We start from the raw sequence: 53,289 nt of genomic DNA on the forward strand, positions 1-53,289 counted from the left end.
GCTCAAATAAACTTTTTCCATCTGCAGTAAATTACATGCAATTTTCTTCTCTAATTCATCACAGATAATTTGCCATACTTTAAAACTGAAGAATATGGAAGTATTGTCAATTCAGACAGAGATACTGAACAGAAAAATACACCTAAAATGGTTTCTGCTAGCGTTTATTTGAGAAAATGTACACAAAAATCCCCAATCCAAACTTACAAGTAAATCTGTAGAAATCCCACACACCTCTTTCCATTAAACAAACAGAAAAATGGCTTATGACAGGGGTTTATGACAATGGTATAACAATGCTTAAACTGTATTGTTCCTATGTATATTATATAGACTGTGTTAAATAGGCTCAAAATGGAGGAAAGCAGATAACATCCCCATTTTTAAAGCTGATTTGTTCTTGCACTAGGCTTTCATAAAATTAAGTAATTTTTACTTTTTCAATCAAATCAAAGTGTAATTATCCATGAACTTTAAACTGAAAGCACAATGTCCAAGTTGGTGTTTTTGGCATGAGTAAAAGGGAAGGACATGGAAAAAAAATCCGTTTCACAAAGTCACATTCGGGAACAAAAAGATCAGCAAAATAAAATATTCTCCTCGCCTATCTTTTTGTCATTTTATCAGAGCAAAAGGATAATCAACTGAAGAACTTTCATTGCTTCTGAAAAAGGGGGAAGGCACCAGTCAGAAATACGAGAGTTTATTAGGCTAATGGTATAGAACAGAATTTGACCTTTACATGTCTAAGAATGGATTTGACCCACAAATTCGGTTATTCTCTTCCCTACTTGGATGTATCCTTTGTTGTCTAGTATATGTAATACCACATGTAGACTTTCTCAACATCTGCTCTCCTTATGGCGAAGATTTGGCTGCCAGGTTCTCAGAAGCTGTACCTATCCATTCCTACCAGCAGATGGCAATGTCGCACAAATTAATGAAAGAACCGCTCAGCCACACCAGAGGAATTCATACAGGGAGCCAAGGGGGGGGGGGGGGGGGGGGGGAAGGGCTTTGGGTTCACAGTAGCTGGAACATCAATAGAACAGCCTGAGATTTCAACAACATAATTCACTTCCTTTTCTACTTTTCTACTTTATCCTGGTCACCACAGCAGTGTTCTCTGTTAATTCTAACACTGCTTCTTAACTGCAAGTGCTATGCCCTAAGTCCTGTAATTCTTACCACTGTGATTAGACAAGCCCTAGAACAGTAGGGGTTGAAAAAGAAATTATAGAAAGGACAAACTCCCCAAGGCGCCTGGGTAGCTCAGTTGGTTGAGTGACCGGCTTCGGCTCAGGTCATGATCTCACGGCTCGTGAGTTCGAGCCCCACATCAGGCTCTGTGCTGACAGCTCGGAGCCTGCTTTGGATTCTGTGTCTCCCTCTCTCTGCCCCTAACCCACTCGCATTCTGTCTCTGTCTCTCTCAAAAATAAATAAACATTAAAAAAAAAAATTAAAAAAAAAAAAAAAAAGGACAAACTCCCACCCACTTTCTAGGGTGGAGTAGAGACATTTTCAAGTGGTAGTATTTTTCGTGACTGTTTACAAACAGTCATTTGTATCCATGCCTTCACTTACTTATATTAGTATTGGCCTTTAGGCACCTTATATTCCAACAGTGACTTTGCTTTCACAACATGCATTTTCAAGTATTTATTCATAATCCTCCCAGGTGTGTGTGTGTGTGTGTGTGTGTGTGTGTGTGTGTGTGTGTGTGTGTGTTTTTATACCTCGTATGTCTTAATTTGTTAGACAGAACACATAAGGACAGGAATTAAGTCAGTGACTGGGCATGTAAGAAGAGTTGGTAAATTTTACTTGTATTTTCCTTGGTAGAAGTTAAAAATTCAAGCAACCACGCTCTGTCAGTAAAGCATGCGACTCTTGATCTCGGGGTTGTAAGTTCAAGACTCACCCATGTTGGGTATAGAGATTACTTAAAAAAAAAACAAAAATCTAAAAAAAAATTCAAGCAACCACATATCTGACAGGATTTGTATCTAGGATGTATAAGGAACTCTCAAAACTTAATGTAGAAAGAACAATCTAATTAGAAAATGGGCAAAAAGGACATGAATAGGTATTTCATTGAGGAAAATAGATGGCAAATAAGCACATGAAAAGATGTTCGACATCATTTGCCGTTAGGAAAATGCAAATCAAAACCATAATGAGGTATTACTACACGCACCTATTAGAATGACTACAATAAAAATAACGGTAATAGCAAATACTGGTGAAGATTTGGAGAAAATGGATTGGTCACACATTGCTGGTGGGAAGGTAAAATGGCAGTCACTCTGGAAAAAGAGTAGGATGGTTTCTTACAAAAATAAACACGTGCTTACCATATTGCCCTCTTGGGCACTTATCCCAGAGAAATGAGTATTTATGTTCACATGAAATCCTGTACATGAAAGTTCACAGCAGCTTTATTAGAAATGGCCAAAACCTGACAACAACCCCAGTGTCCTTCAGTGGGGGGATGGTTAAACAAACTGTGGTACATCCATACCGTGGAATACTACTGAGCAATAAAAAGGAGCAAGCTACTGGTAACATGCAACAACTTGGATGGATTTCAAGGAAATTATGCTGAGTTCAAAAAGCCAATCTCAGAAGGCTACATGCTATATGATTGCATTTATAAAACGTTCTTGAAATGACAAAATTAGAGACGGAGAACAGATCAGTGGTTGCCAGAAGGTGGGGCTCTGGGGTAAGGAAGGGAGGTGGCCATGGTTATAAAAGGGTAGTAGTACAAAGGATACGAGAGTTGGACTGTTCTGCATCTTGCAGTGGTGATCACACAAATCTCTACCTGACAAAACTGCATAGAACTAAACACACGTAAATACACGAAAAAGGTTCAGGCAGTTAAGCACAAATATTTTAATTCTCTAAAACGATGTCTTCTTTAAGAGTTATCTACAGTTCAAAGCTCCTCTCTATGAGGTGTCCCATCGATCACCCTTTTAAGAGACATAAAAATTATGAAAGGGTATCACCAGAAGCTACCTACACATTTCAGCTAAGGGTCAAGAGAAAGTTAAGTGTGTTTTCACACAGAAATCCAAAGAGGATGATCAATGAAACAAGTTCAACATGGTCATACATACCTTGGTGAAGGAACTAGAGTGGAAGCTCAAGCTGGTGAGCAAGTAGGAAAAGGAAAGAAAACATGGTTCAAACATAGCACATGAGGAAACCCAGTACAAATGCTGGCTTTGGCATTAGCTAGGTAACCCCTATTTTTTGTCATAGGTGACTCTAATAATAGTCCTATTGTTGCAAAACCAGTCCAAATCCTACGAAGTTAAAAAGAAGTCCCTCATTGACTTAATTGGGTGTAGGTGGTAACCCATGTCCCCCCACACCAAAAGAGATCAGTTCTGGCAAGAAAGCTCCAATGTGCCTTGATGGTGCTGTCAGTAGGATGCCTTAGGTGAGGCACGTCCCAGGGATGTTCAGCTGGCTGAGATACAGGTGGGAGGACACTGGGCTTTATTACTCAATCAACTTCTTGGCCTTGAAAAAGCGACGCAGGTAGAAGACCTGCCAGGTGGCTAGTCCAATGAGGCAGAACATTGAAAAGATGCTGAAGTACAGGACCCGAGTATTTGTTGACTCTAAAAAAACAGAAATGTTACAAGTGTAACGAAGTGAGGTTCAGCAGACTAAACAGTGGCCAGGGGGAAAAGGCAATTAATTAACTCCACTCAGTCCCTAGGCCAGGCAGTAGGATTCTGGATTGTTTTTCTTAAAATTTCACTGTTCTATATAGAAATGTTAAAAATCACAAAGATTAGCACTATCGGTTTGATACACAATAAGCTGAGAATACGGTTAACTGCGTATCACAGAAGAAATTTCTTTCCCCTTGAAAATCTAACCGAGCTCGTTTACCTTAAGAAGCAACAGCTCTGAAGTAAGTGATCATCCCATCAGCCCAGCCCTACCCCCATTTGGCAAAACTGAGAAAAGAGGTCTGGCGCCTTTATGAACAAACAAGAGCTGCCTCTCCCTCACCATTGGTATCTCGCATCTCCTCCTCTCGCTTCTTCATGTAGGCAAAGTCATTAACGATGGATTCTGAGAGGTCTTCTAGGCGTCGGAGCTCCACCTCTAAAGGTTTGAGTTTCTCAACCTTGGCAATCTGGAAAAGAAAGGAATTATGAACCCACTCCTTGAAAAATCCACTCTAGTCTAGAACACAAGGCAACAGAGGAGTTTTTTTAAAAAGTTTCACCAAGGAGCGCTGGGGTGACTCGGCTGGTTGAGTGTCTGACTTCGGCTCAGGTCAGGATCTCATGGTCTGTGAGTTCGAGCCCCACATCGGGTTCCACGCTGTCAGTGCAGAGCCCACTTCAGATCCTCTGTTCCCCCTCTCTGCCCCTCCCCTGCTCACTCTCTCTCAAAAATAAGCGAACATTGGGGCGCCTGGGTGGCGCAGTCGGTTGAGCGTCCGACTTCAGCCAGGTCACAATCTCGCGGTCCGTGAGTTCGAGCCCCGCGTCAGGCTCTGGGCTGATGGCTCGGAGCCTGGAGCCTGTTTCCGATTCTGTGTCTCCCTCTCTCTCTGCCCCTCCCCCGTTCATGCTCTGTCTCTCTCTGTCCCAAAAATAAATAAAAAACGTTGAAAAAAAATTAAAAAAAAAAAAAATAAGCGAACATTAATAAAATGAGTTCTGAATTTCCTTTAAACAAATAAAAAAACAAAAAGTTTCACCAAACTGGGGGTGCCCAGCTGGCTCACTCAGTCAGTGGAGCACATGACTCTCGATCTTGAGGTTGTGGGTTTGGACCCCACATTGGGTGTAGAGATTTTAAAAATAAAATCTTCAAAAACAAAAACTTAAAATCCCTTCTGTTATCACTGTAACATATTTCATTTTTTAAAGTTTGTTTATTTTTGAGAGAGAGAGAGAGAGAGAGAGAGAGAGAGGGAGGGAGGGAGAGAGAGACAGACAAGAGAGCACCTGCACAAGTGGGGTAGGGGTACAAGAAGGAAGAGAGAATCCCAGGCAGGCTCTGTACCATCAGTGCAGAACCCAATACAGGGCACAAACCCACAAACTGTGAGATCATGACCTGAGCCAAAACCAAGAGTCAGATGCTTAACTAAGCCACCCAGGTGCCCCTAACATATTTTAAAATCTTTTGCCCTTCCCCACGAACTGTTTATGTGTTTCCATTTCAGACTTTTCTTTATACTTTAATTTTGATTAAAACCTCCTTAGAAGTTCTATCATATGGTAGGCTATCAATTAAAATATATCATTTTCGGGGCGCCTGGGTGGCACAGTCGGTTAAGCGTCCGACTTCAGCCAGGTCACGATCTCGCGGTCCGTGAGTTCGAGCCCCGCGTCAGGCTCTGGGCTGATGGCTCGGAGCCTGGAGCCTGTTTCCGATTCTGTGTCTCTCTCTCTCTCTGCCCCTCCCCCGTTCATGCTCTGTCTCTCTCTGTCCCAAAAATAAATAAAAAACGTTGAAAAAAAATTAAAAAAAATAAAATAAAATACATCATTTTCCTGAGATTCCTGATTTTAATAAAGCATTTTACTTTACCCTTCCACTCACGTCCAAGAAACCGTATTATCAGCATAGTAAGTGAGAGAGTCATGATATTAGATGTGATTTAATTTAAAAGACAACCATCCAAATTCCCAATAGGGAATGCACAGGAATGAGAGTATGTGTAACTATAACATGAAGATAATAACTCAAACTACAAAATTAGAGAATTCTGGTTTGCTCATTTAAATCCCAAAAGAGCTTTAAGGTTTATATCAGAGCTCCAGAGCCCAGATGACTCCTGGGTCTGCTACAAAAAAAATTACACTGCATCTTTGGTTTTTAGAATTACACAGCCAGTTATCAAAAGAAATCTCCAAGGACTTCCTTGTATGCTAAGGAATGAAGGATGTGAGAAATGAATTGTTTTCCTTTCTCAACCTAGACCACCGTGAAACCTCCAAGAGCATCTAGTAACTAAAGGCAGATACGATAAAACAAAGGATTTCATTATTTTATTTGTTTTTTCCTATCAACCTTAGATTATGAATTGCTTTAAAATGGGGATACATCACCAGAGCTTTCCAGATCTTAAAACTCACATACCAGACCAGGGTGTACTTAAAATTTTCCTACATACAGAATTCTTCAAAATTTCTTTTCCTTGGGGCACCTGAGTGGCTCAGTCGGTTGGTTAAGTGTCTGATTCTCGATTTAAAATTTTTTTTTAATGTTTATTTATTTTTGACAGAGACAGAGAGACACAGCATGAGCAGGGGAGGGGCAGAGAGAGGGAGACACGGAATCCAAAGCAGGCTCCAGGCTCCGAGCTGTCAGCACAGAGCCCGACGCGGGGCTCGAACTCACAGACCGTGAGATCATGACCTGAGCCCAAGTCGGACGCTCCACCGACTGAGCCACCCAGGTGCCCCTGATTCTCAATTTAGGCTCAGGTCATGATCTCACAGTCTGTGAGCCCCATGTTGAGCTCTGTGCTTGACAGTGCAGCGCCTGCTTGGGATTACCGCTCTCCACCCGCCTCTCTCTTACCCTCCCCCGCTTGCGTGTGTGCTCTCTCTACACAAACTTTAAATAAATAAATATTCTTTTCCTATATCTGCTTCTTTACTCTCTATCTACCATATGTTCTCTCTACAACTCCCTACTTTTTCTTCTCTTTTGTCCAATTCACTTTCTTTGTTCTTTTCCTGTTAACGTTAACAGCAATTAACAAAGGATGAACAGGAAGAGTTTAAGGGTGTTCTTATGTTCTCTTTGCTAATCTAGATTCCTCACTGAATATTTTTTAAAATAAAACTAGAAGAGGGGAGGGCGGGTGATGGGTATTGAAGAGGGCATCTTTTGGGATGAGCACTAGGTGTTGTATGGAAACCAATCTGACAATAAATTTCATATATGAAATAAATAAAAATTAAAAAATAAAACTAGAAACTGCTGTTAAGATAGGGATACAAAAATTAGATTTATATTTAAAGTACATAAAATGCAATGAATTTGTAATGATGCACCTGTTTTCTTTCACTGGATTTATGTTTTCTTACATTTGTAAAATGTTGGTTAGTGTGACTGACAGCTACAAAACAGAATAACGCTAACGGACTACAACATTTAACTAAAGGTCAGTTAATGTATTCAGCAAACTCTCCTAGCTGAATGCCCAAATGCCAAGTTTTGCCATTAATCTAGAATATGTATCAGTTGATTGATCTCATATAGAGCCACAGAGCAAAGGAACTGAACTCCCCAGGAAAAAGATACCAATACAAGAGACATATCATAAGCTGAACTTCAGTCTGTTTACTTCCTGGTCTACACTTTCGCCTCCAAAGCTTCCTGAATGAGACAGAATAAAAGCAATGGCATGAAACTTCTTTAGCGATAAATGATACAAGGCTCTCTAAATGGAAACGTGCAAAAAGGAACTGGAAGTGAAACTATGGCTGTGCCTCTGCCAGCTGAAAGTATTATTTTAAAAAATTATTTGGAAGACAACTTCTAACCCTTCCTACCTTTTTTATTAAATGACAATAGGCCAAAGGCCTAAAACCTGAAAGACTATGATGGAATTAAAATACATTTGGTACTGAGGATGGCCTTTGTGCACTGTAGACCAAAAATCCTGCTCCCGATTCATTTCTGGTGTTCTGTTTACTTTTCAGTTGTATAAGCAATACATAAACATGTTCTCCTGCTAAAAATTTCAACCATTCAGAAGCAAAGGGAACAAAAACAAAACGCCCACCTTCACAGCTAGCTCCCCAATTCCCACATCCACACATTCCTTCTCAGAGGTAACCATGGTTGTGGACTTGGTGTATATCTATCTAGACCTTGTTAGAAGATAACACACTATGCTTTTGCGTGCATATAAGTGTACACACAAACATGTAATTAAAAACATACTTATAGGGGCGCCTGGGTGGCGCAGTCGGTTAAGCGGCCGACTTCAGCCAGGTCACGATCTCGCGGTCCGTGAGTTCGAGCCCCGTGTCAGGCTCTGGGCCGATGGCTCGGAGCCTGGAGCCTGTTTCCGATTCTGTGTCTCCCTCTCTCTCTGCCCCTCCCCCGTTCATGCTCTGTCTCTCTCTGTCCCAAAAATAAATTAAAAAAAAAAAAAAAAAAAAAACATTGAAAAAAAAAAACCATACTTATAAATGGGATCATACTGTACACGTTGCTCTATGGCTTGCTTTTTCTCATTTAGTAAGATCTTTCCAAAAACTTCAGCGCTTATATATCGGACAAAGGGCTAGTATCCAAAATCTATAAAGAGCTCACCAAACTCCACACCCAAAAAACAAATAATCCAGTGAAGAATGGGGCAGAAACCATGAACAGACACTTCTCTAAAGAAGACATCCAGATGGCCAACAGGCACATGAAAAGATGCTCAACATCACTCCTCATCAGGGAAATACAAATCAAAACCACACTCAGGTATCACCTCACGCCAGTCAGAGTGGCCAAAATGAACAAATCAGGAGACTATAGATGCTGGAGAGGATGTGGAGAAACAGGAACCCTCTTGCACTGTTGGTGGGAATGCAAACTGGTGCAGCTGCTCTGGAAAACAGTGTGAAGGTTCCTCAAAAAGTTAAAAATAGACCTACCCTATGACCCAGCAATAGCACTGCTAGGAATTTACCCAAGGGATACAGGGGTGCTGATGCACAGGGGCACTTGTACCCCAATGTTTATAGCAGCACTCTCAACAATAGCCAAATTGTGGAAAAAGCCTAAATGTCCATCAACTGATGAATGGATAAAGTAATTGTGGTTTATATACACAATGGAGTACTACATGGCAATGAGAAAGAATGAAATATGGCCGTTTGTAGCAACGTGGATGGAACTGGAGAGTGTGATGCTAAGTGAAAATAAGCCATACAGAGAAAGACAGATACCATATGTTTTCACTCTTAGGTGGATCCTGAGAAACTTAACAGAAACCCATGGGGGAGGGGAAGAAAAAAAAAAAAAAAAGAGGTTAGAGTGGGAGAGAGCCAAAGCATTAGAGACTCTTAAAACCTGAGAACAAACTGAGGGTTGATGGGGGGGGTGGGAGGGAGGAGAGGGTAGGTGATAGGCATTGAAGAGGGCATCTTTTGGGATGAGCACTGGGTGTTGTATGGAAACCAATTTGACAATAAATTTCATATATTAAAATAAATAAATAAATAAATGAATAAATAAGTCCAAAAACAAAAACAACAAAAAACTTCAGCGCTTAGAGATTCACCTCATTCTTCCTAACTGCTGCACAGTATTCCATACTGCATACAGGCCACCGTTTACTTACTCCTTCAATTCCCCAACTCCTCTTCTAGTATAGGTCCTACTCCAGACTCTTTAGCTCTATTCATAACCAAACAGCCCAACTCCCATTTTCCAAGTTGATATTTCCTCAATGAAATCCCTACTCAACCCTGTCCTTACTTTGGTAAATTCGTTTTGACCTTCTATGAGTGGGATGAAGGTCTCTTTTCCTAAAACACATCCCTGCCTAATAAATACCTTTATTCTTTTTTTTTTTTTAATACCTTTATTCTTGATACCAATTCTTGATACTTTTAAATCTAGGAAACTTAAAGAATTGCCAAGATATTAAAACAATGTTGAAAACTAATTTGCTATTCCAACCATCTAACACATCATGGATACTCCATGGTAAATAACAATATGAATGGATATATATTTACATTTAATCTAAACTTAGAGATTAAAAAAATGTAAAAAGCTGTTAAAAAAAAAAACAAAAACAGAACATTTTAAGACCCTAACAACAATGCTTACTATGTGCAAGGTACCAAGATAAATGATGATCTCTGTTCCTAAGAAGCTCACGGTCTGGTAGAGAGGCTCATATAAAAAGCTATAACCATAATATAAGGCATTATGTATTAACTTTTACAACAAAAGTACACATTAAAAGTGTAAAGAGGAAAAAAAAAGGGTGTGCCTGGGTTCAGGTCATGATCTCATGGTTTGTGAGATCGAGACCCACGTCAGGCTCTGTCAGTGCAGAGCCTGCTTGGGATTCTCTCTCCCTCTGTCCCTGTCTCTTTCCCACTCACACTCTCTCAAAATAAAAATAAATCTAAAAAACTTAAAAAAAAAAGTGGAAAGGAAAGAAACCAGCACACGATTAATCATAGTTGGAAGGATAAAAGAAAGGTTAACAGGAAATGAGTGAACCGAGTCTCATGAATTCTGCAGGATTCCGAAAGAGATGAGATAGAAAGGCATTCAAGGTTACAGGGAAGTTGCACACCAAAACTTGGAGGGAGGAAACTGCAAGCCATGCTTAGGAGACCATGAGTTGTCCAGTCATAGGTAGTCTGATGTGTATGTGTGTGTGCACTCACACGTCAACACACATACGTGCCTGGGGGAGGGTGGTGGCTAACAGCAAACATAAAGTTCAAAAGTCAGGCTGGAGTTAAGCTGAGGAAGAGGATGAAGAAGGCTGTATAATGAATCAGACCTACCGGTATATATCTAGAATGTGTACATATTTCATACCTTGTAATCTTGCTTAATCCTCCTAACCCTGTATGAGATAACCCTGTATTAGAGATATTATTATCTCTAAATTCTTCAGATGAGGAAATTAAGGTTCAGAGTGTTAAATAACTCACCCAAGTTCTCAGAGCTTGGTGGAGCTGAGATTGGAATCCAAGTGTGAGTTTATATTTTTACTCTGTAGGTACCGAAAATCTGATGAAGGAAACTAGCAGACTACACTAAGTTTTTTCTGGATCAAAGGTGAAGTGATCAAGCTATATTAGGCCTCAAGGATCTGGGTAAGTTGTCCAGTTTATCAGCCAAACTTCCTTGGTTTCATACTGATATTATTCTCATTTTTAGAGACTAAGAGAGTAAAATTTTTAAGCAAATTATCACTATTCTCAGGAAGACCTTCTTTGCTTGCCTAGGATGAAGTATTCAATGAGTATTATCATGACTTTTCTCATAGTTGGCACAAAAAGCTAATAAGAAAACCTCTATCAAAATCCCCAGACTGTTGTTCTGCTCTTTTAAACGTCTGATCTGGGGAGCCTGGGGGGCTCAGTCGGTTAAGCGTCCGACTTCAGCCCAGGTCATGATCTCAAGGTTCGTGAGTTCAAGCCCTGCATCAGGCTCTGTGCTGACAGCTCGGAGCCTGGAGCCTGCTTCGGATTCTGTGTCTCCCTCTCTCCCTGCCCCTCCCTAGCTCATGCTCGCTCGCTCTGTCAAAAATAAATAAACTTAAATAAAATAAAAGTCTGATTTAAGGTTCAAAGTGTTTGCAAGAATGTGAAATTATAGCAGCACCTGGGTGGCTCAGTCAGTTACACGTCTGACTTTGGTTCAGGTCATGATGTCAGAGTTCGTGACTGTGAGCTCTGCATCGAGTTCTGTGCTGACAGCTCTAAGCCTGGAGCCTGCTTCGGATTCTGTCTCCCCATCTCTGTCTGCCCCTCCCCCGCTCGTGCTGTGTGTGTGTCTCTCTCTCTCAAAAAATAAATAATTTTTTTTTTAAAGAAGAATGTGAAATTATACATGTTTCATGATGGCAGGTCACTATCCTAGTCTACTTCTCTCTTCCTAGGCTGAAAGGATGATGTGTATTTTGTCAACAGCTAGATAAAAGCAAAGCCTATTTGACAATATTGTGTACCATACATTCTCCACTAGAGGGAAGCATTCCCCTTGTAGGCTGCATTTAGCCATTAAATAATCAAAGAGCCACCACAGACAGACCAACCTCATTTTACAAATCAAGAAACTTAAGATTCCATGGTTACTCAGTCTTTTGGGTGGAAAACCAAGTCTAACAGAACCATGGTCTCTTGACTCCCTACCCAAGATCACCGAAGCATTCATTCAGCATCAAAATTGCAAAGTTCTGGGGCCCTGAGTGGCTCAGTCAGTCGAGTGTCCGACTTCAGCTCAGGTCATGATCTCATGGTTCATGGGTTTGAGCCCCACGTTGGGCTCTGTGCTGACAGCTTGGAGCCTGGAGCCTGCTTCAGATTCTGTGTCTCCCTCTCTCTCTGCACCTCCCCCACTCACACTCTTTCTCCCTCTCAAAAATAAACATTAAAAAATTAGAAAAAAAAAAAAAAAAGACGCAAAGCTCTGCTGTAAACTGCGATCAAAACCGTATTTTTGAGTTCCAAAAGCACATTCACTCAGTGTATCCAAATCCTACCTATGTTTTAAGCCCTAACCACGAAGCTTCCTTTTAACCATTTCTGTCCACACCAATTCCTTCTTTCCTAAAATCCTATAGCACTTAGACTGTGCCACATAATTAACTCAATCATACACTGTCATATTCATAGTTTTGATTTTTATCCTTCTAAAAACTTTTTTAAAGGTTTTATTTATTTTTGAGAAAGACAGAGACAGCGTGAGCGGGAAAGGGGAGAGAGAAAGTGTGAGAGAAATAGAGAATCCCAAGCAGGCTCCATGCTGCCAGCACGGAGCCCAATGTGGGCCTCGAACCCACAAAACTGTGAGACATGACCTGAGCTGAAACCAAGAGTCAGACACTTAACAAGACGGCAGCACCACCCAGGCACCTCTCTTTCCCCACACTACTTTGGCCCTTGAACTCAAGGAAATGAATACAATGTATACTTTGCATAGCATGTCCATTCCATGCCTTCTTCAGAGAAGCCAACTTTCTCATAGCAGAAAATAAGTGCCGTTGGTCCCCTGAAGCAAGGGCTTCCTCTAAGTTAAGAACATTCTACATCTACTTCCACCCTCTGCCCAGGAGAAGGTCCTCCCTACCACACTTTCACTCTCCTCTGTAGTGGTAGGTAATGCTTGGAAAACTACAAGTTATAAAGCCTTTCCCTGCATACATACAACACTTTCCAAAACGGCTGAAATTATCCTTCTTAGGCCGTATCCAAATCTTCCCCTCCTCTAATGAGGATTTGAATCTAGAGTTGCGAGTTACATGTAATTGCCCCAAGAAAAGGTGTTAACTCTGAGAAACTGCTTCTTAAAACAGACATGTGAAACAAACCCGCCTCCAGAGAATCCCTGGATTGTTTTCCTGGTGGAGCACGGAGAGTCAAGAGAAGCTTGGTGTGGTAAGCCAAATTCAGTCAAACTGCAGTTACCTCCACAACCCCCCAAATTTTAGAAGCACAGCAGTAACAGTGGAGACCATCTAATTGAGCACAATTAAGATAAAGAAGGCCGACCTATAACCAAGGACAAGTCTACTTGTGTAGGGAGGTATGTGACTCACAGGCCTCTTCACAGAAGCTCAAAAGGTCAACAGTGTGCCAAAATAAGGCCAGATAATACTGCCAATCTTAGGGCGAAGTGAAATTTAACATGATCCTATTTACTCTGTCATATTCAATTTCCAGAAAGGGCGGGAGAAGGGAGCCAAAATCTGCTGAACTGACCAACTATGTGTCAGGTTCCTTACCCATGTTATTTCATTTAACTTATGTCAGAAAGGGATTTTGGATCCAGTATGCAGAACCAGAGTTCCTCCTTCCCGAGGGCATTCAGAAAAGTAGAACTTTTGAAAAGTCTTCAGCTGTTGCTCCGAAAAGGGCAATTGTGTTTCTGGTGTACATGTTGATAGCAAATGACATACTAATAGAACCCACATGCAAAACAGGATTTTAGTTGTGCTGAAAATGCTGACATCCACATCAAGATAGGACATACACACGCCTGCCTGGCTCAATCATTCGCGCATGCGACTCTTAACCTCAGGGTCATGAGTTCAAGCCCCATGTTGCATATGGGGCCCCATGAAAGAAAGAAAGAAAGGAAGGAAGGAAGGAAGGAAGGAAGGAAGGAAGGAAGGAAGGAAGAAAGGAGGGACATACACAGCCCCAGAGTTAGAGGATATGTCAGATAGCTCCTTCTTTGTGAGACAGTGATTGCCTTCATTTCCACAACTGCAGGATTAGACAATTAAGTCCTCATAAACAGCTGCTCTAGTTCACAGACCACAAACTCAAAAAAAAAAAAAAAAAAAATTGGCTCGGGGCGCCTGGGTGGCTCAGTCATTTGAACATCAGACTTTGGCTCAGGTCAGAATCTCATACAGTTCATGAGTTCGAGCCCCTTTATTCAGGCTCTCTGCTGTCAGCACAGAGCCCCTTTGGGATCCATTGTCTCCCCGCCCTGCCACCTCCCCCGCCCATCATCCGCTGCTCATGCTCTCTCTCAAAAATAAACACTAAAAAAAAAAAACAAAACAAAAAACGGCTCAATTCACATACTGACTCTAAAAAGATGCCCCCTTCATGGGCAAAAGACACTGTGGTGAGAGGTCCTTAAAATTCAACAGAGGGAATCAAAAGTGCTTTATTTTTGAGGAGATAGCATTCCGAACTCTTTAAAGAATTCAAAGTTCAAGACTCTATGCTTCTTTACAACAGGACAACCATTCTAGCTTCCAAATAGCATCACCTTACATTTCTATTATTGACACAGCAATTCCACATGCGCTAATTAAGTAAATCCTCTGTACCAATTTAGTAGGTATTGTGGTACTCTGCCCAGCTATCGAACCATTGACTACTATTGAACTTTACAAAACCACAAGGGACTTCAGAGTCATGAAGCCCAAAGCTGCGAGGGAAAGATGTTCTGCATGTGAAAAAAAATTAAAGAAATGTGCCACTTCCCCAAAGCTAAACACTTATGCCAACAGGCCCAAATCCTCTGGAGATAAAAGCTCTCCATTACCTCAAGGGCCTGAAATTAAATGCCTCAAAACCTCTACATATGCTCAATGCTCTCTGGTAATTAACCAGAGAACAAGTGCTTCTATTATTCATGTTCTTGTCACAGGCATTTGCCGAGAAACAAGTAACAGCTATTTCTAAGCAAGATTCAAGGGAACCTAGCCATTGACTGAAAAAAGGGCTAGTCTTTGGCCTGTGTCATAACCACTTCTCCTCCTCTCAGTTTGGTTTGCTTTTTTTGGTGGTGGGGGGGTAGGGTGGGGGGGTGGTAAGATCACCGAAGAAAGTAGTAATAAGAGTTACTTGGTTAAGAAACAGAATTTAGAGCTGTGTTGTAACCATGTGCGTAATGAAATGCTTAGGACATGCCAGGCTTCCAAAGCAGGAAGCAGGCAAAGGAAGTGCTGCGGTTTCCTTTCGGGTAGGGATTCCCCTCTTGGGTTAAGCAAAAGGTCAGGAAAGATAAAGGCCCTTCCCCAATGTCAACAAAGTCCAAGGATGGTTGAAATTCCAGGAGGAATAGGAGTTCCAAAATGTCCTGTTACAGTGATATCCACATCATTTTATATATATGTAAACTCACAAATAATAGTCTCTGTTTTAGAGGGGGAAATGATGTCTAACGTCTCCAAATGCCCTATTATTTAATGTATACCACTTAATGACAGCCATCATATTAGGAGGAAAAGTTACAACAGGTAAAATTGTACACAGTAGGAATTTAAAGGAACCTGGCTCAGAGAACGGTCTGCAGTTGAGGACAGTGAGGCAGTAATCAAAAACTGAAAATCATTTTACCTGTTCTTCCACTTCATAATAACTGCAACAGCATTTTTCTCTTTTATACCTTATAACACCATTTTAACACACAGTATCATATTTAAACATAATTAAGATTCTTCTGAACCCTCAAAGTTTAAAAGGATTTTTTCAACTTACTCTTCAGTTCACCAAATAAAGAGGCTCTCTTGCTTTATTTCTTTAAACTAGGTTAGGGGTGCCTGGGTGGCTCAAGTTGGTTGAGCATCCGACTTTGGCTCAGGTCATGATCTCACAGTCTGTGAGTTTGTGTCCCGCGTTGGGCTCTGTGCCGACAGCTTGGAGCCTGGAGCCTGCTTGGGATTGTGTGTCTCCCTCCCTCACTGCCCCTCCCCCGCTCAAGCTCCATCTCTTAAAAATGAATAAATGTTTTAAAAAAACAACAACTTTATGGGGCGTCTGGGTGGCTCAGTCAGTTGAGCGTCCGACTTCGGCTCAGGTCATGATCTCGTAGTCCGTGAGTTCGAGCCCCGCGTCAGGCTCTGTGCTGACAGCTCAGAGCCTGAAGCCTATTTCAGATTCTGTGTCTCCTTCTCTCTGACCGCCCCCCATTCATGCTCTGTCTCTGTCTCAAAAATAAATAAACGTTAAAAAAACAAACAACAACTTTAAACTAGTTTAGACATGGTAACAAGCAAATTAATGTCTCTGCTGGGAACGGTCTTCCATTCACCACTGCATCACTGCTCCCGTTTATCACCTACACATAACTCAGCCTGGTTTTGTTCAATTGGACATCTGAACTAGGAAAAAGAGGAAAGACCTGAAGAGCTGCAGCTGTTGTACTACTCCTTCCTGTTGCAGAGCCAGCCAGTCACTTCCAACCTGATTCCATTCCAGGATATTTCGCTTCCAGGTCCTGGCCAAAGGCAGAGCAACTTCTCTAGCTCCATCAGTCCTAGAATATTCTCTTAAATACACTTTTCTTTGTTAATATTGAGTCTACAGTCTTTAAAACCAATTTATTTCCTGTACCCCACCTCTTCTTCATGCCCTCAGTAAAAAGACTCTGATTTGGGTAAAAATACTCTTATATAGTCCACTATATAAGTCCACTTATATAGTCCTCTCCACTCTCATATAGTCCTTGAGGTTTTTAAAAGGTGCTCTTCACTTAAAGAACCATTCTGTGCTATCATAATAGATGAAAAAGCTCAGTTCCCTTACCTTTATTCTATGCACACCCCCACCTCCATACCACCCAAATAAATGCCAGTTTTTATTCCTTATAATACTACCTGTCAGCAAAAATATTTATTCGTTATCAAGCTCTCCAGTCTACTGTTTTTCCTTCCATCGTGCTCCTTTTCATAAAAGACTGAAATTGTGTTATTAACTATAAGCTACTTTTGATTATGGTGTTTCTCAAAGTCAGCACGGTTGTTCGTGTCTAAATAGCACTGAATCCATGTCCTAGATATATACATATATATATATATGTACATACACACACACACACACACACACACACACACACACACACATACATAGAGCTGTCCATCTGGAGTAAAATCCTCAGGAATTAAAAACACATTGCTTTTCTTAATCTTGAACATATAAATGAAATCTGTAATTTTAATAATTACAAATATAGGGGCGCCTGGGTGGTTCAATTGGTTAAGCATCCTGCTCACGTCGGGCCCTGTGGTGACGGCACGGAGTCAGCTTGGGATTCTCTCTCTGCCCCTCCTCTGCTCGCTCTCTCCCAAAATAAAAAATAAATGACAGGGGCACGGTTGGTTAGGTATCTAGCTCTTGGTTTTGGCTCAAGTCATGATCTCACAGGTTTGTGAGTCTGAGCTCCGTGTCAGGGTCTGTACTAACAGCGTGGAGCCCGCTTGGGTCTCGGTCTCTCTCTCTCTCCCCGTCTCTCTTGCCCCTCCCGGCTCTTGCCCTCTCTCTCTCAAAATAAATAAACTTAAAAAAAAATTACAGCTATACCTCTGGGTTTCTGTCTCAAGAGTGCTAATGGCATACGCTTGAGTGTTTTATCACGTCAACATTTCTATGGGATAGCTGGTTCAGTCATTTGGCTGATGGCACAGCCATAATTACCGTTCAAGGCTGTTAATACAACTTCTCGCATCAGTAAGACTAGCTGGATGTCACATGATTGATGAGAAAACAAAAGCCTTCTGGGCAAAGCACAGCCGGTCGGCCTGACTAGGTCACAGAAACCTCACAGCCAGCACGCTACTGCCTCCTCTGGCTGTTCCAGCAGGACGTACCTCTTCGTAATTTTTCGCCTCCACTCCGTGCTTCATGTCTAGAATCACGAGCTGGTCAGGTATCCGCCCTGTTCCTGAGAGAGAAATCAAAAGCTTCATTGTGTAGAATATTTAAAATTCCGGGAAGTCACCCACCCCCCTCCCTCTCTCTAACCCCTACCCTCTCAATAGAGGGAAACAGCCGCGACTCCTCCCCCTACTCAGCTGCAGAAAATTCCTGGCTCTGGCTAAAATCACAAGCATTCCAGACAAAGCCTCGATCTGTGCGCGGTGGCGGAAAGCAGTGAGAATATGCTGCTGGCAAACATCTCTGAGCAGGCAGGACATAAGCCACTGCAGCTGGCACTACAGAGGAATAGGAGAGCAGAAGGGACAACATACGGACTTTACCAGATTAGGAAATAAAACTCAAGTCAAAAAGTATAAAATTGAGTAGCCAATAGGTAGCGGGCACCAACTCAGACTGAAAAGGACACTTCCACATCTGAAAAGGCCTGTCAATTTTTGGAAAAAAAAAAAAAAAAAAAAGATTAATGGGTATACGCTAAGCTTGAATTTACTTAATATAAACATGAGTACTGAAAACAACACAGGATCTAGCTAATATTCCACATTAATTCGAACATTTTGGTCAATGGAAGGCCACTTCAGTAGGCTAATAAAATGTTATATAGGACGCACAAAACACTTAGAAGAGCCCAAGAAAAATACTTGTAAATAAGAGTACAATTCTCAGGGATGCTTCTTAGAGAAATGTCTGTTTGGCATAGCAGGGCCAACAGAACTATGCTCATATTAGAAAAAGTAAACTGATTCAGCTTGATCAAAAAGGAATTTAAACTTAAATCATCAGGTAGGAGAGAGGAAAAGACTCAGAGTCGCAGGAAACTGCTCGGCCCCAATCCCCTGGAATTCATCAATTCACCAAATTATTTATAAAATAAGAAGCTGCCTGCATGAAATTAGGAGTTTAGGGAAACAATGCCACTTAAGCATCGGGGTTCTTGAGACTATAAGCCAGAGAGAATGGTACTGTACCCTCTGCTGCCTGAACACTGGAGGTTTCTGATATGGACAAAAGTCAACTCAATAACTACTCAGTAAGAACTCACTAGGTGCTAGAACTGTACTGAATTACAATCTCTGCCTTCAAGTAATTCCATGGGAATCTAAGACATATATATGCATAACAACTACAGTGAAAATGCAAAGCAGTATAAAACTTGAAGAAAAAAAAAAAAACAGTTCAGGGGCACCTGGGTGGCTTAGTCAGTTAAGCATCTGACTCTTGACTTCAGCTCAGGTCATGATCTCACAGTTTGTGAGATCGAGCCCTGTGTCAGCTCTGCACTGACAGCACAGAGCCTGCTTGGGATTCTCTCTCTCCCTCTCTCTGCTCCCCAACCCCCCCCACATGCACACATTCTCTCAATAATAAATACATTAAAAAGACAAAAAAAGCCAAAAAACCCAGTTCAGATAGTCTCAGCTATGAAATAAAGGTTAGAGAAGGGAAGGCAATAGTTGTGGACAGACTTCACTAAAGAGAAAGCACCTGAAGGCAAGGACAGAGTACTCTAGGCAGAGGGCAAAGTATGGGCAAAGGTTCAGATACTGAAATGAGTATGGCAGGTTTAAAAGACAGTAAAGAAGTTCTTTTGGATAGATTAGAAAGATCACTTGAAAGCCAGAGAAATAAGACTACATAGGTAGGACTAATAAGAAACTAAGACAAGTCACAGATGCTTTTTGAGCATTAAACCAGTAAGTTTCCAAAACAAAACAGTGGCACCCAGAGAGGTATAGATCTCTTTCCCCAAATCCCATGTATAATCCTGATCATAACATTGGCCCATAAGAGATGCAGTGCAGATTTTTGATTCTCCTTCCTCATTTAAAAAGTTATGTAACTGAATCAGCTCACAACCCCACCTGGTCCAAATGATCAAGATACTCTCTTCCTAATAGACTCTTTCCACCACCTCTCTGTTGCCACAGCACAGCATTAAGCATTATTCAAACACAAGTGAAACCACAAAACCACAGACCTCTGGCTGTTCTCAGTCCAGACCATATAGTCTCTTGTAGAGACCAGCCAACTTATCCCCGTAGCTGACATCGTGGCCCTAAAGGGTCCCCTTTGTAAAAAGAAAACAAAATAAAACAAAACAAACGAAGAACAAGAACAAAACCTTCTCTGCATTTCTCTGTCAAATGGAGAATCTTTTTTTTTTACTTATTTTTTTTTCCCAATGTTTATTTATTTTGAGAGAGAGTGCAAGAGAGAGCATGAGTGGAGGAGGGGCAGAGAGAGAGAGGGGGAGAGAGAGGATCCCAAGCAGGCTCCAAGCTGTCAGAATAGAACCCGAGGCAGGGCTCGATCCCACAAACCGTGAGATCATGACCTGAGCAGAAACCAAGAGTTGGTTGCCTAACCGACTGAGCCACCCAGGTGCCCCCAAATGAACAATCTTTTAAAAGGGGCTCCAAAGACTACAAGTTATCACATTGCCATATCAAAACAAATGAAACTGGAAACTGAGTGGGGACTATACTGTATATGTGTATACATTTATGCATATATATATAATTTTTATGAAAAAAATGTTTTAATGCTTATTTTTTGAGAGAGGGACAGAGTACAAGTGGGGGAGGGGCAGAGAGAGAGCGAGACAGAGCATCTGAATAGGTTCCAGGCTCTGAGCTGCCAGCACAGAGCCTGATGCAGGGCTTGAACTCACAAACCGAACTGTGAGACCATGACCTAAGCTGAAGTTGGGCGCTTGACCTACTGAGCCACCCAGGTGCCTCATACATATATATTTTAAAAACTAGTTCCTGGACATCTATATGCACAGCATCAGCACATAAAACACTCAGAATAAAAGATAAGTTCTACCTTCAAAGAGTTGAAAATTGGAAATGTAAGACAGACATACAGGAGACATTTAAATAACACAAAGCTGTGTGATGTATATATTCATACATATTCAAAAATGCCTAAATGATCTCATCAGTGAGTGATATACTATTTAGAGGAAGCCACATTAACCTCCTTGCTGTTTCTGAGGTATGCTAAGCATCTCAAGGCATTTGGCTCTTTCTACAAAGTCCTCATTACTACCTGATTTATATTTACTTGTTTATTGTCTATTTGCGTCAATGAAAATGTAAGCTCCATGAGAACAGAACTGGTTTTATTCACTGCTGTACCCCCAACATTTGAAACAGCGCTTGGCATGTAAGGGCACTTAATAAATGATGTGTTAGATGAACCAATCGATTGAGAAACTGAGCAGGCTAGAATGGTTGAGGGAGGTAAGCTAAGGTAAATTCATGCTTTTATTGGAAGAGAGCATTCCAGCAAATGAATGTACATGATGTGTTTAGAGGGCAGAGCAAACTAGACCTGCTGGGACTGATGAGCAGCGGAAGACAAGGCTAGGGCAAGAATATAAAGACTATTGAATGCCAGGATGCCTAAAATCTCTTCTAGCTCAAAAATTCTGATTCTGGGTTTCACTCTATAGCATAGGAACATTACTACCACTACAGAGCAGGGACAGCTTTTGAAAAAGGACTGACATGATGAAATATGTGTTTTAGGAGACAAATCTGGTAACAGTATTTGGATATATTAAGAGCAGGGGTATCTGAAGCCTAATGACACAATCCAGGATCTAAAAGATTAGAGTTCAGATTGTGTGGTGACAGACACAGAAGATATTTTGAAGAAGTATAAGCAGAACTCAATGATAGGCTGACAAAGGAAAAAATAATTTCCAAATGTGAGCCCAAGTAACTGGAAGGGTAGTGGGAACGGTGGTAAGCGAGAGGAATTCATTTGGAAGAGAGGCTCATGAATACGGCCTCTAGACGTCTTAGACATCTTGGTTTTGAGATAAGGGTGGCAAAACTATGTGGAAATGTCTAGAATACTGTTGAGACATCCTGGAACTGGCACAGCTAGGAGCAGACAGAAGGATATCACTCATGAAATCACCATTAAAATCCTTTAATTTTTAATCTATTATTCCATTTACTTCAGGCAAACTCCCTTAGCTTTTAGGGTAAATTGACCAACTTTAGATCAAGGGAATCAATTGTTGGTTAATTGTCAAAAGCAGGTAGTTGATCTGCCACTCCCGGGAATCTACTGCCACTCTTGGCAAAGGAGCTTGCTCTTCTAGGATCATTTGTTCTGAATATTCTACAAATGTAAAACTGCCAGGAGTCTTTTTGTTACTATACAGAGAAAGCCTGAGAATAAAATTAAATGGAGGCAAGGAAAGGAAGCACTAAGAGAGAGGTGGAATTCCAATGACACTGTTAAAACTCCCAAGAACCAGCTGTGCCTGAGGTCAGCACCATACTGCAGACTTCCCAGTTCAGAGAGTCAAGGCAGCTTGAGTTTTGTTTTTATGTCCTGTCACCCCAAAGGGTCCCAATTAATGTAACAAATACAAATGCATACAGCTTTTAGAATCTAGAGTCCTTGAAGCTAACAAATGCAGAGTGAAAAGGAATTTGCCTTTTATTTTAACCCATTACGGAGCCCAGAAGCCATCACGTAATTAGTCTAAAAGGTACTAAGGATAGGATCTTGGCCTTGAGATGCACAGAAGAATCCATAGCAAGATAGAACTAGGGAAGTGCTCTTGAGACCAAAAATATTTCTAACTTTGCTATACATTGTCAGACAGACCTTATTTCTAATCCCTTAGAAAATGTGTCACTAGCATATAAATGTACTATTTTCTAGCATCTCTACGAAATTCAACTCTATCATTCAAACCAAATGTCACATCATTCAAGAAATGCCTACTCCACGACATGAAGAACTCGGCTGATTAGCCAACTTTCACTTATATGTGTGAAAGACATATATAAGCAAATGTAGTTTCCATTTCCTCTTCCTGCTGGCCCAGGAGAGAAAGTTCATGCTCTAATTTGAGAGAAGACACTTAACTCAGGGAAAAACACTCTGATTACTTACCCTTGCTCTCAAAACACACTTCAAACATGTCATAATCTTCAGTGGTAAAGGCAAATTTCCCCTTGGTTGCATCTTCCTTGGAGTACAGAATATGGCCAGCAGAATCTGTGATCTAAAAGAAAAAGCAAGTAAGAAGAGGAAGAAAATAACACTGGGGACGAAAACTTGAAATGGAGAAATGGAAACCGGAGAAATGGAAAGAAACATTGTCTATAAAAGACAGTTGACGGGGCGCCTGGGTGGCTCAGTCAGTTGAGCGCCCGACTTCGGCTCAGGTCATGATCTCACAGCTCGTGAGTTCAAGCCCCGTGTCGGGCTCTGTGCTGACAGCTCAGAGCCTGGGGCCTGCTTCGGATTCTGTGCCTCCCTCTCCCTCTGCCCCAACCCACTCGCATTCTGTCTCTGTCTCTTTCAAAAATAAATAAACATTAAAAAAAAAAATTAAAAAAAAAAAAGACAGTTGCTATTTCCCATTATGATGACTATATTCACTCCATTCCTAAAGACAGGAACTGGATTAGAAGATGAAACCCAGGGGCGCCTCGGTAGCTCAGTGAGCTAAGTGTCCACTTCTTGCTTTTGGCTCAGGTCACGATGTCATGGTTTTGTGGGTTTGAGCTCCACATGGGGCTCTGCGCTGGCAGTGCGGAACCTGCTTGGGATTCTCTCTCCCCCTCTCTCTCTGCCCCTTCCCCACTCACACTGTCTCTGTCTCTCTCAAAATAAACAAACTTACAAAAAAAAAAAAAAAAGAAGATGAAACCCAAACATAGCAAATTTTATTCATTCAAACAGTATCCACACTGACGGCTAAAACATGTTGCTGCTACAGAATGTCTTACCATACCCTAGGGCACCTGGGTGCCTCAGTTGGTTAAGCATCCGACTCTTGATTTTGGCTCACGTCATGATCTCAACGGTTCATGATACTGAGCCCACATTGGGCTCCTCTCTGTCTACCCCCTACCCCCACCTGCACATTCTCTCTCAAAATAAATAAACTTAAAAAAAAAAAAGTCTTACCAAACCTAAAAGCTGATACAGTTGATACAGATTGGGTTTATCAGCAAAAGTTCACCTTATAAAATGTATACCAGTATCATTATCTAGAAAGGGATATGTCACAAAAACAAAGCAGACAATTACCAAAAGAATACACTACAAAAGCCATATAAGAACACATCTCTTCTGTAAAACAAACTTTGATGGAGTGGCGGTAGGAGCAGAGAATGGAAATGGGACACTGATGTAAAAAGAGAAGGAAAAAAGGCACACATAGAGAAGAAAACATTAAAAAAAAATTGAAATGAGGGCTTAATAAAAGGTTTTAGGGCACATCTTCTCAATTCCCTAAGAATTAACAGTAGTAATATTAATCAAGTATCTTCTGCCACGAATGAGGTTGATCATTAATTTGTCAATGCTTAGATCTGCACTGGTCATTCGGGATACAGGGATGGGATGTGTAAGACAGTTCTTATCTTCAAAGGGCTTAAAAGTCTAAATGAGGAGATGAGTAAGAAATGAGACTTCACTATAATGTGAAAACTGCACTACTAGAGGTAAGTACACGTGCCAAAGGATATTGAGGTTCAGGGAATATACTGTAGAGACATGTGAGCTAAGTCCCATAGGATAAGCTGCAATTAAGGGGAAGATGGGGAGTGGGGTGCCTGGGTGGTTCAGTCGGTTAAGCATCCGACTTGGGCTCAGGTCATGATCTCATGGTTTGTGAGTTTGATCCCTGCGTTAGGCTCTGTACTGACAGCTCAGAGCCTGGAGCCTGCTTCAGATTCTACATCTCCCTCTCTCTGCCCCTCCTCTGCTCATGCTATCTCTCTTTCTCTCAAAAATAAACAAACATGAAAAAAAAATTTTTGTTAAAAAGGGAAAAATAGGGGTGTAAGAACATTCAGGGTAGAAGAAATAGCAAATATGAAGACCTGAAAAAAAATATATATATAGTACCATCATAATACTAATAACTAGTATTTACTAAGCACTTATTAAATTTTGAGTACTATGCTAAGTGCTTTATATGCATTTTAAATTTAATCTTTATTATAACACTATAGATAAGAACTATTATTTCTCTCATGCTCAATAGCAGGAAACCAAGGCACAGAGAGGTTAAGTGGCTGGAGAGGTACTGGCCAGATCAGGCAGAAATGCAACACCAGGGGCACCGGGGTGGCTCAGGCAGTTAAGTGTCGGATTCTTGGTTTTGGCTCAGGTCATCATCTCATGGTTGGGGAGTTTGAGCCATGCAGAGCCCGCCTGGGATTCTCTCTCCCCCTCTCTCTGCCCCTCCCCAACTTGCGCAGATGCACTCTCTCTCTCAAAATAATTATAAACTTAAAAAAAAAAAAAAGAAATGCAACACCATGCTAAGGAGTTTAAACTTCATTTGTACAAAGTGGAAAGGCAATGAAGAATTTGAAACAGGAGAGTGATATGATTCAGTTTGCAATTTAGAAAGATGAACCTGGTAATACCGTGAAGACAGACTCAAGAGGGACAGTGCTAGAGATAAGAAGATGGGTTAGGACACTATTCCAGCACTCCAGGCTAGGAGTGATGGGGAGAAGGGGATGGATCTGAGGGATTTTAAGGAGGAAGAGGTCATAGGACAAGACCAAAAAAGTCAAAGCCTCCCAGGATCAACTGAGCAACCTAAGTGAATCGCACGGGCCAGGGTCAGTCCACAAGGTGGTAGACAATTTGGCAAGACGAGAAGATACACCGGTCTCAAGGGAGAAACCAATGACTGCCATGTCATGCTGGGTTTTCAGATCATTCAAGTTTTCAAAAGAAGCTAGACATTTTAACTTTTAGTTGACATCTCCTAAATTTTAAATCCTCACAGCCAATCCCAACATATGAAAAACTATGTCAAGGCCAAACAAAAGAGGTCTAGGGAACCAAGTTCTTCTGGGCCAACAATTTCTGACCTCTGCATTCGACAAGAAAAAAGGCGGCTAAAATCACATGAAAGCATTGCTGGGCAGCATGGAGGTCTCAGCTGAGATCATGGGCCATGGATTTCTAAGTGGCAACACTTAGCAACCAGGATGTAGGAACAAAGAAAAGTAGTAAGTGATCTAGGCTTGAGGTACTGCAACTGCTTTTGGAAGCATACAGGGATTAAGGAATTATGCTATAAACTTTATACATAATATTTATTAAATCTTCACAACAATCCCAGAGAGGCCCATCTTATTATCCCCATTTTAATGACAAGGAAACCCAGTAGCCTGTTTATCACAGTTAATAAATTCTGTACGTGCATTTGAAGTAGTGGAAAATCCATGTTCTTCCTCCATTCCATGTTGCTTCCCCACAAAAGGAACGTGTGAAAGAATGGAATGCACAGATGATAAGAAAGACTAAGAAACAGAATGTGATAGATTCTCTGGGTCTGTGCAAATCAGAATGCGTAAGAGTCCTCTCAAGTGAGCACTGCACTGTTCAGTCTGCGTTCTTCATCTTGGAGGGACTAGCAGGCAGCCGCAAGGTAGAGGTCCTTAAGCAGCAATAACTATATAATCTGCAAGGAGAAGGGAACACTTAGCCCTGAAGATTCCTAAAAGCCTCTTGTTCATGTGATACTTTTTCTCAATCAGCTAAAAGAAAAGGCTTAAGAAAAGACTACTTTAGAACCTTGAATACACACGTATTATAGGGCAAAAAGGTCTGGGAACTATTCAACTCCCAAAGTAATGTGTAGTCACCAATGTGACAGCAATGTGTTATTCTCCCTTTCTTCAGGATGTCACCCATTAGGCACTCATATGTCCCTGCTCCCTAGCTCCCAAAGGCACAACGACGATACTTTTAAGAGCAAGGAGGAAGTTCAGAAAGAATGACTGCAGGAATAACAGATTTTCACATTCCAAGCTGATTAAAAAACTCTAACTTAGTTTGGCTCCTATGAATAAAGTTGCAGAAAATGTGGAACTTTTCTAAGGCTTACTTGGATAAAAACAAGCTTCCAGATTTGCTTACACTAGTTTAATTCCTTTTTCTCTTTAAAGATTTTCTTTTACAGGGCACCTGAGTGGCTCAGTCGGTTGAGCATCTGACTTCAGCTCAGGTCACGATCTCATGGTTCGTGAGTTCGAGCCCCGCATCAGGCTCCGTGCTGACAGCTGGGAGCCTGGAGCCTGCTTCGGATTCTGTGCCTCCTTCTCTCTCTGCTCCTCCCTGCTCATGCTCTGTCTCTCTCTCAAAAACAAATAAACATTAAAAAAAAATTTTTTTAAGATTTTATTTTTATGTAATCTCCACACCCAACATGGGGCTCGAAATTACAACCCGGGGATCAAGAGTCGTACATTCTACCGACTGAGCCAGGCAAGCACCCCTAATTTAATTCTTAAGGCAGTAGGAAAGGATTACAGGCTACTAGAAATGTTTAATGTAAATGAAACCAGTAGAGGACAGCAAGGAATAAGCATCAAGAACGCAGCACTGGGGCGCCTGGGTGGCTCAGTCAGTTAAGAATCTGACTTTGGCTCAGGTCATGATCTCGTGGTTTGGGAGTTCAAGGCCATGTCAGGCTTGGTACTGACAGCCCAGAGCCTGGAACCTGCTTAAGATTCTGTGTTTCCCTCTCTCTCTGCCCCTCCCTTGCTCACACTCTGTCTCTCTCAAAAAATAAACATTTAAAAAAAAAAAAATGCAGGACTGAACAGTCACCACAGATGCCATCATCTCCACAGTCAGGCAAGGAAAGAGGCCAGGTCTTTCCTAGGAAAAACCTAGGAAAAACACTGACCTAGGAAAAACAACCCAATTTAATTGTGCTTGGCTTATGATCTCTTTTATCTCTTAAGATATTAAGAAGGTTTTTCAAAAAAATTTACTAATTTAAGGACAGGAGCTTGAGCTAGGTGATAAAAAGAGTGTAGATTAAGTCATTAGCAAAATCCTTCATCAGGTATTTTGCAAAATGAATTAAGAAGCCTGCCATGTTCTTCTGAAAGACTTTGGTATAATCCATACCTCCAATTGGTACTCAGGAAGGGGTAAACATGGCTTAAGCAGTCCCTTGCTACAATGTGCACTGTACTACAATTATGGTAGAATCACTTGCTTTCATGGTTCTTTCCATGACATCTGAAAATACATTAAAGATTCATCTTCGTGAAAAGACTCAAATGCTTTACAAGAGGCTGAAGGCAAAGGAACCACCACTGCCTACCCCTTTTATCAGTATGAAATGTAATCCCGAAAGTGTGTGATAATGATCACAATTCCCTAAGGGTCTTCACATTTCTATATTCCCTATGACCTTCAGTTGGCACAACTGTAGACAGGCAGTTTATTCAGATATTTGGAAATCCAAGCAAGCAACATGAGAACTTAACCTCCATGTTAAGTTCTTAAGGACTGCTGGGCATTCTGAGATCCTAGAATTTTTCTGAAAATCAGGCAGTTTCCCATGTAGTTCATAACTTTGCAGCTATTTAGAAGCCACACCATCAATATTAATTAAAAAAAAAAAAAGCATATGCACTAACCCCAAAATAATTACATAAATCAGTAGGTAGCTAAGAAATAGAAAACTGAGCCAAGCTCAGTGACTAGCCAGAGCTGGCAAAGCCTAAAACCCTGAAATGATGGTTTTAAATTTCCTCAAATTAAAATGTTCTAATTACAGATCACCTTAAAAAGTCATCTGGTGTCTCAAGAATTGAGAGATTCTACTTTTTTTCCTTAAATTCTACTAAAGTACCTTGGTAATACAATAAATAACAGCCACTTTTACCTCCTGTAACAGCAAGCCCTTAAAAGTTTACTTCCTTTATAATGTTTATTGTAAGATTCTTAATTAAACAAAGGTCATATCAAACCATAAAATTCACCCATATGACATCAAGGAATGGGAAGTAATACAGCTTTGTTCCAGATAACACCTTCTGAATAAAAGCAAACCAAAGTTCACAACTTAGTAAGTAAGGAAAAAGCGTTAATTCTATATGCAGGGTAGCTGATGTCAAGAATATGTAAATGCTCACACTGAAACTGTCAAAATAAGTGAAAATCCAGGTCACCAGGAAAATAAACTCCTTAAGAACTGGATTTTCTTGGACCATCCCAGGCAGTAGCCGGAAAACAGGTTCTTGAGCAGGTCCTGCTCCTGGAGCGTGCTCCCATTGCTTCCATGAAACATTCAAGATAATATGCTGCCTACTTGAAAAGGATCTTTAGGAAGCTTAGGCCCATACCCTAGGCAAATAAAGCAATTAGGAATAAAAGAAATTAGAAGTCACCTGCAGGAAGAAACAAATAGGCACTATCAAGAACCTGAATCCAGCAAATGATATGTACACAATAAATTTGGCTCTAAGTTTTCTGGAAGCCAAGATTAAAAGACTATAAGAGAACCAAGTTAGGTTACACATCATTTGTTTTCTGATGATAGATAATTTTCCTGGAACCAGACATGAAGAACAATTTATCAGGAAGGTCCTTGCAAAAGGACAGTGACCAATATCACTCTCCAATTTCAACCATAAACTTGCTAAAGATACAAATACAGTTCGAATAAGTACTTTTAGTGCTCCTCTATAATGATGTGCCTGACCTAATGCAAAGGTGGGACCCGAAGGACCTAGATGACAGCTCCTGTGCCAGGGTTCTCTGCCCAGCCCACCCCCCTCTTACTGCTCACAGAATTCCCAGACTTACTCTAAAAGTTGCAAGAAGACTGGAACTACTTTTGGCCACTTGCTGAAACCACAATAGTGTTTAAAAAAAAAAAAAAAAAAAAGCCAGGAAGAGAGGTCTTAAAAATAATACTACCTACCCAGATCTTGGTTTCTAATACCATTCATTCTCCAATAAAAGGAAGCAGGGATTCTCCTAGAAATGGCTGATCCCGGACAGGGGCAGAAAGTTATACAAGATGAGTCTGTAGCACTTTGTAGTGCCAGAAAGTAAGAAGTCTCAAAAACAGAACAAAACAAAACAGAAAATAAGAAGGAGGGTATGTTAAAGGGCCACGGGAGCCAAATGAAAGAGCTCCCAGCAGCCCAAACTGAAACAATGTGAGCAACAAAATAAAGTAGTATTGGACTGTAACCCAAAGTATAAATATTCATGAATCCATACTGATATAAAGTATTCAACAGAGACAAATCTCCCAGGCAGAAGACTCAATTTATGTAGAAAACAGCACCCTCAAGAAGACAGAGCAGACCTCCCCACTCCTTAAGCTTGGGCTGCAGCGTGGGCTGCGTATAGGGACTTCCTTCCAAACAGCACACCAAGGAATGGGAGAGAAAAAGTAACTTTATAGTAGAGAAACCTGACAATAACACTACCTCAGCCAGATGACCAAGATCAACAGCAACAGTGATAAATCATGCAGATAGCATGCTCCCTTAACATGATGTAATGAAAATGGTCCTTTACCTCTGTGGGCTTCCTCCCCAAAACCCATACTCCCAGCTTTATCATAAAGAAAACATGATCAGACAAATCCCAAGGGGGGCGGGGGGGGGGGGCATCCTGCAAAATACCTGACCAACACTCCTTTAAACTCACGAGATCTTCAAAAACAAAGTCTGAGAAAGTGTCATGATCTAAAGGAGCCCAAAGAGACATGACTAAATGTAAAAGATCTTAGATGGGATCCTGGAACCAAAAAAAGGACATTAGGTGAAAACTAAAGAAATCTGAATAAAGTATGGACGTTAGTCAATAATAACATCTTAATACTCTAAAACTGTTCTAAAATTAAAAGTTTGTGAAGCACCTGGCTGCCTCAGTCGGAAGAGCATGTGACTCTTGATCGCAGGGTGGTGAGTTCAAGCCCCATGTGGGGTATAGAGATTACTTAAATAAATTAATTAAATTAAGTTTGTTTAAGGGGCGTCTTGGTGGCTCAGTTGGTTAAGGGTCTGAGTAGGGTCCGACTCTTGATTTCGGCTCAGGTCATGATCTCACAGTTGTAAGTCCGGGCCCTTCTGTGGGCTCTGGGCGGACAGTTCAGAGCCTGCTTGGGATTCTCTCTCTCTCTCTCTCTCTCTCTCTCTCTCTCTCTCTCTCTGCCCTCCTCCACTTGCACTCTCTCTCAAAATAAATAATTTTTTTTAAAGTTTGTTTTAAAAAATACTATCCAGAAAGATGAAACCAAATGCATATATACACATGTGTCTGCAGATTCTCAAGAAATTTATAGGCTACTCAGAGCCAAGCAAGCATCAAGCATTTTCACAAACTTTAATGAGGGACATACAAATAGTTATTTTGGACAAAGTCCATATCTACTCCTGTAAAATAACATATGATCCACAGGGAAGGTGGCAAGTCTGTCTTTGTACTGACACAGGTCACACATTGCTTTCATTTGCTGAATCAGCTCCATACCCCACCAGTCCCAAGAAAATGTTTAAAAACAAAACAAAGCAAAACAAAACAGGGGCACCTGGGTCTGTTGAGCATCTGACTCTTGATTTCGGCTCAGGTCATGATCCCAGGACGTGGGATCGAGCTGGGTGGGCATCAGGCTCCACGCTTAGCATAGAGCCTGCTTGGGATTCTCTTTCTCTCTCCCTCTGCCCCTCTCCCCTGCTCGTGTACACAATCTCGCTCTCTCAAATTAAAAAAACAAACAAACAAAAAAACCCATGCGTCTTTTCCAGGAAGGCTACCATAGCAGCAGAGGTCAATCAGCTTGCAGCTTTGCTGTAGATGGTGAAAATCTGACGATGTAATTTCCTTCAATTAGGCTCCTACTTGGACTCTGTCTTCTTCAGGTTGACAACCAGTCTGTGGTCGAACACTTGACTATACAATGTGTGCGTATTATTTTAAAGGTAACTATCATTATAGCTTCTGAATGACTAACTCAGGAATTTAGAAACATCAGGACTCTTGTACAAGTTCTATACACTGATAAGAATGAACTAAAACAGAAACACATATCCTTTTCTCCCTTTGAAAGACAGTATAGGATAACAGACTGAATGTTCTAGAGTCAGACCTCAGGTCTGTGATCAAATCACAATTGTGCCACTTACTAGCTGTAAAGTTTTGGGTATATTCCTTACTCTCTCTGTTCTTCATATGTAAAATAAGGACAATAGCACATACTCTGTGAGATTACTGTGAGGATTAAATTTAATACAGGTATAAAAAATAATAAATTAATTAATTAATTCATTTAACACATGTAAAGTGCCTAGAAGAGCGTCTGGCATGTGGCAAACACTCAAGTGTTACTATTACTGTCCTTTTCTCATATTGGTAACTATTTGTTAGTCGTAACTCAGAACTCCATAAACATTTAGGTCACTAACCATACTTTCGACCTAACAGTGTTACTAGATGGCCAACTATATTATAAAGTACACTATCCTGACTAAACTCAGGGATAATTATGGCCCAAATAGTTACCGCGTGGAAAGAGAAAAAGACAAAAGGCAAAATTCTCAAGGAAGCAGCAGCAAGATTTGGAACCTGAAGACAAAATGTCTGACGAAGCAAGGATTCAATGAAACCTTTTAGCTGCTAACAAGCTACAGTAAGAAATACAAGATGACACCAGCATTTCTGGCATGTGTTTGTTTTTTTTTTAACCTGCCAAGTAATAACCTACAAGCAGGACCCAACAACCTTAAGTGCAGGGGGAGGGGAGGGGAAGAGAGGACTGTGTGTGCATGATCTGCGGTTGCAGGCCTGCCTCTACCCTTCTTTTGGTAAAAGTTCACAAGTGAATCTTGAGCCATGGGATCTACTACCCTAAGACATAAAAAAGCAGAGAGAACACCAAGTCACTGAAGATGCTGTAGTTTTAGACTGGAAAAACAGTACAGTAGTCTCCCCTCATCCTTGGTTTCCCTTTCTGTGGCTCCCTTACCTGTGGCCCGCTGTAGTACGGAAGCAGATGACCCTCCTTCAGATGCACGTTCAGGTCAAGAGTAGCCTGGTGCTACTTCACAATGCCTGTCATTCACGTCACTTCATCTCATCACATAGACACTTCATTATCTCCCATCACCACAGGAAAGGTGAGCTACCACAAGTCACCGATGTTTTCAAACCTGAAGAACACAGGCAATGGATGGCCTAGAAGCTATGTATCTAATGGGCATAAAATGAATTTACCCTGATCTTTCAAGCAAGAGCAAGTACCAACCAAGTCTACCGACTGCATCCCTGAAATCCAAGGATCACATGTAGATTCTACCCAGAACAAAGTCAAACTTAGAAAGGCCTCAAGCAGCATTAAACAACACTAACTTCTTTCAAACTTCCAACACAATTCAACAATGATGCAGTGCGGCATAGTATTGCTTGAGGCAACTTGCAGAAGTGTTGAAAACTAGAAATGAGAAATTTCCAGGGGTGCTTGGGTGGCTCAGTTGGTTAAGCATCTTGATTTCGGCTCAGGTCATTACCTCTTGGTTTGTGGGTTGCGATCTGCACTGTCAGTGCCGAGCCTGCTTGGGATTCTCTCTTCCTCACTCTCTGCACAACCACCCTCAACCTGCCCCCCCCCCGCCACTTGTGCTACCTCTGTCTCTCTCAAAAGAAATAAACAAACTTAAATTAAAAAAAAAAAAAAAAGAGAGAGAGATGGGAAATTTCCAGGCACTGTATATGATAATGGATAGATGCTCTCTTCCTGCTTCTATCAGCATTTGCTACATTAACTCAACATAGTCATGCTTGACTGGGTAGGGGTGGGGGTGGAGGGATGGGGGGGTGGGGGTGATGGGAGGGAGGAGAAGTTGGGGGAAGAAAGTAAGAAAGAGGGAGGAAGGGAGGGGAATGAGAACGAAAGAGCAGTTGCTGCCCTAACAATACTACTGCGGGGGTGAAGCCAGATCAAATGTTTTTTTTCATACTGTTCCAAAGTTATTTACGGTAAAAACCTCCAGCGTGACCCTTTCAGGCACAAACAAAGCCTTGTTCTTTCTTAACAACTAGTCCCTTGATTTCCCACACATTACGTTGAACAATGAGGTTGGGGGCACAGGATAAAGCAGATGACATCAACCTCCCTCAAGTTGGAGGCTTGTTTGGGAGCCCAAATTCTGGTCCGTGGCCAGCTAGCTGATTTCACAGAGGGCTCTACTTGTCCAGGCTGCCAGACTGAGTATGCATATGGGGGCAATGGCTCAGGATCAACCACCAGTCAGCAATTCACACAAGAAACAGCATAGAAGACACTGTACCCGCTAGATTACCTTTATAAATCTTTTCCATTTTCCTAGAAACTAGGCACAGTCTCCAGAAATCATCATAAAGACATGGCGTAGCAATTTCGATTTTACTTTTATTTATTTATTTTTATTAGAGAGAGAGAGAGAAAGAGCACAAGTGGGGGGTGGGGGCAGGAGAAGGATATCCCAAGCAGGCTTCATGCTCAGTGCTGAGCCGGACATGGGGCTCGGACATGGGGCTCGATACAACTCTGGAATCATGACCTGAGCTGAAATCAAGTGGGAAGCTGAACGGACTGAGCCACCCAGGCGCCTCACCAATTTCAATATCTAAGCAGCCCCTTCTCTAGGTCAGTTCAAAACAGAGAAAGCTGTAGACAACTTTTCACCGAATAAGAGAAACTTAAATGAAGTAACATGATGTTTAACTTTTAGAGAGAAGGAAACACAAGGTCAGAAATCAGAATATAATACAAAAAGAAACTAGCTTTTAATAATATTAAATGTTAATGTACCAATTGGCCTTCTGTACCAAACCACCTATTTATTGAATTGTTTCTAACCCACTGGATGATAATCACATCACATGTAAACCTAAAAGAGACAGATTTTTCTCAACAGAAAAAGATCAGTTCTCAGTATAGCTGCCAGTAATAATAAACAGAAATAACTGTTCCAAATAAAGTAATCTCAAAACTATATCATATATATATATACATATATATATATATATATATATATATATATATATATATGTACACACACACACACACCCCCCAATCTTTTCATACAGCTTTCAGTTGGGGGTGGAAACAGTTAAAAGCCATGGTTTCCCAGCTGCCAAGATACTTCTTGATCATTTTTAGGCTTAAATTATGATAGGCCTATGACTCAAGGCTGAACTCCTCAAATGACCTGTTTGGCTTTCTCATCTATAAGCTAGTTGGGAAAGATTGGCACCACAACTGGGTATAACATCCAAATAAAAAATAATTGCATTTAGCAAAATGAACTATTAATTAGCATTAGCACTCTTGAAAAAATGACAATGAAAAAAAAGTTAGACCAATTAGATTGTTTGGAAGAGGCTGAAAAAGTATAAATCATTTCAATTATTACCATTAGGCTTTTCTTTCCTTTTGGGTGATGATTATGACAACTCCTCACAACTGCTTTTTGCACTCTGTAAACTATTTGTAACGTACAAATCACCCTTAGGCAACAACTCATCTCATTACCTAAAACTAATTCATCCTCCAATTTGCACTATTAATAAGCATTCTAAATAATAAATGGTATTGGAGCTTATTAAACTATTACGATATCATCTAGTCTTAATGAAAATGTGGTTTTCTTTTTTTTTTTAATTTTTTTTTTTTAATGTTTGTTTATTTTTGAGACAGAGAGAGACAGAGCATGAATGGGGGAGGGGCAGAGAGAGAGGGAGACACAGAATCGGAAGACACAGGCTCCAGGCTCTGAGCCATCAGCCCAGAGCCCAATGCGGGGCTCAAACTCACGGACCGCGAGATCGTGACCTGAGATGAAGTCGGATGCTTAACCGACTGAGCCACCCAGGCGCCCCGAAAATGTGGTTTTCAACTCAAAATCAACAGAGTTGAGATTCTGAGTTCCTACAACAGGCTTCTTATTATGGGCCTGAAGCAATGAAAAAATTTCTATATTCACTATAAATGATGAGTCAATACATCCTGCTTCAATTTTGTATAGCAAAGTCTTTAAATCCGATACTGTTCAGCCTGAGTTAGCCACATTTTGTGAAAAAAAAAAAAAAAAAACACACAACAGGGAAGGGTGGTATGGGATAAATCCACTGGAAATCTCAGCACAAAACACATCTTAACATAGGCCTGAAGCAGAAATCTTTGCAGTAGAGTCCTGCCCATCATTTCAATCCATTTCCATTCAGAGAGGCCTTCCCTGACCACTCAGATGCTATACCCCTCTGTTACTCCCTACCCCCTAGTGTTTGATTTTTCTTTATAGTACTTGTCACAAGCTGCAACTGTGTGTGTTTTTTTAACCTGTTTTTGTTTCCAACTAGAACTCAAGGGTTTTGTCTGCTCTTCATCCCCATTTCCCCAGCTAGGTCTGGCATATATTAAATATTAAAATATTCATTGCATGACTAGGAGAATCACAAACAAAATCCTCAGAATTCTTCTCATTATAACATTCTTTATCAGGTCACTGCAATGACATACGACAGGGGAGTCAGATCAGCAATTTTCATTCAGAAGAGAGGAAACAAAAGAGTAATAATATATATGACCTGAATAATCCCCTGAATAATAAAGAACCACCTCAATTAGTCCTTCCAACACTTCTATGAGCTCTATCATCGCCCTGCTACGTATCAGGGACTCAAGGAGAAGGGTTAAGTAATTCCCTCAAGACCATACGCCATTTAAGTGGTGGAGTTGCTGAGATTTGAACTCAAATCTGTCTAACTCCACATCCAGGGTCTTTCCACTCAACTCTTATTTAATAAGGCTAATATATTTGACTCAGTTGTACAATAATGAGTATACAGTACATTGAACTAAGACACAGGGATGAATGAGACACAAAAGACTTCACAGGGTAAGCACCATGCTACATCAAAAGTGCCATGTCAAACAGGTTATAAAGAAAGCACATAGAAGGGGTGTGCAGCCAAACACTGGTCCGGATTAAGAGAACACTGCATTCAAGGAAATGCACGAGGTTCAGTACGGTTGGAGTCAGGAGTGGGAGGAAAGACATGAAGAGGAAGGAAGAGGAGAAAAAAAAATCAGAGATACGGCTAGGACACTGCCAATTCATTTGTCCATTAATTTCTGATGTTGAAGTCCTACTATGTACTATGTGCCAGGCACTGTATTAGACAGGCATTTCAATGGCGAATGAAATACAATCTCTGCTCAAGGAGTTTAGAGTCTATGTAAGAAAACACAAAACTGTGTATATAAACACAGAACTACAACATACAGTGATATATGAAAACATTGATATATTCGCTGGACATTAAGGTACTCCCTGACAGGAAGAAAGTGCATTAGGCCAATCGAGGCACTATATTCACAAAGACCCTTATGAGAGAGACTGCCTTATTCAGAGCAACAACGAAATGCCAAGTCCAGTTGGCTAAATTTTACACTACAGAAAGCCTCCAGCTCCCCTCTTAACCTCAGCCCAAACCATGGCTGCTTGAACCAAGGATGGACAAACCACCAAAGAGAAGACAGTCAGTAGGCTGTGAGAAACCTGAAATGTGGCCTGGCATATAAAAAAGAGCTGAACCAATCAGATTCTCTCACTCAAGAGGTATACTTCAGAAGCAGAAATGATGCACAGAGAATCCTTGGGCAGAGTGTGGGACACAAGTGGTCAAAATTTAAAAGAAAGTGAATAGATGCTATGAAAAAAGGTTGCAAACCGTGATAAGGGGCTGGATCAAGCCCACAAAAGTGTTCTGTGGCCTGAACAGTATATTACATTTTTTAAAATGACACCCAGCCTGTGGTCTCTAAAATACCATTCCCCACAAAAATGGACAGGACTCCTTGGAGGAACCGCCACTTCCAGGTCAGTGGTTGCGCAGACGAAAGATGAGCCTAGGATACCTTGTTCCACAAAACAGGGAAGCTATCAAACCCTAATGGGGTTGTGTTAAAATAAAAGGCTACAGGAACCAGAGGGACATGTGAGCCTCAAGAAAGAATGCAAGTGATAAAAACAATGACTCTAAAAATGGAAATAACAAAAAATGATTTCAGTATAATACTTCATTAAAATAACACCTTCTTCAGACTACATTGGAAGTGACAAAGGCAACTCTCTCTTACTCTGAAAATTGTCAATTAGAAGGAATGAATTCTGCATTTATCCTGCCTTTTCTATATGAATTTAAAATTTTAGGGTAACCAAATGGTTTTAAAAGTTGATGAATTCTTTAAGAACAATTCCAGCTAAGGGACACCTGGGTGGCTCAGTCAGTGAAGCGTCTGACTTCAGCTCAGGTCATGATCTCGTGGTTCATGGGTTCAAGCCCCGCATCAGACTCCGTGTGGTTCGTGGGTTCGAGCCCCGCATCAGACTCCATGCTGACAGCTCAGAGCCTGGAGCCTGCTTCGGATTCTGTCTTCCTCTGACCTGATCTCACGGTTCGTGGGTTCGAGTCCCGCAAAGGCTCTGTGCTGAGAGCTCAGAGCCTGGAGCCTGCTTTGGATTCTGTGTCTTCCTCTCTCTGCCCCTCCCCTGTTTGCACTCTGTCTCTCTCTCTCTTAAAAATAAACATTAAAAATTAAAAAAAGAATTCCAGCTAGTAAATATGGAAGGAATAACAAAATTAGAAAATCATCATTACACAACCTTAATGAAACAATAAATTCGCACAACAGTCAGCAATAGACTCAGAAGTAAAAGAATGATGAGAAGCTTTACAATGGAGACTTTGGGCTGCTACCACCTTAGGTAGGTAGAATAATGCCCACCTCTCCAAGGATGTCTACACCCTAATCCTCAGAACCCATGAATGTTATAGTACATGGCAAAAGGGGGTTTGCAAGTGTGATTAAATTAGGGTCTGTGATAAGGAGATTATCACAAGGGTCCTTATAAGGGAAAGAGAAAAGCAGGAAAATCAGAAGATGATGGAAGCAAGGAGGGAGGGGGAGAGAGACGGTGGGAAAGAGGGAGAAAAAGCAAGATTTAGAGATACTTATTACAGGCTCTGAGGATGGGGGAAGGGTCACCAACTAAAGAATGCAGGCAGTCTCTAGATGCTGGAAAAGACGAGGAGATGGATTCTCTCACCTAGAGTCTTCAGAAACAACACAGCTTTGTTGACACCTTGATTTTATGACTTCTAACCTCCGAATTGTCAGATAAATAAATGTGTCTCGTTTTAAGCTACTGAGTTTGTGGTGATTTGCTACAGCAGCAGTAGGACGCTAACACAAAGGTGAACCCACTGATCAATCTTAGCACTGAGAGGCACAAAAAGTACTGCGTGCTTTGCTGCGATGCCGCATGAGGCATACAGCACCCACGAAGTACTCTTCACCAAAAAGATAAACCTGAAACTAACTGCAGCACATCTTTAGAGCTGATTCCTTTTACAAGAAACACGGGGAGCAGAACTGTTTGGATGATACCTCCAGGGAGTAAACAGACAAAGCCGCAGCGTAGGACATTTTACGGACAACTGACTGACGATACAACTGCCAAGACTCGATTAAAGAAGACTTGAGAGATCTGAGAAATTAATTTAAAAACATATTTCTGAGACAAGTGGAGAAACCTGACTATGAATTGAGTACTACTGGATAGCATTATTAATTTTGTGAGGAGTATAGCCACATAACACGGTGACTACGTGCTTAAAGGAATTCATGCTGAAGTGTGCAAGACTGAAATACCATGATATCTGGGATTTACTTTAAAACAATTCGGCATACGGGCACTAGGGCGGGTCAGTCGGTGAAGCATCCGACTTTTGTTAAGCATCCAACTTCCAGCTCAGGTGGAGATCTCTTGGTTCGTGAGTTTGAGCCCGGCGTCCGTCGGGCTCTCTGCCATCAGCGCAGGGCCCGCTTCAGATCCTCTGTTCCCGCCCTCTTTCAGCCCCTCCCCGACTCGTGCTTGCTTTCTCTCTCTCAAAAATAAACATTAAAAAAAATTCAGCATATGGGGCGCCTGGGTGGCTCGGTCGGTTGGGCGTCCAACTTCGGCTCAGGTCATGATCTCACGGTCCGTGAGTTCGAGCCCCGTGTCGGGCTCTGTGCTGACAGCTCAGAGCCTGGAGCCTTTTTCGGATTCTGTGTCTCCCTCTCTCTCTGCTCCTTCCCAGTTCATGCTCTGTCTCTCTGTCTCAAAAATAAATAAACGTTAAAAAAAAAAAAAAATTAAAAAAAAATTCAGCATAAAATGAGGAGAGGCAATTTCGATGAAACAAGTGTGGCAAGACCCTGTTTATTTTTGAATTATTGAATTATTGAATCTGGGTACTGTATTTATGGTGGACTGACCATACTCTTCTCTATAAAACTGCAAACAAACCATAACCAAACCAATTTGAATCGGTTGATGACATTTAAAAATCAGGAGATTTCACATCAAAACCTGGATTTCTGACTTCATGTGAAAAATCAGATGTGGCAACAAGGCCTACATCAAGAGATCGATACTGGCCACCCCAAATTAACAGTTCCCAGCGTCTCCCAGGTATCATCACTGCCACTGTTTATAATCATATCTGTTCCAATTCATTCATTTATGTTGCCTACCTGGCACTTATTTGGGTTTAGGATCCCAGGAGTGATCCAATTAAGCTGGTTAGAAGCAAGAGAATGAAGCACACGTGGGGAGACCAACTGAGTGATGGCAAAATGTTAGTGTTGTTGAGGTGTCTCCAGCAGTCTTGGAGGCGATATAATTCACATGAGGCCATAAAGCTAAACTATGCTTCCTGTATTTATTAAGGGCCAAATAGAAGGCAAATAAGGGCAAATAGAAGGCAGGCCAAATGCTTGATATTCTGGAAAATATGAACATGAAAATAATTCCTGCCCTTAGAATACTAACAATCTAATAAGAAAGGCAAGGTATAAAGACAAATAGCTACAATATCAGATGAAAATAAGTTCAGGGTACTGTTCAGGGTGGCTCATACCTAAAATGCAAAATGGGGAGTGACCAAATACATAAAGCTCCAGAAAGAGATCATAAAGAGCGCTACAGAGCACGATGGAAAATTTAAACTTTATCAGATGAGCAACAGTGAGGGTTTCAAAATATAAATATAAATCAGAGGGGACAACACTGGAGATGAGAGTAACATCTCCTTGATTGCTCAAATTCTCTTATTCTATGCACTACATCCTTCTAGGAGTCAGCAGCATGACTCTCAAAACACTGTTATCTAAACCTCTAAAATTATATGATCACAGCTTTCTTGGTCAGACAGAAGTTTGGTATCTGAAGAGAATAATAAAAGAAAAGGTCACTGAGCAAACCCCTAAAAATAGTTTATATCTCCCAAATAAAATATAAACAATTACCACTACTGGGTTCCAATACCTTAAACATAAATTATGGTCTTACTATACCCGAAGCTCTATTAAAAAGTAAAAAGGTTTCTTCCTATTTAGTCTAAGACCCATTTTTCTTAACAAACTGTGCGCTTATCCCGAATGAATAAAACAATCAAAGCTTTATGGGTATCATGTTATATTAACTTTTCAAAGACAGCGCTGGTCATCCTAATGGCACAATAGGGCCAAACTGGCATTACGGTAGTAGTTTGTCACCATCAACGAATACTGTTGAAATCTTGCATCAAAATTGGCCAAATCCAAACTCTGGGCTACCATTAAAGAAAATACTACAGAGTGACCATTTTGTGACCAACGATCGACTTTAACCAATCACAGGTATCACAAATAAAAAGCAAGGCGAGTATAAGACTGCAGTCCTTTTCTTTCACCTTACTGAACTCCCAAACCAAGAATTCCAGCTCGGACATCAATTTATTCTACATCGCTCTAAGCCTCAGTCTGCTCACGTGTAAAATGAAACCAACGGTAACGAACTAAATAGTATCATATGCAACGTGGCACAGGACCTGACACACAGCTAATGCTCAACAAATAACGGTTTTTATTATTCACAGTAAGCTTCAGCCCTTCCATGATTTTCCTGCAGGTTTCAGGGGGTCCGATGATGCCAAGCCCGACACATACTCAACACGCAGAGGCCTCTTCGGAGAAACAAGTTCCAGTTCAAGATAACTAGGACCGGAACACTTACAGGACCCGGACCACGACCAAAGTCGAGGCCGCCCCAGCCCAGCGGTCACCACATCCAGTAAGGCCTCGCGGCCCCTGTAAGTGTTCCCTGGCATTGGCGCCCCGCCCCGCCCCGCCAACTCCGACCAGCCGGATGAGGGGGCGGTCTCGACCGCGCACCCGTCGCGTTCAGGGAGGCCAGGCCGCCCTCCAGGCCTCAGGCCGCCCCCCCACCCCATCCTCGGTCGACGCCTACGGTCTTCCCTCCCCGCGCCGCCCACTGCCGCACCTTGAGGTGGGTACGCAGACCGCCAGCGCCCCCAGACTGGTCGGTGATCTCGTACGCGCCCGTCACCAGCAGGTCCTTGTGGATCTCCTCGCGGAGGCACTTGCGGGAGTTAACGGGGAGATGAAAGGAGATGGCGAGCACTGAGCTGGGGCCCAGCAGGAATAAAACCAGCACCGCTAACGGGGAAGGGCCACGCTGAGCTGGTGGGCCAGACAAACCAGACATGGTGCCGGAGACGGTTCACCTCCTTGGGCCTCTACCGCGCCGGAACCGGGAGGTCCCACGTGACTCACCTCTGACCGAATGCCGTGAGCGCCATTTTGGAGACTGGCAAATAAACGAGGACTATATGATAACTCTCTTGAAAGGGAAAACAGGATATGATACCACGTAATATCAACAAATTAAAATGGTTAAATTCGGTTTTCTAGAAGTTTCCCTCAAAAGTTTTATTTTTGTTAACCTTACTAACCGCTTAGTCAGCCGTAACAAGTATGGGCAGCCCTGGAAGTAATTCTTTTTTAACTTCCGGAAGTAGTGCCCGCGAGTTTTTAAGGTCGGGGATACCATAGCAACCAAGCCCCAATAGGAAACGGCCACAAAGGCCCATGGTTAGTCCCGCCCATCGGCCTCCAAGGCCCGCCGGGCGGGGCGCAGGCAGATGGCCTTCCCAGCACCTTGCTGCCTTGGTGACAACTGGGACGTTGAGCACTAGAGAAGAAAACTTCGAAAGGCTGAGCGGAAAGATTCTAATTGGCTGTTAGGCGAGCGGAGCCAGTATCTCAGATTAGGTGTATGGGTTACCTGATGAATGTGAGCTGGGCGTAGGCACAGATCGTGCACTTGAGCACAGTAACTGCTGGAGTAACTGCTTTCTGAATGTGTATCTTATTTAGTAAACCTTAGGCACCTACTATGTTAGGTAACATTCAACGAAATTTGGATTTTGTATTTTCTTTTTAAAATTTTATTTTTAAGTAATCTCTGCACCCAGGGTGGGGGCTGGAACCCACAACCCTGAGATCAAGAATTGAAGGCTCCACCGGACTGAAGCAGTCTGGTGCCCGTGTGTTTTCCATTTAAATTCAATAAAACACACTGTTTTAGTTCAGTCTGAAAAATGGAGCCGATGCCATTTACCAGATAAGCGTTGTCAAGTAATTACGTGTTTTTAATGCATAAACACTTTAGGGATCAAATAGGCTAGTCTGTAGTTAAGTGAATGTACATGGTAATCGCTCATATGTTCTTTCATCAAGTATTTATTGAGTACCTACTATGTGATGATGGTACACTATACCGTGCATGAATACCGACATGTTTTGATTTAACCACTATTGCTATCAAATAGGAATGAAGAAAATATGAAGATGAAAAAGGAATACACAAGAGCCTAAGTTTAGAATCATCTACTTTGATTGCTGTTCATTGATCAGCTACAGAAATACCCAGAAGTTGGACTCTCTGCTTTTAGCAATTTAAATGATTGTTCTGTATTTATAACTCCTTTCAGTCCATCTAGTTCTTTTCCTGGAACTGAAGTCCCACAAACAAAACACGAACAAACATAAAGGAGCTGTAAAACATTTTAAAATTTGACAAATGCCATATAATAATTATTTTATGAGGTGTCCATTTAGGAACATTTAGTTTGATTATTTTATCCCCTATCTAAGATAAGATTGCTAGTCTACTCAGCACATCCTCATAATTTGCATTGGCCTTTTCCCTGCCCATGCAGGGAATCAGTATCAAGGAGTTATTCAATTCATTGTTTATTCTCAGCCCTTATGCTCTGCTGACCATCAGCCAAAGATTTGCAACCCATAAAATCCTGTGTGTGTGTGTGTGTGTGTGTGTGTGCGCGCGCACACGTGTATGTATGCATGTATTTTAATTTCTATCTTACATTTATATAATAGCTTATTTTAAAAAATATTTTCATATAATTATCTCACTTGACATTTTCAAACACCATATGACATAGGCTGGGCAAGTCTATTCATTTTACAGATGAGGAAACTGAGGTTCTGAGAGGCCAAAGATCTTTCACACTCCAGATCCCATTGTTTAAAAGTGACAAAGTCAGTCTGAGGGCCTGAGCCTTCTTCAGGAAGGTACCATTATTTATTATTTTACAGATGAAGAAACTGAGACCTAGAGAAATTGAGTTACTTTCCCAAGTCACAGCCCACGTATACTTTCTTGTCCTATGTTGTCACTTATCCTGCCTCCAACTATCTCTTGTCCCCCTTCCCTCCTTCACATTTTTCTTCCTAGCACTCGCCACTATTTTATATACATTGTACATATTTATCTTGTTTATTAATCTGTCTCCCTAACTAGGGTATCTGTTTTGTGAGGGGCCGAGATTTTTGCCTATTTTTTTCACTGCTTTATCTCCTGAATCTAAAATAGGGCCTGATGCGGCACCTGGGTGGCTCAGTCGTTTGAGCGTCTGACTTTAGATTTTGGCTCGGGTCATGATCTCACAGTTGGTCATGGGAATGGGCTCTGAGCTGCACTTGGGGCTTGCATACATAAACTAAAAATAAGTAAATAAATAAATAGATAGATAGATAAATAAATAAATAAATAAAATAAAATAGGGCCTGGCACTTAGAAGGCACAATAAATAATGGTTCAGTAAATGCAATATTGATCCCTTAGCTTCTAGCAAAAGACCTAACAGCAAATTTCCTTCAGTTATTCCTTAGCTGTTTTCACACAAATTTAATTAATCCATGATGTATCTAAAGTGTAGATACAACTTCAATTTTACCAATAAAATGCAGGGGAAAAAAATTCTCCCCTCTATGCTATGGAACTAGAGGGCAGAGTAGATACTCCTAGGGAACCCAAACTTTTAAACTCTACATCTGCATTAAAGAAGGTACCATTTTTCATTTGTTGCAGGGAAAAGGCCTCATGAATTGGAGAGCAAACAGGAAGTGTCCCACAACCGGAAAAAAATGTTACTTCCTAGCCTAACAGTCTCTGCCATCGTATCATCCTGAAACTTCCCCAGCCGGACCCAGGTTCCCAAGATTCCTGAAGCCCCTGGGGCCTCTGGAGCTGAATAGATGTCACCAGGACATACTCTTTACCCAGACTGTCCCTGAGCCACAGGTTTTTCAACCTTTTGTTTATAGAGAGGGAGCATGTTTAAAACACACCTCACCCCAGACAGTGATTCAGAACTCTTACTAAGAATCTGCGTTTGTGATAAACTTGCTGGGTGTTTCTGTGGTTAGAAGTCCTTGGACAGTCCTTTCTGTGGTTAGAAGTGCTTTAGCCATCTGCCTTCTGCCTTCTTGATGCCTCCTTTAACCAGCTGAATCCTCCAGTGTGGCTTGAGGCTCCCCACTCCCATGCAGAAGCAGTCAAGAATTCCTAACTCTGGTGTCTCTGCCCATTCATGTGTACAGGCCCGCTTATAGAGTATATTTAAGCAGCGAAAACAAGATGGGTTCTGTGAAGATGCAAAAGACCCTTTTGGAAAGCCATTTGGCAATATTTGTCATGTGTCTTTGACCCAGAGAATGATTCCAAGGACTTCTATGGGTTCTCTAAGTTCTAAAGTCTCCCAAGACCTGTTCCTGGAAGCTTTGTGCTGCATTTGGGGGTTGATCTCATTCAGTCCCATGACTTTAAATGGATCCATAGTCTGATAACTCCCCAATTCCCAAATGTGGATTTCCAGCCCTGACCTCTAAGCTCCAGAGTCTATATCAGGCTCCTTACTTGACATCTCCAAATTGGATGACTAATAGGCAACTCATACTTAACTCTTAATTTCCCCTCTCCCCCCACTCCCAAATGTGCTTCTTCCCCATCTCAGTAAATGGCACCACCTTCTACTTCTTCACTGAGGCCATCCTTGTTTCCTCTTTCTCTTACCCCCTCCCCACACAGACCCAGTTCATCAGCATGTCCTACCCATTCGGTGTCCTAAATATATGCCAGTCAGTTTCTACTTCTCTCTGAGCCAGGGGTTTGCAAACTACTGCCCAGCTAGACAGTCCAAATCCAGCATGCAAACTCCTGTTCTTGTATCGCCCAAGACTAATGGTTTTTACATTTTTTGAGGGTTGTCTAAAAAGGAGGAGGAGAAGCAGGAGAGAGAGGAGAAGAATGTATTATGACAGAGATTATATAGCTCACAAAACCTAAAATGTTTACTGTGTGATCCTTTACAGAAAGAGTTTGTTTCTCTCACCTGGGTAAGAAAACATCCTCCCTATTGTCATTTCTTCTTCCATTCTTGTCCCACTATTCTCCTTAATACACCTTTAATGATTAAAAAAAAAAAAGTAAATAAGATCAATCAGAACAAAGCCCATATACCTTATCACAACCCAAAAGGCTACTGTGGTCTGGCTCTTGCCTACCTCTCTAGTCTCATTTTGCCCAGTGTCCAATCCCTCCTACCACGCACCCATTCATTCTCCTATCTATAGTCACATGGCCTTCCAGACAGTTTGAACTCCTACCTGCATCAGGGCCTTTGCACTTACTGTCTACCTGGAGTGCTGTCTCCCAGATCTTGTCCCATGGACTCTGGACTCTGCAGGCTGCTCTTCATCATTCAAGTCCCAACTCCAATGTCTCCTTCTAGAAAGCCAACCCTGCATAAGTAACCCTGTCCCCAGGTTATTTTCTATCACGTGGTCTAGTTTTATTATCTATATAGTACTCATTAATAATCAAGAGTATCTTGATATTTCTTTTCTAGTTAATTTCACACAGCCCTACTTGCATTTTACTTCTAAGAAAGCCAGGTCTTTGTTTTTTGTGCCTGATACATCCCTAGGCCAGGTACAATATCCTGTACATACTGGGTGCTCAACAAATACTTGCTGAATGAATGAATGAAAGGATACAACATAAAATAAAGCACTTAGCACATCAACATAGAGCAGTTGCTCAATAAACACTAGTTCCTTTATATAGTATTTTAATTGCCATTTTTCATATGGAGAAGCTGAGGTCCAAAGATGTTAAGTGACTTGTCTCAAGCCACACAATGAGTTAGTCTTAGAGTTGAGAAGACCAGTTTTCAGGCATAGTTGTCACCACATTTGATTAAACAGGGCACTTATCATTTAGTTCCCACTCCACTGAGAAGTTTTAGATTCTTTTTCTATCCTCACTTATATGCATCATACAACTTTTGAGGGGCTTAAGTGAATTTAAGTCTTCCAGAATATCCATGAAGATGTCAATAGTTGATGTGAAACTGGTAGCATCTACTAGCTCACTAGCTCAAGTTCACTTGCTTGAAAAAAACAAGATGTATCTTCCTCTCCAGATTCCCATGATGCTCAATTTTTATCTTCCTAGGTAGGAAACAAGAACTCCTCACCAACTCTCTATGAAAGTTAATGCCCTTCTTCAGTGTTGTCTATAGAACATGTCAAGCAAGATAAACTATCAGGACCCTGCCTTTTATGTTACAGCCTGTACATCCTGATTACCAGGATCAAAGTTCTAGTACTATGTGTGACCTGAGAGCACTAAGAAGTCTGGATTTAACCCAGGAAATTACTGGGAAGAATTTTAGAGATGATGCAAGTAAAGGATATAAAATGTGTCTAGAAAGAACAAGTTTCAGGAAACTTAAGAGCCAACACATGAACCATCACCACTACCCACATGCCTTGAGAGTAACCAAAGTTGAGAAGGCCAACCTTGGGAGTTGAAGATGGGAGGCATTCCCTCTAGCCCATAAGCACTGTTTGTTTATGGAGGACACCAGTCCTAGAGCCCAATACAGAGAGATGAGTTCTGGAGGCCTGGAAGGAAGAATCTCAGGGCACGAATGAGATGAAAAGAAATCCACTGGACCAATTGGAATGGAAGAACCAAGGGACAGAGAAGAATAGTTGTGAAGATGGGACTCTAGGAGAGAAGGAAGTAGGGGCAAGGAGGTAAGATGGGGAATGCAGGGTCTCCTATTTGTCTTATGTCTAGAATCCTATAGACATAAGGATTAGGGATTAAGAAAGAAGGGGAAAATGGGGAAAGTTACTCAGTGAAGCAGCCCCAGAGTTGAGACCCTCCAAAGGAGGATTAACAGAGAGCCAAATGCACCTACCCCCCAAAATTAGCTACACTCTGCATCTGGACATAGCCATGACTGAAGCCTGTCCACAGGCAGATCCTCAAAGAGCTTGGAATTACTTCAAAAGTACTCTGAGGCCTTAAAGCTGGGTGACCTAGAGCATAGGACTACACTGTTTTCAGCCTTCACTCTTGATTCTGAGAAAATTTTGGGTTTTCTCTCCAATGTATTTTCTTTGATAGCCCACTAAGGAATCAACATCTGGCGTCCACCGTCACCAGCTGTCTCTGAAATCCACCATAACGCGTTCTCCTTCAACAAAAGCTCCATCTTGTGGGACATGTGGATCCATACAGATGGGACAAGAGCACCAGCTGCAGGAGCCTTGATAATGCCCATATGACTTGACCTTTATTACTTAACTGGAATTGCCTCTGCACCCTGGAATCACCTGAGCAGCTTTTTAAAAACCGCCGATGCCTAGGACCTAACTAGGACACACCCCAGACCACTGAAAACAGAATATCTGGGTATAATCCCTAGGAATAGCATATTTCAGTAGTTCCCTAACTTGACTGCCCACTGGAATCATCTGGGGGATATTTAAAACATGCTGATGCCAGACTCCCCTCCACAGACATTCTGATGTAAATGGTACGGGGTGCAGTTGGGCGGCATTTGGATTTTTAAAAACATCCTTGGGATCCAACATACCTTCAGGGTTGAAAGCTAATGCTCCACCCTAACCCTTCCTGACCCCATTCAACACCTAACCTTCCAATGCCTTTCAGTTAGTGTGCTCTCTATAAATACTTCTTGATTTCTCCTGCTGAAGCTCTGCTGCCCTTTCTCCTAGAACATGACACAAAATTAGTCCTTTGGTAACTAGAGTACCTGGAACACCAGCTTTGGGACAAAGTTCATTCCTTGGCTGGCCACGTGCTACCAGCTCAAGCATTACAGACAGGAAAGAATGAGAAGCAAGGGCTTCAGATGAGGAGGATGAGGAGGAAGCTCTCTGCAGGCACATGGGGGAATCTTTTTCTTCTCCCTTGCACAAAATCTTTGTGGCACGTGGACAAGGAAGTATTAATAACCTTTCTAAAGAGGTACTTCTCCAAGATTTGGTGTTTCACAGACCACAGCCAGTGCTCTCAGTTCTACAGATGGCCAACTTCTGCATTTCAGATAGCAGTTTCCAAAGATAGCTCAACTTGCATCCCTAAAGCAGAAGACCCAGCTATGGGGAAGGGAACCATCAGAATCTCTAAGCCAGAGGTCAAACACCAGCACCCACATGTCGGTCAGGGGCAAGAAGACCGACCACCAAGGAAAATCGTCACAGATAATTGACTCTTTCAGAGTGAAATGAAAGCAACAACATTATAGCATTATAATAACCAGGGCTTCATGGCAAGCCCACACTGAGAACCATGGACTGAACATCCCTTGGGAGATGTATGCTCTGGATGGGGGTCCTGGCTCTGCCCTGCCACCACTCACTGGGTGACCTTGGGCTGGAAATTATGCTTTCTAGGTGTGACTTCCTCCTTTGTAAATTGTGAAGCCAGAGACTGAGACTTTTTTTTTTTTTTGACTTCTCACAAGTCTTCATCCAAGGAGAAATGGAGAAGTCACAAGTCTACAAAGGTGATGCCACCATGTTACTAACAGCTGTGCTCCATCACCCTCTTTTAGGGCCTGGTGTCCTGGCTGGGGATCCAGCAAGCACAGCCGAATTGTCTGTAGGATGGGAGCTCCACAGCTCAGTGTCTAATCACAAAGATTTCCCCAGGGTGAATGGTGTGCGTAGGATGAAAGTGTGTTAGTTTCTTAGAACTGCCATAACAAATCACCACGAACTGGATGGTTAAACCAACAGAAATGTATTATATCACAGCCTGGAATCCAGAAGTCTGAAATCAAGGTATCAGTAGGGATATTCTCCATCTGAAGACCCTAGAGGAGAATCCTTCCTCACCTTTTCCAGTTTCTGGTGGCTCCATGCATTCCTTTGCTTGTGGCTGCATAACTCCCATCTCTGTGTCTGTCTTCACAGGGACTTCTCTTTGTGTCTCTCCTTTGTCTCTTAAAGGACACTTGTCATTGGATTTAGGATCTACCCAGATAATCCAGCATGATCTCACGTCAGATCCTTAATTATATCTGCAAAAACCCTTTTTCCAAATAAGGTCACATTCACAGGTTCCAGGGCTTAGGACTACAGTATATCTTTTGAAGGACACAATTTAACCCAATGTAGCCTCCAAATGGAGAAGGGTGGAAAGGTGTACAAAATCCTACCCATCCTTAAAGCCCAGGTCATCATTTTGCAATCTATATAAATATTGAATCATTATGCTGTGCATCTGAAATTAATATGTCAATTATACTTCAATTTTAAAAAATGCCTACATCAAATCCCACCTTACCCGGGCAACTTTGCCTCTTCATGCCACTCAGATATCGTCCCCACTGGGCCATCTAGTTACTCCTGCACTGTTCATGTGTTCTCTTCCTACCTCTAGCCCGCCAGGCTGCATCAGAATCACCTAAGGAGCTGATTAAAAAATATACGTTTCTGACCTCCCTGCCCCAGCCCCTATATTTTATTGTCTCTGATGCCAGAGGCAGGCTTTCTGGGCACGGGGCCCTGGATTGTGCGTTTTAGATCATTTCCCAGGGGAACCTTATGCCCCAGAGGTTTGAGAAGCCTCATGCTACGCCGTGAACTCTATGACCCATTCTCTCGGCCGCATCTCTAGATGTCTTACATTTACTTAAGCTGATGTGAGGCGGGAGGTGCGCATGTGGGCCTGGCGTCAGAATGCCTGAGTTCTGTCATCTACCATATGACTCCAGACTGATTACCAAACCCTCTATATTTCTGCTTCCTGTATAAATGAGGATAAGTGTAGTGCCTTCTCATAGGGTTGGGGGGGGGTGGGGAAGGAGGATCAAATGAAATAAAACATCTGAAACATAGAAAGGAGTCTGGCACATACTCGGCACTCAGGAAATTTAAGTTGTCATGAAACAGAACAGGTTGGCAGTGGCTTATTTTTTCACAATATTCCTAGATCCCTCCTTCCCAGGAACAAACCCTAATCTTTCTACCATCGGCAATTACTGCTCATTTTTGTTGAGCCTTTCTCCTTTCCAGGCACCATGTTAAGCTCGGTGCACACACTTTATCTCATTTCACCTGCACAATGATGATATAAGACAGCTGGTATTATTCTCTCCCATTTTATGGCTCAGGAAACTGAGGGTCAGACATGCTAAGAAATTTCCCCAAAGTCCCACATTCAGTAAATGGTGAGGTGGGGATGTGAAGTATCAGCTTGGGTCCCCGGTCCCACTGCTTCCCTGAACTTGCACCCCACCCCACCCCCACAAGGCATTCCCTGTACCCTCATCAGGCCCAGCTACCTCTCCGAACCAGCTTCCTAAACCTCCCCTGCCGTTTCCCCACACCAAATCTCATCTTTTCTGATCCCTCCAAGCCATGCTTCCATGCTTTGCCTTCTTGGTATGGGACTCTTCAAGAAAATGTCCTCTTCTCAGAGGTATTGAATCTAGTCCTCTTTCTCCTCCAACTTCCCGGAAGCTCCTTTAAATCCCACATCTGCCCCCAAGTTCTCCCAAACCTGATGTCCTCCCTCACCTCTCGCGCAGCCACTGACTGGTTTCTCCTACAACCTCCAGGTGGTCCTTGTATCCACTGAGAGCCTGCCTTCCCCTTCCTTCCTTATTTCTGTAGCTTCTTCAGGTGGGGGAAACCTGTAGGCCTGGATGCCAGGGAAGTCAACAACCAGTCAACCCCCAAAATCTTCCTCCCATCCTCTCCTAAATCCCGGGTCTCTCAGCCACCCCTAATTCTTCCCTCAGCCCCTGTAAGGGAGGAGCCTTTCACCCTGCCCCATTCTGCTGCCCACCCTCCCACTTCTTGTCCCTGGTCCAGGGCATGGGGCCACCATGGCACACAGACCTTATCACTGCACAAACACTTCCTCTTTCCCCAATACTGGTTCTCACACAATAGGTAATCAGGGTAAACTTCCTCTGACAATTTGCTGAGCAAACACTCACTACGCCTCTGCCCTGTGCTGAGCCCTGTGGGGAATCCAAACTTGGTCTCCACCTTGAGGAGCCTTGAATCTGGTTGAGCTAAAGCCCAGAAATGAGTATCAGATGCTCTGATGCTTTGTGGCCCAGCACCCCTGGGTTCTAATCCCATTTCTGCTCTATACCAGCTGCATATACCTTGGAACAAGTTACTTCCTACCCTTTCTGATCTGGAGTGTCCTTAGCTCTGAAACGAGAATAACGCTGCCTAGGTGTGCTGTGAGAGCGAGCTAAGATAAGATCCATAAAGGGCCTGGCAGAGCACCAGAGATAAAGACATTAGCTCCAGAGTTCCTGGGGGAGGCGGGGTGGGGAGAGGTCTGCCAGGAGCCCCGGGGTTCCTTCAGGTGGAAGAGGAATGTGGTTTTAGGAGTGGCTTCCTCCAGGGACTGAATTCTGCCTTGAAAGCAAATGCTTGAAGAATGGCTTCTTTCTCTAGGCCCTGCTCTTGTGAGGTCTAAGAGTAGATGTGGGGCCACCTTTAAGGTAGAAACTGAGTGGTCCCTGCATATGACAGGGTCAGCCAATCACTTAGTCAACAAGAACCTTTAGCGACTCCTGTGTAAAGGAACACAAATGATGTATAAAACGTAACCCTGGGGTGCCTGGGTGGCTCAGGTGGTTAAGCGTCCTACTCTTGGTTTCGGCTCAGGTCATAATCTCACAGTTCGTGGGTTCGAGCCCTGCATTGGGCTCTGTGATGGTGGCTCAGAGTCTGTTTGGGATTCTCTCTCTCCTTCTCTCTCTGCCCCTCTCCCACTTGCACTGTCTCTGTCTCTCTCAAAATAGAATAAATAAACTTAAAAAAAAATAAGTAACCCTGTGGTTAAACAAGGAGCATGGCGGGGGGGGGGGGGGGGGGGGGGCGGTGGTTAATCAAAATATGTCCATCTGCAACAACAAGAGAACATGATAGGATTAAGTTGATTTCCTATGTAAGTGCTAACTCTGGGGTCAAGTCCTAAAATGAGAGACCGCTGTAGGCCTTGAGTAGTTGGGAAATTTCTCACTGTTAAGTATGTAAAATCACAACAAGCCAG

General features: G+C 42.0%; 1 protein-coding gene across 1 annotated transcript; it reads right to left on the minus strand.

Moving 5' to 3' along the window:
* Positions 1-2,424: 2,424 nt before the first annotated feature.
* TMED10 (transmembrane p24 trafficking protein 10) lies at positions 2,425-42,318 on the minus strand. The gene is made up of 5 exons (XM_042990151.1): positions 42,058-42,318; positions 22,802-22,913; positions 17,806-17,879; positions 4,038-4,164; positions 2,425-3,637 (listed from the first exon to the last, which is right to left on the minus strand). Exons 1-5 carry the CDS (start codon positions 42,280-42,282, stop codon positions 3,516-3,518), a joined length of 660 nt encoding a protein of 219 aa, XP_042846085.1. The 5' UTR covers positions 42,283-42,318; the 3' UTR covers positions 2,425-3,515.
* Between the last annotated feature and the right edge of the window lie 10,971 nt (positions 42,319-53,289).

This window comes from Panthera tigris, chromosome B3, assembly GCF_018350195.1.
Source record: "Panthera tigris isolate Pti1 chromosome B3, P.tigris_Pti1_mat1.1, whole genome shotgun sequence".
NCBI lineage: Eukaryota > Metazoa > Chordata > Mammalia > Carnivora > Felidae > Panthera > Panthera tigris.

What these genes read in the sequence shown, in the direction of transcription:
- TMED10 (XM_042990151.1), bottom strand. Translation starts at nt 42,282, where the DNA reads ATGTCTGGTTTGTCTGGCCCACCAGCTCAGCGTGGCCCTTCCCCGTTA. An exon ending in AGGCGAAAAATTACGAAGAG is followed by an intron (nt 4,165 to 17,805) that starts GTACGTCCTGCT and finishes TTTCTTTTCCAG; the next exon opens with ATTGCCAAGGTTGAGAAACT. An exon ending in GGAGATGCGAGATACCAATG is followed by an intron (nt 3,638 to 4,037) that starts GTGAGGGAGAGG and finishes CTGTTTTTTTAG; the next exon opens with AGTCAACAAATACTCGGGTC.